General features: G+C 46.7%; 4 protein-coding genes across 7 annotated transcripts; 2 read left to right on the top strand and 2 right to left on the bottom strand.

Annotated features, from left to right (window-relative positions):
• Nucleotides 1–1349: 1349 nt before the first annotated feature.
• Nucleotides 1350–29917, bottom strand: LOC139306630 (kalirin-like). Its single transcript, XM_070930531.1, has 57 exons — nt 29863–29917; nt 24806–24880; nt 24608–24722; nt 24285–24477; nt 23885–24108; nt 23472–23796; nt 23250–23372; nt 22971–23162; nt 22667–22798; nt 22442–22576; nt 22275–22367; nt 21916–22038; nt 21620–21736; nt 21449–21523; nt 21086–21208; nt 20907–20959; nt 20161–20308; nt 19842–20038; nt 19638–19735; nt 18117–18280; nt 17892–18011; nt 17506–17585; nt 17174–17312; nt 16956–17090; nt 16502–16664; nt 16186–16301; nt 15832–15954; nt 15577–15759; nt 15369–15493; nt 15224–15290; nt 14784–14893; nt 14556–14625; nt 14379–14468; nt 13457–13549; nt 12687–12798; nt 12349–12539; nt 12163–12264; nt 11890–12044; nt 11302–11404; nt 8934–9095; nt 8485–8689; nt 5885–5941; nt 5695–5798; nt 5414–5545; nt 5215–5328; nt 4948–5018; nt 4795–4861; nt 4498–4601; nt 4341–4410; nt 4163–4249; nt 3729–3821; nt 3521–3571; nt 3152–3229; nt 2491–2676; nt 2236–2407; nt 1901–2046; nt 1350–1806 (listed from the first exon to the last, which is right to left on the bottom strand). Exons 1-57 carry the CDS (start codon nt 29915–29917, stop codon nt 1621–1623), a joined length of 7122 nt encoding a protein of 2373 aa, XP_070786632.1. The 3' UTR covers nt 1350–1620.
• Nucleotides 29918–32310: 2393 nt separating this feature from the next.
• On the top strand, nt 32311–37254 carry LOC139306877 (IQ calmodulin-binding motif-containing protein 1-like). Its single transcript, XM_070930841.1, has 14 exons — nt 32311–32422; nt 32578–32746; nt 33365–33482; nt 33643–33718; nt 33874–33973; nt 34071–34243; nt 34319–34428; nt 34553–34671; nt 34950–35016; nt 35324–35399; nt 35710–35873; nt 35973–36107; nt 36262–36418; nt 36945–37254. Exons 1-14 carry the CDS (start codon nt 32311–32313, stop codon nt 37193–37195), a joined length of 1827 nt encoding a protein of 608 aa, XP_070786942.1. The 3' UTR covers nt 37196–37254.
• Nucleotides 37255–41675: 4421 nt separating this feature from the next.
• On the top strand, nt 41676–48201 carry LOC139306685 (protein EFR3 homolog B-like). Of its 2 annotated transcripts, none has more exons than XM_070930630.1 (20): nt 41676–41797; nt 41873–42023; nt 42717–42838; nt 43085–43288; nt 43848–43943; nt 44050–44128; nt 44249–44384; nt 44460–44612; nt 44701–44812; nt 44894–44945; nt 45212–45384; nt 45552–45627; nt 45899–46060; nt 46155–46286; nt 46379–46446; nt 46596–46729; nt 46938–47029; nt 47735–47783; nt 47877–47983; nt 48067–48201. In XM_070930630.1, the coding sequence occupies exons 1-20, from the start codon at nt 41691–41693 to the stop codon at nt 48199–48201; spliced, it is 2340 nt and encodes a 779-aa protein (XP_070786731.1). In that variant the 5' UTR covers nt 41676–41690. The 2 variants fall into 2 exon arrangements, with proteins under 2 accessions (XP_070786731.1, XP_070786732.1); XM_070930631.1 differs by having other exon boundaries at nt 44894–44954; nt 45221–45384.
• A 1502-nt stretch (nt 48202–49703) lies between these two features.
• On the bottom strand, nt 49704–54774 carry LOC139306540 (pro-opiomelanocortin). Of its 3 annotated transcripts, none has more exons than XM_070930428.1 (4): nt 54653–54774; nt 51046–51155; nt 50432–50555; nt 49704–50297 (listed from the first exon to the last, which is right to left on the bottom strand). In XM_070930428.1, the coding sequence occupies exons 3-4, from the start codon at nt 50546–50548 to the stop codon at nt 49779–49781; spliced, it is 636 nt and encodes a 211-aa protein (XP_070786529.1). In that variant the 5' UTR covers nt 50549–50555; nt 51046–51155; nt 54653–54774; the 3' UTR covers nt 49704–49778. The 3 variants fall into 3 exon arrangements, with proteins under 3 accessions (XP_070786529.1, XP_070786531.1, XP_070786530.1); XM_070930430.1 differs by having other exon boundaries at nt 50432–50552; XM_070930429.1 differs by lacking the exon at nt 54653–54774 and adding an exon at nt 51495–51504.
• Nucleotides 54775–60367: the final 5593 nt, after the last annotated feature.

Below are 60367 nucleotides of genomic sequence, written 5' to 3'. Positions count from 1 at the left end.
CTGACGGGTCTTTTCACCTCTTCTCTTCCAGGAGGCTTTATATTTTATTTTTTTTTAGTAATTGTCTCTTGTTGCTAGGCAACCGCAGCTTCCTGGAATCCCAGTCTGTTGGTGGCGGTGATGATGATGATGTGGTCATGTGGTCTCCCTCCCACTGACCCACAGGAAACAGTTTGTGATGTCATCAGAGTGCGATTGGTTGCTCGGGGCAGTAAACTGGAGGCCGACCTGGCGGCGTCGTCTGATTGGACGAGGCGAGGACGGAGGTGTGTTTTGGCTGAATGTTGAAGCACCAGGAAGGAGGGAGGAGACTAACAGTACCTGCTGCTGGGAGTGTGTGTGTGTGTAATTGACCTTTTAATACTGGCAGGTGATCAGGGCCTGAAGTGTGTCAGGAAACATGGTCTCCGTCACAGATATGAACCAACCTGAGGCTCGGGACCCCTCCAAGGGGTCGCAGGATACATCTGAGGGGTCACAGAATGATTGACAGGATAAAAAAAGTTCTTCTGCTACAGAAAGTTATTTTATTCTGCCGGATATGTTTGTATCACTTGAATATGTTTTGGTTTTAAACTGTTGGTCAAAACAATCTAGTTTAAGGTATAAAACGCTCCGACTGCTTCATTTAAATGGTCACCTGCCAAAGATATTAGTAAACCACTGCTTTAGCGCCACCCTCAGGACAAACTTGACATCTTTAGCTCCACTGCTGTCCAACAATTGAATCACTGCAGCCTGCTGGGGGCGCTAGCAGGAACGTGACCTGCATCATGTGCCATCCCTGCCTGTAGGGGGCAGCAGAGCACAGTACAACTATGACTCTGCAGGTGACTCGATGTCAACTACTGTTTAGTGATCAATAAGCATCCAATCAAACTACAGAGTGCTGTAGATTAGTTGGATTACAATAGTTGATCAACAGAAAAAGAACGGTTTGATTACACCGGGGAACACTGAGTTAGGTCTGACAGCTGTTTTTAACTCATTTTTGGGTGCGGAATCCAAAACTGATCTCAGTTCTTCTCTATCACGTCAAGTTTTTGAACTATAGGATCCCCCTTTTCTTAAAAAATATGAAAAATACTGTACTTAACAGATATGTGTGTGATAGTACTGACCTACTGGGAGCTGCACACACCTCTCACCGCACTGTCTCAGTTGTGACTGCACAAACAAGTTGCCACGTAGCTGTAGATGAGTCCAATCGTAATCAGCTGGCAAGTCTTACTACAGCTCATCAGTGGAGTTCTGCTTATCTGGAGGGTAAGCTGTGGAGAAAACACTTGACGTGCTAGAAAAAAACTGACTGCAATTTTGAAATCAGCATACCAATTTTAGTTTTAATCAACATAAAAATCTAACTCAACAGAAATTATTTTTCAAATTGTTCCCCAGTGTTATCGATTAATCATTTTGGTAATTTTACAAACACAAAACACAGATTAAAGTGAAAATCTTTGGACTGCTGGTCGGACGTCCACCTCTCTCAGAGCAAACCATCGTAAAAGAATTTCCCAGCATGCCTCTGGCCCTGTCAGCCTGCAGTATTTGAAGTCAGTGTGTGTAGTAGTAAACCGGACTCTGGCCCTGCTGTCAGTGTGTGTGTGTGTGTGTGTGTCAGTGTGTGTTGAGCACGCTGCGTGGCACCCAGCCCTCGGCGGCCGGCGAGTCGCTGTTGGCCGGCCGGTAGACCAGACTCTGACCCTGCTGGTTGGACGCCAGAATCTGAACCTTCTCCCCCCGAAACACAGAGATCTCGTCCTCCCGCACCGCCACGAAGTCCTGTAGCACCAGCACCAGCTCCTGAGGGGGTCAAAGGTCACATGGTCTCATCAAAGACATCTGGAATAGTTCCAATCTGAACTTTAAAAATCAAGCGCGATGGGGAAGTCCAAACCTGGTCGTCCTGCTCGATGTCAGGCGGAGGCTGAGGGGCGTGGCCGTTTGGTGTGGGTGGGGCTGACGGCGGTCGCCCAGACGACAGAGGGCGGGTCACAGAGATCCCGCCCTCCTTCTTCTGGTACTCAATGGGAGACTGAAGCGCTGTGGACACCGAGTGTAAACAGGGTCAGATTAGATTCAGATTCAACTAAACCAGATCGAATCAAACGACAAAACGACAAATTCAAGCTTAAGTAAAGTCAAATGTTTCACATTTCAGCAGTTTTTAAGATGTTTCAGGGAGATTCAAGGATGATTCAGTGCTGATTCTTGGAGATTTGAAGTACTCACCTGACAGGAAGTTGTTCTGGGCGTCCAGCAGGGTGGCGATGGTCTCCACCCAGGTCATCTTGATGCTGGCGGAGGACGCCTGCAGTGTGAAGCGCTCCGCCGAGCCACGAGACCACAACACGAACTTACAGGGATCACCGTCCACGCTGTCCTGCATCGCCAGGTAACTCACCTGATCACACACAAAAACAGCACCATTATTCCCAGTACCTCTCACACAGATCCATGTCTTGAACCGGTATAAACCAGCCTAACCTTGATGCTGTTCTTGAACTGGTATCCTGGGTTGTTGGAGCCTTTGCGCAGCAGTTCGCTGAAAATGATGATCTGCTCGAACAGGAAAACTCTTCGCTCTTTACTGCGAGACAGAACTCCTCCGTCCTGCTCCCAAACACAGAAGGTCTCCTGCTGCAGCAGCTTCCCCTGAGACGTCAACTTCCCCTGGACGACAGGTGAGGACAGAAAGACAGGTGAGGGTCATCTTATCTGCCTCTTTTCTCTCTTTTTATAGAGCACTATTGTTTTAAAGCTGCATTACTTGTTTTTGGCCACTTGGGGGCAGCAGAACTCCACAAAAAGCTGAACACTTTCATCTTATAAAGTACTTTTGGCTAACGTGTTAGACGACAGCTCCCGACTGAAGCAGACTCTATGTCTATGTCCCGTTTGCATAGTAAGTAATTATTTGTGGGGTTCCTCAGGGTTCTATTCTCGGTCCTTAATATTTTTGGTTAAAAGCTGCATTATTAGTTTTTTGGCCACTTGGAAGCAGCTCAACAAGCTGTAAACACAACTGGTGTTATTGGTTTGAGAGAGTTTCTGAGCTGTCCTTCTTGGGATGAGTTCAATAGACAGAATATCTGCAAGCACAATTGCCCACACTAAAAGACACAGACAGGTAGACAGACAGGTGTACCTCGTATCCCTGCAGGCGTCCCAGGTTCATCATGTCGTTGCAGCGCTTCGGCACCAATGACATCAGCTCCACCGCTTTCTGTACACACACACACACACAGTTGTTAAATATTACAATACTTTGATGGTCTACAGGGTGATGATTCACCAACCTGCGTAAATCATTTAACTTCATCATCACCATGACAACAGCAGCGTCTTCTAGTTCTGACTTTCTGGAATATGTGATGGTGGTGTGTTCAAGCTAAAACATGGAGTTTTGTTGCTCTTTAAAGGTTTAAAACCTTACTGCTCCAACAAGGAGAGGCTGTAAAAACTGGAACCAGGAGGCGATCGGCCAATCACAGTGTGGTATAAACGCATGACTCACCTCGATCTCTTCACAGTCGAGTCCTGCTTTGGACGTGTACTTGAGGAAGTCCTGAGAAAAAAGGAATAAAGAGGATGAAGGTGTTTGACATATTGGTCATAAAAGTAAAATGTATTATTGCCTTAATAAATCGTTACAAGACTGTTATACAGTAAAGTTAATGTTTGTGTAACCAGCAGAAACTCAGCAGATCCAAGTCCTCACAGACCTTCAGCAGCAGCTGGTACTTTGTGATTCTCTGGATGGGTTTGATCAGATAATCACTGATCGACATCCTGCAGCTGATCTCATGCTGGATCTCCTGCAGGCAGACAGGCAGACAGACAGACAGGTTCAGTTTGGCTTAAAGCAGTTGTTTGTGTTGCAGAACAATATTTCATCTGAGAACTCATGAGTTCTCCTGCTGAACTGTGAACAGACTCCTGCTGTTCCTCCACACCAGACTCCATTCAAAAATCAGCCTGTTTAGTGAAGCCTGCAGGTTTATGACTCTGTTTATGACTTTTTAAAATTATTTATTTGCTTTTATTTAACCAGGACAGCTTCTTCTCCATGTTTTTGAAAGTTTTGGCTGAAACAGCAGCACAGTACAATTATTTGCCATTAGAGCTGAAGACGTAAATCTTTAAAAACACGTGTTACCTCAAAGAAGGTCTCGTACTCGATGACGATGAACTCTGACCTCGGCTTGTTCTGACAGTAAACCACATACATATGGAGACGACGTTCCTGCAGCACACGCACAAATATTTCATAAATATTGTAACTTGCTGCCGTGACAAACAGTATTGTGGCGTTCACATTCGCTCTCTGAACTCACATGTCTGATGAAGAGGTCGGCCAGCAGGTCGTGATTCTGGACACAACGGTCCAACTCCACCAGGAAGAAACTGAAAGAAAACACAGACAGTGAGTCTGAGAGTGTGTGACGGGAAAGACAGGAGGATTTTATTCATGTGTGTTCAAGTGTGACGGACTCGCGGTGCCAGTCGTAGATCTGCTGGATGTTGCCGAAGACGATCTTGTCTTTTCCTCTCATGTCCTCTGGAATCCCTCTGACCTCCAACCTGGACATGAAGCCCTGAGAGACACAGACAGACGGTAAATATGTGTTACATTTGATTTTACGATCGTTTAAACTCAACATTCATGCCAGTAAAGCAAATTTGATTTGATTTGAGCCGTTTCTGTCATCTCAGAATCCTTTTTCAAGTGAAGTGAAACTGTCAGAACATTTAAATAGTATAAACCAGAGAACCAATCTAAAGTCTCACCTCCACAATCACAGCCAGGTCCTTCACATAGTCCTTCTCTGATTGGATCATCTCATTAACCACAAACCTGCACACACAAACACAAAGTTCACTTGAAATCTTTTTCAATATTCACGCAGATTTCACATCTTTATAACTGTGTTTGTGTCTTACATTCGTCCTCTCAGTGCTTTATTTCGCTGTTCGGTGTCCGACTCGTTGGAGCCCTGATCTGAATCCAGAGCCTGAAGAGAGAAGAAACAAAGCCTGGACAATTAGGATCGAGATCCTGGTGGTTTGCAGGAATTTGTACCAAAATCTGGTCCAGTTTCCTGGGAAAAATACCAGTGGCAACCTGGAATTGTAGCTTGTGTGCGTCTGCATACTGAAAATGATCGTATCGTAGCCAAACACTAATATGACTTTCTTCCAGGTACTTACCTCGGGGTTGTTTGGGTCTTTGATGATCTGCATGGGAGGTGGTAGAAGGGTGTGGCTTTCTTCCTCTGGCTCCTCCTCCCCTCCACTCTGCCCCGCCTCCTCCTTCCTCGCCTTCTGCAGAAACAAACAGAAACTACGACTTTATCTTTTCTGACGTTATCGTGTGTGTGTGTGTGTGTGTGTGTGTGTGTGTGTGTACCGCCTGTGCGTTGCCAGTGAGGGGTGTGGCCTGCTCCGGCCTGTTGTCCCGCCTCCTGGTTCTGATTGGAGGTTTCTTCTGTCCGTCAGCCTTCCCTTGACTCAGCCTCCGGACGGGACTCGTCAACCAGCGCTGCAAAAAACACACAATTACCATGACTGAAAGTAACTAAGTACATTTACTCAAGTACTGCACTGAAGTACAATTTTGAGGTACTTGTACTTTACTTGAGTATTTCCATTTTACTCCACAGTTGTACTATGAGGACGATCAGCTGTTACCTTCAGGGTGTTTCCGGTTCCAGAGACGGTGCGTTTCGGCCCCGGAGAGCCGACAGCGCCCCCTGGAGCCCCGCCCACTCCATACACTGTGGGGGAGATGGCACCTGAGAGAGGAAAACAAGGAGGCGTCATCAGCGTCATGATGAGTTCACTGCACATCGGCGTGGTGAGTAAATTCAGTGATTCTCACTTTGGCTGGTGGTCTGAGTCTGGAGCCCCGACCCTTCAGAGCTGTACAGGCTGGAGTCTGCAGACAAACACAGAGACTAGACTTCATTATCAGGAACGTATAACAGAGACATTTCCATGCATACTTTCAATTTGTAACTGTTAAAGAGGCCGTTTTTTCACTGTAGTATTGTCTGAGAACGTCTTCCACCACTGATGCAAACCGTGAAAAGAGAGTGAGACAGGTGAAAGACACAACACACAGACGGGTCAGTGACGTCGGCCTCCTGCAGACTGAACACACACAATACACTGAGAGTGTGTGTGTGTGTTGGGTGTGGTGTGTGATGGTGTGTGAGGCTCCGACAGAGATAAAACCTGCGTGTCCTGTTCAACACAAACACGTCTGTAACATTCCTGCATGTCATTGACTGCATGTGTGTTAGTTTTGCTGTAGTGGTAGAGAGACAATCAAGCAGACAGCGAGACAGAGAGAGAGAGAGAGAGAGCGACAGGTCAACACACAGTCACCTTGTTCTATCACTCATTAACCAACACACGCTCACTCTCTCTCTTCGTCTCTCTTTCATATGAAAACCCACCTCGCTCGTCCTCTCCCTCTCCTACAATCCATCCCCAAACGGCAGAACAATCCCAGCATGCACCTCTGCCCCTCCGCATGCTTCGACATCAGTCCATTCAGAGGTAAATAAAGACGTGACAGAAGGGAATAAATCGACCGACAGAGAGAAGTTTCTCTCCTCAGCACTGAATGAAACTACAGAGGAGTGAGAGGTCTGCGGGGGCGGGGCTAAAATACAAGGGGCGGGGGCAGAAGAAGTGGGCGTGGCTAAGAGTTCCATTAGTTTCATTGTGTTTATAAAACAATAAAATAAGTCACTGCTGACAATAAAATATGATAAAATTAAATTCATTAAAATATAATCAAAATTAAGAAAAAGCCACAGAAAATTCTGATAGAAAAGGAAATAATATTTATTCAAAGTATTCAAATTTTAAAATAAAAGATAAAACATTAAAATACATAAAAGATAAAGAAAAGTAAGTAAAAAAACAAAACATAAAAAAAGTCTAAATGAAATAAACATAATTTATAATAAATGAAACTAAATTAAACAAAACTGAGCTAACCTGAAAAACAGCTACTTTATTTTTAAACTGCAGCTCGCTGTGTTTCCTGACGGGGAAGAAGACACAGCAGGTAGCCACACACACACACACTCACACACACACACACACACACACACACACACACACACACACACACACACACTCACACTCACACACACACACACACACACTCACACACACACACACACACACACACACACACTCACACACACACACACTCAGGATGTTAAACTGCAGATTCCTGTTGAGTCTGAAACTCCGTCGGGTCAATGTTTAACCCTGAAACTGTCTCACCTCTGGACTCTGTGAGGGAGACGTCTCGTCAAACCAGATCACACTTTAAGACGAGGACTGAAGACACGTTCACACTTGTTTGTTCCTTGTCTTTTAATTTAATGACACCAACATGCTGCTTTAGCGCCACCATCTGGTGCGGAGTGTGAGTGGATGGACAGAGTGGCTTTTTTGTTCGTTTTTTCTTATTAATTAAAACTAATAACATGAACAACTGTCAAAATGTCTGCCGTGAGCTGCAACGTGGAGAAGCTTTTATAAAGGAAGCTCAAACAGAGAGCACAAGATGCTCTTTCAGATGTACCGTCTCTTTAAAACAAGTTATGATGCTCACGCGAAGCAGCAGATCCTAACAAACAAACGGGTTTAAATTTTTTATGCTCAGCTGCAGAACAAGCAGACAAGGAGGACTTGTGTGTGTCTTTACATCTTTACAAAGGGATTTAAATATTTAGGAGGCCACAGAGAGAGAGACAGGATGTGGGACATCACAAACACCGTGTTGTGGGTTGAGGATGTTTAAAGTTGCCTCTGTTTAAACAGGAAGTGACATAGGGCAAACATGGGAAGTGCTGCAGATGGTGGAAAGAGTAAAGGGGCAACAGACAGAAATTCTGATAAGTTGATATATATCTTGGAGGGGGGGGGGCATTGGGGCTGATGGAAAACATGGTCTGAATGTGGAGAAACATAAGCTAGAACACTTCTATCAGCCGTGCTCTGATTGGTTTACCTCAACTGTACTGTAGCTAGCTGCCAATCTTAATCTGCAGCGATCAATAGCTCAAGTTAACATCAGCTAACAAGCTAACCAAAAGACCACATGGGTACAGGCCCAAACCTGCCGATCCACAGCTAGCTTACAGCTAAGAGCCAAAACCCAGCGTTGTGTGCCTGCGGCAGGGCTGGTGCTGTTTGAAATGTTTTCATACTAATCTTCTTGTTTCCATAATAAAACCATCAGATTTACGATGCGTTCCTCAGCCAAATATAGTGGTTTTTCTGCAAAAACCTTTTTTGTTACAAAATACGTCTGAAATGTTAAATGTTATCCAAAGACGAGCGGCCATGCATGACCTTTACATAGATAAAATACAAAAACCTGCTCAATGAAAACTGAAATCAGAAACCGTCCGACCACAGAAGCGTAACAGTGCAAGACATCCAGATACTCACCCCTCCCAGCGCTCAAAGTAGAGGAGGAGTTGGAGCTGTTGGAGGAAGAGGTGGTGGTGGTGGAGGAGGAGTTGCAGGAGGAGGAGGTGGTTGTGCACGTAGAAGAGGTGCCGGAGGAGGTGGTGGAAGCCGGGATGAGCCCCTCCATGTCGGCTGCACTGTGGGAGTGTGACAGACAGAGGGCGCTCATCGGCAGTAAACCCTCCTGCAGGGAAACACAAAGCCGATATTAGAGATGTTTGTTTTGTAAAATAAAGAGAAAGAAGGAGATGGACAATATGTGAGGACATTTAGTTTATCTTTGTCACATGTGGGGACATTTAGTTTATCTTTGCCACATGTGGGGACATTGAGTTTATCTTTGTTACTTGTGGGGACGCTTGGTTTGTGACATTTGTTACCTGTTGGGGTGTTTGGTTCATTTCATTTGAGGACGTTTGATTTATTACCTGCTGGGGCGTTTGATCTGTCGTTCTGACCAGACACCACCCGGGCCGTTCGGCTGAACGCTCCACCAGCTCCACAGTCTGACCACAGCGAACGCTGAGCTCTCCTGGTCCCCCGGAGGAGAAATCCAACAACACCACCACTAACTCACAGCCTCCTGACAGCTGGAGAGACAGACAGAGAGACACACAGGTAAGACAGGTTATTTGACAGACTGAGGATGTTGAATCTGTTGGCTCACAGTCTGTTAAACTTCAGCATGTGGTGCCAAAGAAGTCTCCTCTAATAAGACTAATAATAACATTATTATCATTAGCACTAGAAGCTCTTAAAGTAGTAGTAGTGTCCAGAGGGGTGTGTGCTGCAGTCCCCTGACCTCACCACTGCTGCAGCTGGCTGGGTGTGTACGTTAAAACTTTAAGAGGGGAAATGTCTTATGTGGCTGTACGGTGTAAAAATATAATTAAATATGATACTGAAAGATGCCGTGGCATTATAAACCTCCACCCGACGCTTCTCCCCCCTCAATAATAATAATATCCACAAAAGTATGAATTACCCCCAAAAGTCATGGAAAATGCTTTGTTAAAGTATTAAAAATGACCTTTAAAATCATTTGTACATTTAGGGCTCTAAACAGTAACTAACTTATTAACTATATATCTAACCATCATTCTGTGAAACTAAAGTACAAGTACATCAACATTGTACTTAAGTACACCACTAAATTAAATGTACTTAGTTATTTTGTTTAGCTAAATGACAATGCTAACATGCTGATGCTAAGCAGGTATAATTTTACCCATGTGCATCATCTTAGTTTAGCGTGCTAGCATGCTAATCAGCACTAAACACAAAGTGCAGCGGAGGCTGATGGGAATGTCATGGACACATATTGACCTTTTTTATGTGTCCAACAGACCAAAGGTTGTTGAGAAATGTCATTCTTGATCAAAGACAGACCGACATTACCGTCCCTGGAGTCATGCTGCTAGCATGGCTAAAACATCACAGGTAAAGCTGCCTGTAAACAACCTGCAGGCACTTCTGAACCTTTACTTGATCAATGAGGCCTTCGCATCCAGGTTCTAATATGAGACCACATTAATTCCAGTTCCTGCTGAAATTATTCGTATTCTCCCAGGAGACCGCCGTCAGTTCCTTTCAGTAATCCAGTGGGGACAAATAAACACGACATGACAAATGACAAAAATACAAACCATGAAACCTTCATACATCATCCTAATATATATGTTCTCTGCTCGTCCAATCACAGCAGGCACACTGAGCTCTGATTGGAGGGTGGAGAGCAGAAAACATCATGTGATCTTGGACAATGAGACCGGATCGCCACGGTTACCAGTGACTCTGTGTGTGTGTGTGTTGACTGATAGTGAACTCGAGCACATGGGCTGTTACACACACACACACACACACTCAGCGTGTCTACAGGGAATAGTGGGGTGTTCCCCGAGCTAATCGATCACAGATGTGATCAGTCGTACAGCCCAGCTAGCATCACACAACACATCACACAATACAAACACAGCTGTGGAAAGCACCCGAGTACATTTACTCCAGTACTACATTTGTAAGTACTACATTTTTATGCAGCTGTATACTTGTACTCCATTTATTTCACAGCTGTTGTTGCTTTCCAGATTAATATTTAACATAAAAAGTAGAGTGCTGCTTACATGCTAATGCATCAATAATAATAATAATAATAACAATCTTCCACCAATTTTTAACAAACACAAACTCAACATCACACATACTGCCTCCAAACATTATGATGAGGATGATGATGATATTATGAATAATCTCTCAGAGCTTGACAACAGACCCGTCACATGCACGCTGCTGATTAAAGAGTTAATGAAGCAGTTAGTCTATAAAATATGATGTTTTGTTATTAATTAAGTAGCTGAAACGATCAATTAGTCGATTGACAGAAGATAATAATAAAATAGTTATTCTACGACTTTTACTTCTTTCGTGTGGTATTAGTACTTTTACTGCAGTAAAGGACCCAAGTACTTCCTCCACCTCCTCCTCTGAGTGTCTGGGGTCAGAGGTCACAGCACCAGCCACTGACCCCACCCTCAGCTAACTAACAGCAGGTAAAAGAAATCAAACATACCTCGTCAGGAGAGCAGAAAAGAAGTGAAAGTTTCGAGAAAGAATCTGACAACGAACTGAGGAAACTCCCTCTCTCACACACACACACACACACACACACACACACACACACACACACACACACACACACACACACACCAGCCAGCTGCAGCCAGTGGTGAGGTCATGAGACCGTGTGACACACCCCTCTGGAAACACAGAGTGTGTGTGTGTGTGTGTGTGTGTTACCTTGTCGCTGTCGGCGGTGTTTTGCGATGTTCGGGAGGCGATGGAGACGGTGTCCGGCTGACTGCTGGCATCACCCAGACTGTCTGCATCCTCACTGGTCTCCCTGAGAGAGACAGACAGAGAGACAGAGACAGACAGCTTTTAAACTTGTACCTTAAACGACACTTTTTCTATTAAGGTGCAAATAACTAATTGATGAATGAATCAGTTATAAAATATTAAGGGGTTTTTAGTGGATTACATGTAGAGTTGAAGGGGTTCTTAAGGGGTAAATGAAAATCTTAAAATGTACCAAATAGCATTAAAGCGTCCCTGAATTCTGCACATAGTGGCTTTAACTTGGGGGTTGGTGTTGGTATTAATGGCGGATTATTTATATGCCGGATTTAGCAGAAATTACTACTAATTTGTCTAAATGTATGAGGTGACTGTTTGATGATGAGCAGGGCAGCGATAAAGTGAGTGATTTCTAAATGGAGTTTGGTGTAATGCTTTTGAAGCTCAGAGGACAGAGTGTACTGGAGTTAGAACATGAACACCATCAGGGCATCTAACATGGACGTGTTGGCTGTGTTTCCGCGTGCTGACCTGCGGCTGATGCTGCGCTGTCGCCCCAGGGTGGGGTTTGGTGTCTTGGGGAGGGGAATGGGCTCCCTCAGCGCCCCCCGCAGGTGACCCCGCCTCTCCTGGATCACCTGCCGAATGCTGCGGACCCACTCCTGCTTCAGCTCCAACGACGACGCCTGTGGAGAGAGAGGACGACAGGTAGACAGCCCACAAGCACCTAAACCTCGTCATCAAAACGTCACCTGAGGGACAGGACGGATGTCAACAGGAGCCGTCCCTTTGGAGCGCACGCACCTTCAGGACCGTCTTGTTGTCGGATGTCGGCGTTCGTCCAACCCACAGAGCAAACTTACAGGGGTCCCCCTCTATGTGCTCTGTTACGCCGAGCTCTGAGGTCTGAGAGAGAGACATGTAGTGAGAGTGAGACAGCAGCAGGTGGCGCAGCAGACACCTTTACAGTCTTTTGTACGTGTGCGTTACCCTCAGTCTGCTCTTGTAGAGGTATTTGGTTCGTCCGGACGAGTCTTTGATCTCCTTACTGAAGATGAGTGACAGCTCAAACAGGAAGAGGTGTCGGTCCCGCCCCTTCCTGATCAGAGACTTCGGCTCCCAAACCAGGAAGGAGTCCTGCAGGAGGAGCTCGCCCTGCACCTCCAGACCCTCCTCCAGACCTGACGGGGACATCACAGCGAGGACAGTCTTAATGTCACCTCTCAACTAGAGTGTGACTGAAGTCATGTCCTCAGGAAGCCTCGTACTCGAGCTCCTTCAGAGTAAAAGCCCTCCAGCTGCTTAACAGTAAAAGACAGTTAAGTTACCTTCCAGCATGCTAACGTGCATAGCATCGTTAGCTCTCTTTGGGACGCTCAGCATCACGTCCAGGCCTTCTTTTATCTCGCCTTTCCCCTCCTCGCAGCACGCTAACAGCTCCTACAAACACACAAAACTTTATCAGTCAGCTGTTGAGAGGACACACAGGTGAATTCTGTATATTGTTTAAACAGATGAATCCATAATAATTCATTATTCACAAAGACATAATCCAACGTTAAAAAGGAAAAGTTCTTCCATACATTGTACATTATGTTATGTTATGTTATATACTATATAATATTTATTATATTTCCTCTCATTTTTCCACTTTCTGCAGCTACTTATTATTATTATTAATATTATTAATATTCCCTACATGGTCTTTTCTGACCATTTCTCTTGACACATAATGATGGTTAATGCAGAACACAAAATGAGTGATATGCTCCATTTCTTTGTGTACAAGTATGAAGTAGTATTTACCGGTAAAAGATAATATTACACATGAAAGAGCTGAAAGGTTGAACAGATAAAATCATAATAAATGACGGGTCTACATGGACGTCACCTTCAGGCTGCTGCTGAGCTCACGTTACGACAAAGATTTCAAACTAACTTCAAATGTGTTTCATGTGTTATTCTGGACCCGGACTGGATCCTTTGGGCTCCATAGAAACTGCTTTGGACTGAAAATCCTCAGAGGGAACAAACATGCAGCTTTGCTCTGAATTGAACAGCCGATTGCTGTTCGGAGAAACGTGGTACGTAGTATTACCTTGAGCAGCAGCTGGTACTTAGTGATCCTCTGAACTGGTTTGATGAGAGCTGAGGAGATGGAGTTGGCCAGACCATGTCTCCTCTGGACTTCCTGCACACAAACACACACAAAACTTGTTAAAGGGAAAATTATAAACCAAACTGAACTAAAGGTAATGCTTTATTTTGCAGGTCCTGTCATTATTTCTTGGGACATTTTCTGAGGAGAACTTTATGAAGAAAACCTTGATGAGACAGGACACGTAGTTAGAACCCACTCAACTACCCACCAAGACAAACTTTGCTTTTTGCCTGTTCAGCTGACCTGCTGCGCACTGACTAAATTACTTTTTAGGTCAATGGTTTCTTGCCAGTCCAGCCTCGGGGTCCGGACCGTCCTTTCAAGTCACTGTCACACACAGAGACCAACGTAACACCCATTCAGTTTTATTTCCATCCGTCCATTCCCTTTGTCAGAGGACACAAACCCAGGACCTTCTTGCTGCGAGGGGACAGAGTTTCCCACCGAGCCGCCCCTCAATTTTAATACACAACAAAGAAAGAATCTGCACATTAAACTTGATGAAATAAGACACAAGAGACAGAAATCAAAAGCAGTGTAAGCTATCAGCTACAATCCGGCTTTTCAGAAAATAGTACGAGAAAAGTCATTTTCACTTCCCTTCATAGGACATACGTTCTCTTTTTTGAGTTCAGTTTAAGTAAAACCAGCTTTAAGACAGTCGGTGTCGTGGCGTTCGCTAGCTTCCTGTCCGGAGGGAGCACTACGGCCAATGGAAGGTCATGTGACCCACGCAGCCAGCACTGACAGGCTATTTGTACGTTGTGGCTATTTACAACACATAAAATAAAGTGTTACTCAACTTCATTATTAGTTGTTCTTAAGGTCTTATACTGTTAAACAAAGTGACGGTCCTGACCTCGAAGAATCCCACGCCGTGCTGCTGGATCAGTAAACTGGAGTCTGGTTTGTTCCTGCAGTACGTCACGTACATGTGGAACTTATCGGCCTGAGACACAAACAGGACGTTTTATTCATTTTAGTATTTTCATCTGGACTTCATATTTTTAATTGATAAAAAAAACAAACTGGTTACCCAGGTAACGAAGCAGTGTCCAACGTCCTCAGGAAGCTGCTCGTAGTTTTCCAGCTCCTTCAGGAAAATACTGCAAAACACACAGTACTGCGTTACTACACACAGAATATTATAGTGGCAATAAATACACAAATGGGTACGCTGTTTGCTTGAGTAGTACTGCAGAACTGGTAGATGTACTGGATGTTTCCTGCCGTAGTACATGCTTTGCAGTATATTTTGCAGTACCTGTTGTGGAACTCGTAGATGTCCTGGATGTTTCCGAACACGATGTCGTCCTTGTTGGTGAGACCAGACGGGACGTCCTCTGAGCCGCTCGTCATCTCCCACAGGTACGTCTGCACCAGTAAAAAGTATTACGATTGGGAAACACTGTCCTCTATGATGTAATACTACATGGTATCACGTATTGCTTTAATGTCCTTAAGCTGTGGTTCTTCATCACCATATGAACGTGTTTATGATCAGCAGCAGGTTTAAACGTGTTGTCTGCAGTTCAGTCAGCAGAGGGCGCTGCTGGTGTCAGTAAACAGTGTCATGAAGTATTGCATTACATAAAACTATGTTGAATTACAAAGTACTAGAATCTAGGACTTTGTGGTGCTGGACTGTATTCTGTGGTACTCTGTGGTAAATGGTACTGCAGTACTGTGGTGTTGGGTGTGTACCTCGATACACTCCTGCAGATCTCTGACATAGACTCTCTCTGTTTGAAGGAGCTCAGCCATGATGTACCTGAGAACACACACGACATGTTACCAAAGCATGTACACGGTTAATACTATTACTAATATTAGTACTAATGCTACTCACTCTTTCTTGCGGGCGGAGCGTCTCTTCTCGTCGCTGATCTGATGACTGGGGTCGGACAGGTTGACCTCCGGGTCGGAGTCCGACAGACTGTTGGGGATCAGCTCCAGCTCCAAGTCCTTATTGTCCTGGCAGGGACACCGTGATAACAGGTGAGTCCACAAACGGATCAGTTCCAAGTAAAAGTGTTTTTACTGGTCTGGACTCTTACCTGTGAGCACCCTCCCAGCGCCGTCTCCAGCAGGTGGCGGTACTGTCCCACCCTGACGGTGAAGTCGCGGTAACGTTTATCTACCGTGGCGACGCAGCGACGGAGCTCAGTGCGGTGGGCGTGGCCTTTAGCCAGCATGCTCTCAGCCAGTTGGATCAGCAGGTGAACCTTTTCCTGGGTGTGCTGAGAGACAGAGACGCAGGTGAGTGGTGGTATCAGTGGACGTATACGTCTGTCTTGTGTGTGTGTTCTCACCTTGGCAGAAACACAGAACTCTCTGTGTTGGTTCAGCAGTTCTTGCGTCTCTGACACCGTTGCCCCCGGCGATGTGTGCGTGGCCAGGTAGTGGTCACCTGACTGCTGCAGCCAATCCAGAGCCTGCAACGAAAAGAGACGTTAAAGTACAGTCACACTACGTCTATTCAACGAAAACACACTAGAATAATAACTCCATCTTCATCACTGGAACTCCATAACAAGGCACTGTCCTAATTTAATGTCTCGATTTAGCCATTACAACCATCCCCATTTTACCCACAATACTTTGGGAGCTGACTTGGCGTACACAAGTACATTTTCCATCCCTGTGATGAGAAGAACATTGTCTACCTGCTGGGTGTGGCTCTGGAACATCAGGTACTGCTGGCATTGATCCAGTCTACGTTTCTTCAAAGTCCAGAAATGAAGAACTCTGTTTTCCCTCTGGAGCAACTCACTGAGGATACCTGCACGCAAACACACACACACACACACACACACACACACACACACACACACCTGGATCAGTAAAACTAACACTGTACTGTACAAACACATAACCCAACAAACCGTGGAGTTCCTCAGGGCTCCATACTGGCTCCACTGTATGTCTCCATTTACACTAAACATTACATACGTGTTTCTGTGTGTGCGTACGTTCACTCACCTTTGACCTGTTGCTCCGGCACCCTGGAGTGCCCAGTGACCTCGGTGACCCCCGTTACCCCGGAGACGGTGACGCTGTGACCGGAGATGTTCGCCATGGTGACGCTGTTTCGGTGGATGTACTTGAGGAAAACTTCAGCGTTCCGTCTGGCCAGAGTGCAAGCCTGTCACCATGGTAACAACCGTTAGGGACCCTATCATATTATATCTGCTGCTAACGTTAGCCTAGTAGCATCCAGGACTGGCTCCCACTCCCGTAGTGGGAGCCAATAATTCGCTAATAATAGGATAACTATTGGCCTTGGAAGTAACCCTGGGTTGCTACTGTGGGTTGTAAGCTAGTTAGCCAGGAATGCTAATGTTTGCAGATTAAACATGCTGTGTTTTTAGTTTTATAAAAGGCTAAAAAAGTTATGCTAAGCTATGATTGGACAATGTTTTAAGACTCCCCTCACCTTCAGGAACGCCTCCTTCTGCTCCATGTGTTTGCTGATGAGCGGCATGAGTTGCTCCGGCTGTCTCTCTCCGCCTCCACACCAGTCCTCTTCCCTGCGGTACTCCTGCTCCAGACTCTCCAGCACCCCACACACCTGGAGAGACCGGCAGACAGGTAGGTAGAGAGACAGACAGACAGGTTGTAAAGTAGGACAGATAGACAGATAGACAACAGTACCTGTTGGGATGTCCTGTAGAAGGCTGCGGAGGCGTTGACCAGTTTGAGTCTGTCCTCAATCCTCAGCATCAGAGTCTGCCAGTGCAGCGCCACCGTCTGGGCACAAGACCTCACTGCATCTGGTTCATAGTGACCTGACCTGAAGGGGGGAGCATCAGAGGTCACATTATTGGGACAGTGTGTTAATACAGGACATCTCCAAGGTCTGTTTTAATGGTCCAACCTGCTTCAGCAGGACCTGGTTTTACACAGACCAGGTGCAACCAAATAGGTAGTGAGCTACTGGTTAATAACTTGTCATTTGTATTATAAATCAGTCGACATTAACTCACCTGACCAGCAGCTCTGCTCTCTGCTGCAGAGCCAGAGCCACCTGATGAGTCCTCTGCAGGGAGTCGGCATGGAGCAGAGCCTGGGAAGACAGGAAGTGGAAGACAAGGTATGTCCACTGCATTTCCATTGATCCAACTGGAGGATTTGTGTCTATAAATTACTCATCAGTGTCCCATTGCCATGGTAACCTTTACATCTGCCTGCTGTGATGGACAGCAGACACATTATCCTCCCCCTCTGTATGAGGGGAGGGTCATTGATTCATTGTCTTCATCTTCCTGTTTGTAAACAAGATCTCAGTTGAATATCCCAAAATGCACTCTATGTGTTTTAGTGTGTGTGTGTGTGTGTGTGTGTGTGTGTGTGTGTGTGTGTGTGCAGTAACCTCTATGGCCTGCTGGAGGCGCTCATGCTCCCTCTGCAGCTGCTCAGCTTCAGACAGACAGCTGGAGTTCAACATGCAGGACGACAGCATGACCTCCCCCTCTGAGATCCAACCCAGCACCTGAGACACAGACAGACAGGTGGAGAGAGACAGACAGGTGGAGATGATCCTCTGCAGCAGTGCCTGGATGTCACCTGGATCTGCAGGTGTGTGAGTGTGTGTTACCTGTTTGACCTGGCTCTGCAGGTGTCTCAGCTGCAGGTTCTGCTCCAGGTGTGTGTGTGTGTGATCTGCAATCTGCTGCATCTCCTTCTGTTTGTCCTGCAGGAGGTGCTGCAGCTCCTCCACCTGAGAGGAGAGACCCCCCTCCGCCTCCGACAGCTCGATACCTGACACACACACACACACACACACACACGATTTTAGACCTTCAGAGTGAGGACATTTTGGCTGTTAAGGTCCTCACAAGTATAGTAATACAACTGTGTTCTTGTGTGTACGCGTGCCTGGATGCGTGTGTGTGTGTGTGTGTGTGTGTCTCCATGGCACATTCAATACGCAGGTTTCCATGGGGACCAGCTGTGTGCTTCAGAGAGCAGTTTCCATGGCAACCCCATCCCCCTTTTCCCCCTCCCCCCATTATCCTCTCTGCCCCCCCCCCACCCCCCACCCCCTAATATCATCCGTGTGTTGCTGAACTGGTCAGACTGACGCTTCACTGTAGCATAAAATGTGCTGACTGATTTCTGATTTATTCTATTTTCACAGTAGAGGAGGAAAAATAATCAATATGGCAACTGAACTGTGAACTGTTCTGCCAGTTCGGCCTTTTGCCAGTTTATGGTTATTTGACGCCATCAAAGACCCTGGTGCCCCCCAAGGAAAGCCAAAACCCCCTGAAGCGCTGCTGCAATCCCCAAAATGAAATCCAAAAACCGTTTAAAAATTCAAAAAATGTAAGCTCTTTAAGGACCACATGGACCCTTTAATAAACCTCTACCCCCTCAACGTTCTCTGCAAACCCCCTCAAGGACCACTGGAGCACTATCAAGAATCTATGGAAACCCCTAAAAAACCTCTGGAACCCTCATAGCACTAGAAACAACCCAAGGACCCCTGGGACCCACAAAACCTCAAGGAAGTCCACAGTGGAGAGCTGTCAAGGAACTCTGGAACCTCCTCAAGGACCACTGGAACCCTATAAGGGGACCACCAGAGCACTGTCAATGACTCCTGGGAATCCCTTACGGACTACCGGAAACCCTAGAACCCCTTTCTGGATTTCAAACCCCCTCTGAAGGACCACCACAGCATTATCAAGCACCATTGGAACCCGTCAAGAAACTCTGAAACCCACTAAAACACTCCTGAAAGCCCCCCCAATGACTCATGTAGTCCTCGTTTCATTTCTTGTGGTGTACCCCAAGGCTCAATCCTAATTCCCTTTAGTTTCTGTCTATATAAGATGCCATTAGGTTCTAACATTCAAAAATATGGTGTATATTTCAGACGGTTTGCAGATGACACCCAGCTCTATGTTTCTGTTCATCTGATGACCTCAGCCCTGTTGTCACTTTGGTTAATTACATTTCAGATCAGCAAATGGAAAGTCTGTGAAAGTAATCACATTACTAATCAGCGGCAGCACTAATCATAGCATTAGTAGTAGTAGTAATGGTAGCATTAAACATAGCTTTGGAAAAAGTACAGTACAATTGCAGCAGTAACAGCAACAGTGTGACTCACCTGACGCCTGGACCTCAGTGATGTACTGCTGAAGGTCGTGACCTTGTTGGATGACCTCATAGATCATATTGTTCATAGCCAGCCGTCGCTCCATGTGCCTACAGATCAATCAATCAATCTATTGGTCAAAGCCTGCAAGTCCTTTTTTGATTCGTAATTTTTAATTTTTGAGCTAGGATGATGTCATCACACTGGCCTGTTTACCTGTGGATGCGCTGCTGTGCTAGCGTTAGCACCTCAGGGCTAGCCTCCGCTAGCCGTGACTGACCCAGTGCCAGCTTGTCCTGGGCTAGCTTGTCGTGGTTTGCGTCGGCTAGCCGTGGCGATGCTAGCTTCTCTGTGGAGAAGTCCTGGGACTGTTTCTGAAGGTCCTGCTTCCAGGCATCCATTTCCCCGGTTACCTACAAAACACACATGCATATGGAATCCTTCCTTAACACAGTGGAGGAAGGTTCAAGAAATAATTTTGGGAGAAATGTATAATGTTTTAATTATTATTAAATGAAAAACATAAACAGTGTACCTCCAGCGTGCACTGGTGCAGGATGCGGAGCTGAAGGTAAACATCCAATCGGATCTTCCTCTGGTGGAAAAGTTCCTCCAACTGAACATGAGACTCCTCCAGCTGCTGCAGCACTGACTCCACATGGGCCACCGAGCTGCCCTGGGGTCTGAAACAAATGCACCAAAAGTGGTTGAACAAACCTGAAAACAAACCCAACCACACAACTACATGGACTTTACAAACGCACCCACATAGGTTATACCAAGTAGATTAGAAACGCACCCACACAAACCTGAAAACAAAAACACCCACAACAACAACACCAACTCCACACACCCTGAGCTGCCCTGAGCAGTGAAACAAACGCACCCACACATATTATACAAACCTGAAAAACAAACGTACCCACACAGGCCAATCGAAAACAATCACAACCACAATCACACTAACTCCACACAGGACCCCGAGCTGCCATGTGAAGTGAAACAAACTCCCACACAATAAATACACCCACACAGGTTGTACAAAAACTACTAAACGAGAAAACAAACATACCCTTACAGGATTTGCAAACTAAAAATCAAACGCACCCAAACTAGAAAACAAACGCACCCACACATTCTACAGAAACTGGGTCTGGGCCACAGACAAGGGGTCAGCTTTTGCAAACCTAAAACAAACACACCCACAATAATTACAAACACCAGCTCCACACAGGCTGCCCTGACGAGTGAATCAAACGCATCCACACTCTCTGTGTGTACCTGAGTTGCAGGATGAGGTCTTCTCCCTCCCGGATGACACTCATCGCAGCTTCCTGTGGGTCAGGGTTAGAGTTAGGGTTAGTGTGAGGGTTAGAGGTGAGGGGTCAGAGGTCAGGGTGGTGTTAGGTTGTTATGACAGGGTTAGGTGTAGAGGTCAGAGGTCAAACGTCAGCTGGTACCTGTGTGTTGGCCTGCTGCTGCTGCTGCTGACTGATGAGAGTCTGCAGAGCCTCCACCGTGTCCGGACAAACACAGAGATCTGAGGAGAGCTGCTTCTGGAGGCCTTCCATCCATGCTGAGAGCTGAGGAGGAGGAGGAGGAGGAGAGGAAGAGGAGGAAGAGGAGAGGAAGAGGAGGACAGAAAGATACATAGATATTTGATATAAGTGACCACAACGATTCTCACATGAAACACCTCGCAGCTCTGCAGATATAGTATAACAGTATATTATAGTATATAACAATATATTATTGTACATAACAGTATATTATTGTATATAACAGTATATTATACTATATTACTTCTCTAGTATTTTAGTTACCTCCTTAGTGTGTGTGTAGAAAGACACAGCGAGGTCCAGTAGCAGCTTCCTCTGTTCAACTCGCTGGATGAACGCCTGCAAACACACAACATAATATCGGCCATTTTGAATGTATAACAGGAAGTAGAAACATGCGTTCACTCGGTCGTTTCTTCCTCCTGTCAGAGTTACCTGCATGCGGAGCTCCAGGTCTCTGGCTGCCTGGTAGATCTCCTCCTCCTCACACTCTCCAGACTGAGCCAGCTGATCGGCTGCTTCCAGAAGCTTCTCTGCATTAGTGTAAGTGTTCTGACGCACACACACACACACACACAGTGCTGATGTTAGTACATCAGGATTGTCTGTCACCGGCTGCATTAACCCCTTCCATGTATTAGAATACATTGTGCAGCGACATTAAAGGGTTAGGGTTCGCTAGACCCGGGAGAGTCAGTGGGGTTTAGTTGATCCAGGTCTAAGTGTGTTACCTGTGCAACCTGCTGGAAGTCGTCGTGGCGTTTCTGCAGCGCTCGTGCTCGGTGCAGAGACTTCCCCACGCCGCTGTGTTTGTTCAGGAAAACCTCACCGTGCTGCTCCACCCAGTCCAATACCTGAGAGACAGACAGGTGGAGAGAGAGACAGGCAGGGGGGGAGAGAATCTGAAACTTAAATCTGGGTTTGGATCCAAACGTTGACCCTCTCAATCTCTGATGGAAGCCTATTTTCACCAAGAAAAGTCAAGATTCTTACTTTAAAAAGTCAAAATCATGAGATAAAAGTCAAAATGACCTAAATGCTGATGATGAATCTCGGTATGGATCTGGATCTGGATCTGGATTTGTCGTACCTGCCTAACATCCTGTTGAAACACACACAGCTGCAGGCGCTGGTGGAGGCGGAGTTTACGATGCTGCCACGCCCCCTCCACCTCATGGTGACCCTGCAAAGAAGAACAGACTTCACATCAGTCCACCTGTCTGTCTGCCTGCTCTAATGGTGGATGTGAGACCGTACCTGCATGACCTGGTGCAGAACTCCCATGATGCCGTGCGTGGCAGCAGTGAAGTCGGGTTTGGTCGCTGAGTCATCGGAGTCGGTCGCCGGGCAGCGCTGGAGGACTTCCAATAAGGCTTTACCACTCTCGCTGACCTGCAGACAGACAGGTAGTCAGTCAGACAGACAGGTGGGGAGGCTGACAGGTGCTCAGACAGTCAGACACGTGTGGAGACAGACGGGTACCTGTGTGTAGTTGGCAGAGATCTCCTCGTTCAGCTCCTGGTGTTTCTTTGTTGCAGCTTCCAGCTCTGCTGTCGCCGACGGCAACGGCCCTTCAGAGCACGCCTGAACCCAGCCCTCCACTCGGAGCAGGAACTGGACAGACAGACAGACAGGTAGGAAGATAAAAGCAAAAGAGGTAAAATAGACAGACAGGTAGATAGGTAAGTAGTGAGACAGGCAGATAGATATAAGACAGACAGGTAGCAAGACAGGTAGATTGGTAGTGAGACAGGTGTACACAGCAGGTGTGTTGATCACTGATCACCTGCTCTGCCCCCTGGTGGAAGCCGGTTGCCATGGCGAGCGTGTTGCTGCGCTCCTCCAGCGTCGTCGTCAGGGACTTCCAGTCTTCCTGTAACCGTGACGACACCATGGCGATCCGCTCCGCCCCGTAGTGACCGGCCTCTGCCAGCCTCGCCGCCACGGTAACCACGCTGTCCACGTTCACACTGCCGTTCTGCACCGAGACACACAGACACGTTGTCAAGGACAAAACAAACAACAAACAAAACACACGCACGCACACGCACACGCACGCACTGACCATGCAGTTGGCGGTGAAGTGCTGGTGTTGTGTCTGGAGGTCGAGGGCGTGCTGGTGGTTCTGGCCAACCTCCGCCAGACTCTGCATGAACAGCTCTTTACTGTGAGCGATCCACTCCGACATCTGAGGCCCAGAGACAGACAGAAAGAGTGAGACGGGTTCGATCACACCTGTGGTTCAGTGAGCATAGAATCCAGATGAACCACGAGTAGTTAACCTCACCTTAGTGGCATCCTGCTCGAACAGGTGCAGCTGCAGCGCCTGGTCCAGGTGCAGCTTCCTGTCGCCCCAGCTCTGCAGCAGGTGACTGCGAGCCCCCTGCAGCCGATCCAGCAGAGACGAAACCTTTGGTGCGACACTCTGGAAGTCCGCGCCGCCCGACAGCCAGCTGCCGTGGCTACCGCTACCGCCGCCGCCTTCGGTGGAGGCGTCACCATGGGAGGGGCCCAGGCGCATGCGCTGGAGCAAGCTCCGCCCCTCTCGCTCGAGGGCGTCGACCGGTGCCGTGGCGATGGTGTTACGGAGACGACCGTGTTCCTCGAGGAGTCTGGAATGGATTAATAGTCACGTTGGAATACTTGGAATAATCAATAGCTTATAAATGATCAATAAGTATGACTGAGGCGCTTCCTCACTTGCGGGCCTCGTCGACATCCTGGGGCTCTGGTATGCGGTTCAGCCCGGCCTCCAGCTGCTCCAGCTGGGACAGAAGCTGCGTGGCTGCCCCCGAAAACTCCTCCAGACCCAGACGCAGCTCGGTCCACTCCACGTGGTCGTACTCCAGCGAGCCGCCGAGGTCAGAGGTCAGCTGGGAGGGGTCGACGAGCCGGGACAGACCCTCCACCGACACCAGGCTGGTCTGAAGACAGAGACAGGAAGAAGGGGTTCATTGACTCAATGTAGTCTACTGTACATCCACAAGGAAACTTGAACCAAAATAAATAAAACAGCAATAAAACTTGATGATTGACTGCAGTTAATTCAGCTCCACTAGCAGTACTTCTGTAGTCATCAGTAGTAGTACTGCAGTAGTACCTCGAAGCTGAGCTTGGCGCTGCCCAGGTTGGTCTTGTGTTTCTGCCAGAAGGTGTCTGGTTTGATGAGCAGCGCTGTGTGGATGTTGGAGGAGAACGACTCCTGCAGAGTCCGTAACACCGGCTTCACGCTGTCCCACTTACTGCCGCGCATGTCCACCACCACCGTGAATCCACGAGCACGCACGTCCTCGCTGACAGACAGACAGGCAGGGACAGAGAGACAGACAGGCGGGGAGTTAATGCAACCCTGTCTCATCATTTACATCTACACCTGTGTGCTACTGCTGAGAGAGAGACAGGCAGAGAGACAGAAGGCGTTACCTGGGTATGGTCGCCAGGTAAGTGACCAATCGGCTGAGGTCTTCCTGTTTTATTCGATCATGATTGGTCCTGGCAGGGAAGGTCAGGATCGGTCCGCCGCGTTTGTCCCGTCCACCTGGAGAACACAGTTAAACTGGGTCACATCGGGACCGGACTGGACCAAACTGGGCTCAAAACATGCAGCGGTGTGTATTTTACCCGACACGAAGGCCACTTTCTCTCGGAGCACCGTCAGGACGTCGACCGCCCGAACGCACTCTGCTTTACCTGGACCTGAGAGACACAGAGGGAGGGGTCTTTAGCTGGTGGCTCCACTGTCAAAGTACTCTGTTGCAAATAAAAGTATTGGCAACAAAAAGTACCATATCATATACTCTGTTATCCCGTTTTTATTTCTGTAACATTATTATTAATGTTGTAGCAGGTTGAGCTCATTTTAACTACCATACTTTATATATATATATATATATATATATATATACAGTGTAGTGGAGTAGAAGTATAAAGTAGCCAGAAATGGAAATACTCAAATAAAGTACATCAAAATTGCAGTACAGTACTTGAGAAAATGTATCCTTCAAATCTATCAAATGTGTTTTCTTCCTTTTACATTTACAAAGTCCATTTTTTTACTTTTTCATTGTTTGCTAGCTTGCAGTCTTCTTCTTCTTTTTCGGGCGCCTCGCTGTATTTCTCGGCTCGTTACCGCCCCCAACTGTCAGTCGGCGGAGTAGCATGAAACTGGCGTCAGGATCGTGCTCGTGTGCATGATTTATCATTGAAAGTGGGACCCCCCCCAAGTAGAAAGACGGCCCCACAGCTCCTCTGGTGTGGACCAAAGTGGTGAAACTACCAACAGACTGAGGAAGCAAAAACTGACCTGTTTCCTCCCTGGTGTTGATATCACTCATCACTTCTTGGTAAACACATCTTTCACTAATATTATATTATAATAATATCAGAATTTAGAGAAAAGAGGCCCAGCAAACAACAACAAACTATTTCCACCCGTCCACCAAAATGAGCCAATCAGGCTTCAGAGGAGAGGAGCTGACAGACATTTCAATTAAAAAGCTGACTCCTGCAGCTCAGTGTGTGTGTGTGTGTGTGTGTGTGTGTGTGTGTTGCAGACAGATATACAGGCCTCCCATGTGCGTCAGATCATCCTGCACAGCGGGAGGAAGCTAATCCAACACACACACACACACTGAGGGCATTAAACATCTCACATTAGCAGCTCGAGCAGTGATAACCCTCTGAGAGAGAACCTAAAAACAGGAAGCAGACGAAGGAGGACGCTCACATTTATACAACCTGAACTACCTCCTCACAGCGTCCTGTTTCTCCTTCGTTACTGTCCTTGAATCGTCTCCTCCCTCTGGACCGATCTGTCTCCTCAAACCCCCCGCTGACAGTCCAGACCCAGATTGACTGTCTGTTAAATCTAGACTAATTGTTTGGCTTGAGACCACTGATGGATTATTTTAACTGTGTCATGGCACTGAAAACATACACAGGTCAAGTGGAGCCATAGTGATCAGAAAACTTCCAGAAGCCTCGTGGCCATAATGACCTTAAACTAAATATGGGATAATAATCCCACGTCCATTTCTTCTATCACGAGACGCACAAATGTCTTCATGTTAAACTGCAACGATGATTCAATTATTTGAGTGACAGAAAATGAACCAGAAATTATTTAGATAAAGATCTTTAGATATAGATCTGTCACAGTAAAAGCTGTCAGGCTATCTTTCCAACTCCTTCACAGTAAAACACAAGCTGCTGTTTCACAGTAAAAGCCCTGCAGATCCGTTAATGTAAAAGCCCTCTCGTTGTTTCACAGTAAAAGCCCTGCAGATCCTTTAATGTAAAAGCCCTCTCGTTGTTTCACAGTAAAAGCCCTCTCGTTGTTTCACAGTAAAAGCCCTCTTGTTGTTTGACAGTAAAAGCCCTCTCGTTGTTTCACAGTAAAAGCCCTCTCGTTGTTTCACAGTAAATGTCCTCCAGTCTCTTTACTGTAAAATCTAAGCAACCGTCTCCTGGAAATTACTGCCAGAAGTTTTTTACCAACATAACGAGGAAATGTTTTTTATTAACGTATCTGCCAAGTTGCAAAATGTTGACACTGAACGTATCAGTGAAACGTTCACTGACAGCGTTGTTTTCCTTCGCGGGCAGCTGAAGCAGGACGAATGTTTTTATGGTTATGTTTCAGCAACTTGCAGCTCTTGGTTGAGGTCCAGGAAAGATTAATTATTCATTGACCTGAAGCACAAGACGGGACGTGTTTATTAACATTTCACTGAAACCACGATCTTTCTTTAAGCGTAATTAAATGCTTTTGTTACCTGAACTACACGCAGGACGTGAACCCCGGTCTCTGCACGTCCATCATCCACCTCCCTGCAACTTCAGTGCAGCACAAGAACTAAAACTAATTTGGAGTATATACATGTAATTTCTCAGAGACAGGGTTTTAGGGCTGCTGAGAGGTTTTATTTCTGTGTGTAGATCATTAATAAAAATATGAGAACGGGCTGTTCCTCATCACTGCTGATAACTAAAACACCAGAGTGCAGCACCACACCGGCCAGTCTTCCCTGTGTGACTGAGTCCACCCAGTAGGGAGGGATGATGTTTCCTGTGTGAACCCCACAGACTTGGCTACCCAGAGTGGGTAGACCTGGTGTTCATATAGAACAGGTCTGAGAGCTAAGTCACTCATGAGTCGGTGGTGGGAGTTTGTGGGCTGTAAACATGACACTGTATCTGAATCCAGCATGTTCACCTCTTGATTAGGAATCTGATTTATCCTTGATCAGCTGTCTGTCAGGCTGACTGATCCTGGACCAGTTGCCAATCACTCCAGACCAGCACAGAGAGGTGGAGAAGGGATTTCCATTGTGATAAAGCTGTCTCACGGCAATAACACACACACACACACACACACTCACTGAGTCAGTGTAAAGCCTAAAATAGCTGCCGTACGGCGCCGATGAAAGGCCTTCAGAGAAACTTGCTGTCAGTCTGTCAGGACTCATCACACTGATTATGCAACAAAAACTAATGAATACATTTCACCACAATGTCCTCTGAGTCTCCAAAATGTCCGCCTCTTACACATGAAGACATCAGAGTCGGACCGATGCTGGACTTTTCACTGATAAAAAACAAAGATCATATAAAACAAGATTAAAATAGATTATAATAAGTGCTGCACATTTTACAGTGTAAAAATAAACCTGTCAGCGCTCTCTGGTGGACAAACTCTGTCATGGAGAGTCTTTTGTCGTTAATTATCGGCTGACATACACACCGATACTCACGTGTTGTGTCTGCGATAAGATAAAGTCTGCCTTGGTGTCTAAAGCAACTGAAGTTCATTTGAACTTTATCACAGTTTCACAGTAAAAGCCCTGCAGCTCATTTATGGTAAAAGCCATCAAATCTTTCACAGTAAATGTCCTCCAGCTACTTCATAGTCAAATCCATCCAGCTGCTTCAAAGTAAAAGTCCCCCAGGCAGCTTTCACAGTAAAGGCCAACCTGCTGTTTCACAGTAAAAGTCCTCACAGCAGCTTCACAGTAAAAGCCCTGCAGCTCCTTTGCAAAAGCCCTCCTATTGTTTCACAGTAAAAGCCCTCCTAATCCTTCACAGTAAAAGTCCTTCAGCTGCCTCATAGCATCATACTACACTGCCCCAGCTCTGTTGTATGTTTCTTCTTCTCAGATAAGTCTGAGTAGATTTCTTGAACAATAAGAAGCCAGTGCTCTTTCAGAATCTGCTTGGCATCATCTTCTTGTTCTAGATGTTTTGCTGCTACAAGCAAAATGTTTGTCAGGCTGTCAGGTCAGGTCTTGTAAAGCCGCCTCAGTGACCCTTTGGTACATCGCAGCGGCTCAACCCATGATGTCTTATATTTATATTGTCGCAGAAAGGCTTTAGTTTAGTGCAACTCCAGAAAACATGGTTTGCCTCGAGGTCGCCACAAAGCCTCCGACGTGGTTTCTGGCTGGTGCTTTTGATCCGGGCTGTAAGTTACAGTCTTCCAGCTGAACTCTTTCAGTTTCAGTATTTAGCTCTGATTCCCATTGTTTTTTTAGCCACGCTAGTGATGTAGCTCCAGGGTCGGCCCGCCACTTTGGTCCTGACTGAAATGTCTCGACAACTATTGGACAGATTGCCATGAAATTCGTACAAACAGTCAAGTTGCTCCGATGATGAAGCTCCGGCTGGATATGACGGCAGACCTCATAATTCCCATTAGTAGGTGAGACTTAACAGCAGCTTATGTTAATACTCATGGTTGCATGAAAGTACTGTTGTTGACACAAATCTCTTCTGGTCAAACAGGCCAAATTATATTATTTACATGTGTTATTAATCTCATAATTACTTCATCAGACTTCATGTGGGGGCATATTTATTTATATATTTATTAGGATTCACAAGAGCTTTGCGTTTACATTCTTATCTACAGTTCATTTATGAAGAACCTTGTAAAAGTTTTGATGCAAACCACACAATGGAAATCTTCAGCTTTGGTCGGGAGGCCACATATTTTTGTCGGAGGGCCACATTTGGCCCACGTGCCGCTGTTTGCCTCCCACTGAAATGACCCTCATAACGTGCATCACTATCATTTTGACCAAAGTAATCCACTGTATGTTTGATGACGTGCATTAGTTTCAACACCGGCAACCAAGCATGAAGCATCACTACTGTTGCTATGGTTACCTGCAGGTGAAAATACCTTTGGACCTAAATTATGCTGGTGGTGAAACTGAAGAGGGCTCCCTGTATGTGAATTTAATTGACACCTGCTCACACACATAGATCATAGTATTAATACTACTAATAATACTACATTAATACAACATGAGAGCATCATGTGACCACATCTCAACAGCTTATATTACCTATCAGCTGCCAGAGACTGTAACAGCATTACTACACATTACATTACATCACACACACACACACACGTTTAATAACCCAGCAGGCCTTCCCACAATCCTCCTTGGTAGGGACCCTCCACCCCCAATACACACTCACGCACACCTCAATGCCTTTGGACAGAGGGATGCTGACACACACTTAACACACAACATACACATGCATAGCATGTAGCATATAGCCTGCACACACACACACACACACACATTCTGTGAGTCAATGGGCGGATGTGGAGGCATCATGGCGACAGCAGCTCCCACTACACACACACACACACACACACACACACACCCTACCTGCCGTCGCCAGGCCGTCCGGGCCCGCTTCTCCTCCTCCATCCACCGGATTCATCCTCCCTCCTCCTCGCGCTGCTCCTCCGCCTGGCGCCTCCCTCCTCCTCCTCCTCGCGCTCTCTCCTCCGTTATGTACCGTCGGTAGCTCCGCTCCTCGCGCCTCCTCCCTGCCTACCCGTCCATCCCTGCGGGTTTACATCAGATCGGATCGGTCCAGGCTCCCGGGCAGGCGGCCGCACCGTTGGACGGACGGATGTGTTCCCCTCCTCCCGGTACCGATCGGTCGGTCACTGCTGCATCCTCCTCGGCTCAGCCTCGACAGTCCTCCTCCTCCTCCGCTGCTGCTCTTACGTTACCGTGATCCTGCGCGGCATCGCATCACATCACGTCACCGTTACTGCTACCGATACCGTTACTGCCCGCAGTTACCGTTACCGTAAGTTCACACCGGCCCCGGTCTCTCTCTCCTCCTGCCGGTCCAGGCAGCGGACGGTCGGTCCCTCGGTGTGTGTTAGCACGCAGGCGCACCGTAGAGAGAGGGGGGCGCTGTGCACGAGGGCTGCAGCAGCTGCTGCACCGATTAACACACACACACACACACACACACACACAACCCCCGCCTCTCTCCGTTACTATTCACGTTAGACTACTGTTACTGTCGCTACCGTTACTATTAACATGACGGAAACCGACGAGATCAGCGGAGAGGAGCGTTTATTGTTCTACTGCAATGATATTCTTATATATGATATTAATACTTCTTACTTTAGGACCGGAGACACTGACACAACAACGACGATAATAAGAATTAGAAGAACACCATTATAGTAATAATAATAGTAATAAATATAGCACATTCCACGGAACCTTCACAAAACACTGAATAACTGCACAAAGGGATGAATGAGTATTTGGTCAAATAAGAAGTTTTATTTAAAACTCATCTCATTTATTAAGGACAGAACCACCATGAAGAGTTTAGGAAAGTTAGAAAGTAAAGACCGCAATGAAAACACGCAGAGCTGCATGAATGAAGCTGCTGCTGTTTAATCTACAGCGCCACCCAGAGGCCGAATGTGCTCACAGCAGCCCCTCTACACCTGAAGACCACCACAGACTTTCTAAAGACCTTTTAGGGCATTGTAGCCTATCAAGAATTTCTATTTGATGACATGTTTTATATATATATGACCAGAAGAAGCATGGAGGTGGGTCATTGATGATGTGGGGCTGTTTTTCTGCGGCAGGAACTGGCAATCCTGATCGTGTACCAGGCGTCATGGATTCCCAGAAATAGCAGGCCATTTTAAAGAAGAATGTGATGCCTTCTGTTGACAAATTAAACCTTGGTGATCATTGGACTTTCCAGCAAAACAATGATCCCAAGCACACCTCCAAGTCAACCAAAGCTTGGTGGAGAAAAAGATCCTGGATGGTCCTGGAGGGGCCTTCTCAGTCACCAGATTTACATCCGATTGAAAATCTTTGGTGGGATTTAAAGAAGGCATCAAACATCACTGAGCTAGAGGCTTTTGCACGTGAAGAATGGGCAAAGATTCCCATCGAGAGGCGTAAGAAGCTTGTCAGCACTTACCGGAAACGTTTGTTAGAAGTTATTAAAGCTAAAGGATGCTGCACAAAGTACTGAAGCTGGGGGGTGAATAATACTGCACGTGTGTTAAAAGAGTTACATTTTTCAACTTTCAACTTCTGTTGTCAAAATAACTCAAATATGTATCAATAAATATTTTTTGCTGTTTAATGAGGTTTTTTGTCATTTATTGTCATTATCTTTCATCCACATCACTATAATGTCTTTTGAGGTGAGGGGGTTGAATATTTCTGATTGCAACTGTATATAGTTTTTATTTTCATTTTTTATTTCAATAAAGCTATTTTGAATTGAATAGGTAGATTAGATAGATAGATAGATAGATAGATAGATAGATAGATAGATAGATATTATTTCTCAATTGATCCGCTCCACTTTGGTGCAGAGGCATGCGCCGTCGCAGCGTGATGACGTCGAGTTACCGTAGAAACAGAAGCGCGTCTCCTCGCTCGGCAGCTAAAAGCTAGCATAACTGTACACACGCGAGCTAGAAAACGTTATGTTTGTGGCTCTGCCGCGTTTCTAAATCCACTTTTAACGTTGATGAGACGATGCGGAGGCCGTTTAACCGGTTAACGTCACTTTTCCTGTCGGTTGTTGTTAGCTAACCAACTGTTAGCTTCAGATAAAAGGACAAACCAGGCTGCCGATAGTGCTAACAGGTGTTACACCGAAATCTGCGACCCGTCAGACTCTGCGACGCGCCAGAAAAGGAGCAAAGCATCGACCAACTATCGACAGGTGAACATCTGAGACCCCCTCTGATCACTGGGGGGTCACATGTGTTGGTCACACCTGTTTTTAAATGAACGTGTTTGTGTCTTGTCGGTACAGAGAGGATGGAGCCGGAGGAGGAGGAGGAGGCTGTGGTGTCGGAGCTGAAGAGGCAGCTGGAGGATGAAGACCTGAACCCGGAGCACAAAGTCAGCCTGCTGAACAACGGCCTAAACAGTGAGACAGCCAGTATCATACCTGTCTGTCTGTCCTACACAATAAGTGTCTTTCTGTGTCTTTCAGGGCTGCAGGTGACATTTAGTCGTTCTCGATGAATCTTCATCTATTAATGAAATGAAACCGTGAACTCTTCGTCCTTCTCCCTCTGTCAGAGGCCCTGAACGCGGCGGCGGTGCGGGCTCGCAGCAGCGCGTTGACTCGGGTGAAGTCTCGGTTGTATCTGAGCGGTGTCCTGAGTCACTGCGTCCTCGTTCTGTCTCTGGATCCCAGGAGGCTGCGGGGCGACTGGGGCGCCGCCGCCACGCTCGCCCAGCTCACCAGGTACAGGTCACGTTTTTTTATTTTCTTTTAATAAAAATATATATTTCATTTTTAAATGGTTTGAGATGATTTTGTATTTTAAAATCTACAGTATTCCTGTTCATTTTAGTTTTTGAACTCTTTAGTACTAAACAACTTTTTTGTGTATTTTTAGTTTGCAATATTTTACAGTATTTTAAATCATTTGAGATCATTTTTCAAAATATTCCAGAATTATGAAAATGTTTTTAGTTATTTATGGTGTTTTGATGTATAAATAAATATTGAAGAAATGTTTTTGAAAATATTTTACTATTTTAAATTTACAATATATCTGATAATTTGAAACATTTTTTTTAATATTATGTATTTTAAATTATTTGTTTGACATTTTTGAAAATATTGTTTTGTATTTTAAATTTACAGTGTTTTCAGTGTTTCAGTGTTCCATTTGCTTTTAAATATTTTTAATGTTTTAACTTTTTCGGCAAACCTAACTAACTTTAGTTCTCAGTCAACAACCAAAAAACTTCTTTCTGGCTAGAATTCGCACTTTTTAAATGGAGGTTTGGCATGTGTTGAGACGCAAAGTAGACCGTCCACACACCTGTCTGTCTGTGTACCTGTCCGTCCGTCCAGTTCCTGTTGTGTGGGGGTGGAACCTGGGAAACATTCGCAGGCCTTTCACAGGCTGTTTCTGCCATCAGTCACGGATGGCCTCCTGTCATTGGCCAGTCAGCTGATGAGGCGGGCAGAGGTGAGAAGCTGCAGTCTGTAAGATGTCCTCCACATCTTGTTAGTGTTGAACTGTCTGGAGTCAAACTGTGGACTTGATTGTCTGTCTGTCTGCCTGTCTGTCTCTCTGTCTGTCTGTCTGTCCCTCTGCCTGTCTGTCTCTCTGCCTGTCTGTCTGTCAGTGTGTGTCTCTCTTCAGGAAGGTGATGGATTCGGTCGGCTGGCTGCTCAGAGCTCACACTCAGCTCACCACACAGGGTCAGTCACCTTCACTGCTTATTGATTGGTTTAAAGACTGGCTCACTGATTAGTTTATTGATTGTAGGAACCAATGGGCTGTGAGCTGAGAGCCACAGACAGGAAGTCATGAACCCGCCTCCCTCCAACGTCTACCTGTCTCTCTCTCTCCTCAGTTCTCAGCTCTGTCCATTATGAGCATATCCAGATGTGCGACGATGTCACTGTGTCTCTGCTCTGTGTCCAGCTGTGGATTCAAACCTGCACAGCCAGCAGGTAACACACACACACACACACACACACATAAAGAGAGAGAGACACTCCTGTACTGTCTCTCCACCATGACGGACTGTTCCTGTCTGTCTCTCTGCAGGGACTTCCTCTCTCAGTTGAGCGATGACTCCGTCCTATTGCTGCTCAACGAGGCCGTCGGCCAATTAGCCGTCAGCTCTGACCCCGCGGTGGGCGGGGCCTCCGTCAGTCTGATCCTCCTCATGGCCGGTCAGCAGGAGGTCCGGGTCCAGCCCCTCCTCCTCAGCTTCAGAGGTCAGAGGTCACACATGAGTGCTTATTGGGTCAAATGTACTGAAATGTCAGAGGTCACACGCTCTGTCTCTGCAGGTCTGGACAGCCTGTTGGACAAAGACTGGAGGGGGCGGGGCTTTGACCAGGACGTGGATCAGCTGATCGCACTCATCCACTCTGACAAAGGCATAAGGAGCCGCTCCCAGGTCTGTCTGTCTCTCTGCCTGTCTGCCTGTCTGTCTGTCTGTCTGCCTGCCTGCCTGCCTGCCTGCCTGCCTGCCTGTCTGTCTGCCTGTCAGCTGACCTCTGACCACTCCTCCCTGTGTGTAGGCGCGCACTGAGCATGTGCGGGCGGCATGTGTGATCCAGGCAGCCTGGAGGTCGTATCAGACCAGACGCAGAGTGAAGAGCCTGAACAGAGCTGTCAGCACGCTGCAGAGGAGATACAGGTAGCTGTCTGTCTGTCTGTCTGTCTCACAGGTTCATGTAGCGGCTGGAAGCTCTGATACAGTTAAACTTGTTGTGTACTGAGGAAACAAGAAAACACAAATATTTGTATAAATACGACTCCTGTCGGTAAGAGATAATACATTTTACCATCTGCGAGAACAGTGTGTGTGTGTGTGTTTTCACACATTTGCACAGACGCTAACGTACTGCCTGTGTGTGTGTGTGTGTGTGTGTGTGTGTGTGTGTGTGTGTGTGTGTGTGTGTGTGTGTGTGTGAGGACTCGGAGGAGGCAGCAGCAGCAGCAGAGGGAGGCACAACAATGGGAAGAGGAGTTGAAGTATCAGGTGAGAGGCTTACTGTAGTCTGAGCTGTTTGTCCCCCCCTCGTCCCGCTCAGGTGTGCTACATCTCTTGCTTAATGAGGTGCACCTGGCCTCAGAGGGCGGCGGCTTCCGGGTGTGGGGACTGCTGGTCTTGCTGCCTCTCAGTCTGGGAGTTTTCTGTGGCAGTTGTTTGGGATGTTATTGTGTGTGTGGGGGGTCACCTCAAAGGTGGGGCGTGACAGTACTATTACTGTACTGACCTGGTCTGACTGATAACAACGTGTGTAATTTCCCCCCCGGGAATCAATGTGTGTTTGTGTGTGTTTTAGGTGTGTGTGAGGCGTCAGCAGGCGAGGAGAGAGTTCCACCAGAAACAGAGACAACTGCTGCAGCTGCTTCCTCCAGGTACACACACACACACACACACTGTTTCTATTACTGTCTACTATTTTATCTACTATTACTATATCATAACCTGTAAGTGTGTGTCTGTAGCCTCTTTGCCCTGAGCTGAGGCTGACAGGCTCACGCTGTGTAGCACTAGCTGGCTCAACTTTAAGTTTGTTTTTCTTGAAGCTAAATAAACTTTTCACTCATTAGAAAATTTTAATTACATGTACAAGTACACATATACTGATTTAAATACAGTTTTTTACACAGTTACAAATAATATAACAACAACTCTGTGTGTGTGTGTGTGTGTGTGTGTGTTCAGACCAGGTGCAGTCCTACCTGCAGGAGTGTGAGCGTCGTGCGGCCGTGGTGATCCAGAGCTTCTGGAGAGGCTTCAGAGAGAGACGACGCTATGACGTCACACACCGACACACTCTGAGACGCGCACACACACAGCAGCAGGCTGCCAGGACGCTGCAGAGAGCGGTACACACGCACACACACACACACGCACGCACACGCGCACACACACACACACACACACGACTACAGCTGACTGACTCTGGCGACTCCTCCCTCTTTTAGGTGCGTCGCTTTCTGCAGAAACGAGCAGCGAAGGCCCCGCCCATCACACCTTTCTGGATTGGTCAGAGCGGTTTGACGGACAGCCGGAGGGTGGAGCTAAAGAGACAGGTGGAGGACTACGTCTCTGTACATCCTGTAAGAGATTCTCTCTTCAACTCTTCAATACTTTCACAAACTTTAAGTCTGATTTCCAGAACATGTCAACAATCATCAGCTGTCTGTCAAACATATTACCCATGATGCTACTGACAGTCTGTGTGTGTGTGTGTGTGTGTGTGTGTGTCTGTAGTCATCCCGTGTGTCTCTTCAGGAGTGTGAGCGTCTCCATGAGGAGGTGCAGCTGCTGCTTCTGTCGGAGCTGCAGAGAGGAGATCAGCGGAGGAGGGAGGAGCAGAGGATGGAGGCTCTGCTGGCTCACACACACACACAGCTGGAGCTGCTCAGAGGTCTCACACACACACACACACACACACACACACACACACACACACACACACACTCACACACTTGACTCTCTTCCTCCATCAAGTAGTGAAAGTCCACTTGACTTGAATCACCAGCTGAATCCAGACTTCCTGTACCGAGTAAATCCACATCCAGGAAGACTTCAGATATCAGACGTACCAGTAACCAGTAAAACCAGGCGACGTGAAAGACGCGTTCTTATTGTGGTTCATTGATGTTGAACTTTGGATGAGTTCTTTATATCCGGTATCATCCCGGGTCCAGGTTCAGACCACGACGTGTTTGTGGTCACTCTGACATATCAGCTGTAAATTCTTGACCCCAACCAATCAAATCTTGCTGTCTTTCACAATGTGTGTGATGTCATCGGGAAGGAGGAGCTAGGGGCCGACTTCCTGGACCAAGAATGTAAACAAAGAGAACACTTCCTGGTTCATCTGATCGTAGTTTGTGAGGGTTCAGTCTGGAGGACGCGCTGTAACAAGACCCCTCTCCAACTCCCCACAGATGCCCCGCCCCTCTCTGTCATCACGGCAACAGATGCAGAATCCTTCCTGAGCCCCTCGGGTCCCATCGCCGCTCGAGCCCGCGACGCCCACAATGCAACGCTGCAGGCGAGCAGGCTGCCCTGGTGGAGGACACTGGGAGAGACGAGCCCCGCCCACCTGCAGGAGCTGGAGGTGGAACTTGGAGGACTGTTTGTAGGGGGGTCAGCGGGGGTCGGCACGCTCACTGAGGTAGACGGAATAAACCTTTAACCTGAGACTGTTTGAAACTGGTCTGAGATCAGTTCAGCCAAAAATATTTCTGCAGATGTAAAATTGGTAAAAATAAAGAGTCACGTGACAAACCTTCGTCTGCTCCGCCTCAACATTTTGCCAAACAAGCAGAAGCCAGTTTGACTCGTAGAGACGATCTCGGCTTTCAGTCATTTTATTTTTGTACTTTCTTTGGCAGCAACACAACTATGATGTTTGTCTCGTCGGTTGTGTTCAAACAGAAAGTCCCAGTTTGTCCTCCAGCAGTCTCTCGCTCCGTCTCACTTAGATACTTTCTGAACAACAACAGCTCAAACTAACCCAAACCCAGACCCCTCATTCATCAAACAGCAGAGGGCGCTCCTCCGTCACCACAGCAGCATGCTGATGGTGGGGGGGGGGGGGCTTGTTTTCCTCCTGGGCGCAGCCTTGATGTTGCAGTGATGGTGTGTACTCATATACTCATTACTACAAATATAATCAGTAATATTTGCCTCCACATATAAAACAGGAAGATGATTCCCAGAACGTTTTTTGGTAACGTGCTGCAACATGTGCTGCCGTGTCAGATGGCTGAGCTCTCCATCGATCACACTTATTGATTATTGATCCGAGCTGCTGGCCAGTAGAGGCTCAGCGGATGTTACATAAACAGCTGTCTGCCTGTCTGTCTGAGGGAAACAACTGTAAGAGAGCAACGCTGCAGTCGAGCAGGTAGGATCTGTGTGTGTGTGTGTGTGTGTGTGTGTGTGTGTCAGTCAGTGACACTAAGTACTGCACTTGACCACAATTTTAAGGTACTTGTACTTGACTTGAGTAGCCACAACATAAAGATGCTTTGTACACATTAATGCACCAGTAATCTAATACTTCAGTAAAAGTAGCAATACCACTCTATGAAATACTCTGTTACATGTGGAAGTTTTACTGAAATATAAGAACCAAAAAAGTATGAAAAGTAAAAGTACTCATTAAGCAGTATTTTAATATGACAGCTGGTTGACGTGGAGCTAATTATACTGTATATTAGTAGTTGTACACTGTTGGGAGTTTAAACTATAAACCAAATATGAATCTGTAAAGTAACTGTAGTTTCCAGACAAACGTAGTGCAGTAAAAAGTACATTATTTCTCTCTTAAATGTAGTAGAAGTATAAAGTAACATAAAATGGAAATACTCAAGTAAAGTAAACGTACCAGCCTTCGTTAAGACATGAAGTCTGTCAGGGAGTGTAGTATTTCTGTGTATTTACTGTGTATTTCCTGCCTTGCTCAGTGGAGGAGGAGTTGAACTGAAGGGGTTAATAGTCAGAGGAATGTGTGGTGGAGGAGGAGGAGGAGGAGGTGGAGGAGGACGGAGGGAAAGCCTTTTCATTCTCTCATCTGACCTCCTCACTTTCTCCTCCTCCTCCTCTGTTCAGAGGTCCTCCCTCATCTCACTGCTCCATCCTCCTCTTCCTCAGGACACCTCCACCTTCACACCCGTCCAGCGTCCTCGTCACCGCGGAGATGCCGGGGACTCTTCCCAGGTTTCCCAGCATGCCGCGGGGGGTGACCATGCCCTCCTTGCTCAGCTCCCTGCCCAGAGGCATCACCATGCCCAGTCTGCCCACTTTACCCAGTTTACCCAGCATGCCCCGAGGCGTGACCGTACCCAGGGGGATGTCGCTGCCGAGGGCCGTCGCCATGTCGACCGTAACCGAGGCTCCTCGGAGGCTGCTGCAGGACTGCTGCTCTGTGCTGGACCACCAGACCCCCGGAGGTAACGCTGTTTCCACCATCGATCCATCTGCTAATGCTTCTCTTGATTCGTTGTCTTTAAAATCAGAATCAGAAACTGTTTATTGTCACAAAACCACGAAAACGTTGTTTTTGTCGACCGACAGTCCAAAAATATTCAGTTTATTCAGAACCAGAATCAGAAATACTTTTATTGATCCGGGGGGGGGGGGGGGGGGGGGGGCGTTATCATCACATTATTATCACAGAAGTCAAAGAAAACCAGCAAATATTCACTTTCACTTTAAAAGTTAGTTGAACAATTAATTCATTATGTCCGTTGATTCACGGACTAATTGTAACTGGATCATAAAGATGCTTTAACTTCTAGTACTGTTCATTGAAGTAACTGTAGTTTTATGTCCTCCACAGCGTAGTATTACTGCGTTGAGTACTACTAAAGCAGAGTATTTTTAGCTTCAGTTCTGCAGGTTTCTGATACGTTTCTGCTGGAATGATAAATAAATCCAGAGCAGATTATAGAGCGCTGAGCTGCTGCACATGGCCCGGATCACTCACTCACACACACACACACACACACACACACACGCACACGCACACGTACGCACACGCACACGCACACACACACACACACACACCACACTCACTCACTCACTCACACACACACACGCACACACACACACACACACACCACACTCACTCACTCACTCACACACACACACACACACACACACACACACAGAATATTAATACGACTCTGTATGAAATCAGCTTTTATTCTGACAACAAACACGACTCATTAACATTAACATGAAACCTTAAATCTCCAAAATGTCCAAAATCCATTTTCAACATCGTCCTCTGACATTTCATCAGTCGCTGAATGTGGAGATACAAGGTTTTTTTTTTAACTGACGGTGAATGAAAGGAGGAGGGGTCAGTGTGTGTGTGTGTGTGTGTGTGTGTGCAGAGGATTAACCACAAACGTGTGTGTGTGTGTGTGTGTGTGTGATGGAGGTGACGGTGTGGATGTGAGCTGAGGGAGTCGTCTTCATGTACGGTGAGAAATATTAACATTTATTAACGCTTTTCTCGAGTTATCTGAATGTTGTGATGCTACGTTTGCAGTCTCAAGTGTTTGTTGCCAAATTATAACAAAAATTGAAGTTTAACGTCTAAAAACTGAGAAAAGCAAAGATACAGAGACAGTACAATATTCACAGCCGTGTTCATATTTACATTTATTTTTTAATGTATATATAAAATAGATGAATATATGTCATGTCTATGTGTAAGTACGTAGTATGTGTGCAAGAGATGAGTCCTGGTCACATCAGTGTTCAAGATATAGCAGCTCATGCTAACAGGTCTGACCCCCCCGCATGTTACATCGTGTATATACACTGAAGTACATATGGGAGGTCAGAAGTATGATTTATTATGTCAAAATTGAATCACTAAATGAAAATGATGAGATACTGAGTGAAAAGTTTGACTTTAAGTCAAAATGAAGCTAAAAACGATGTGATTTAAAGTCATAAATCAAATGTTTGACTTACTAATTAGAAATGATGAAATAACAGGTCAAGAAACTGACTTCCTATCTCATAGTTTTGACTTTCTTTGAGAACTTTTCTGTTTTATCGTTCTTGTTTGTTTTGGGGTTGTTTGTCTTCTGTAGATGGAGGAAACAGGGACAACGGTCAGGTTCTGAGTCCACTTACTACCGTCAATGAGTACTTGTTACCTACATACATCATCAGGATCTAACTAAATAACAACAATATAAACACATTACGCAACAACAAGCCAGCGCAGGATTAACGCTTAAGACGTGTGTGTGTGTGTGTGTGTGTGTGTGTGTGTGTGTGTGTGTGTGTGTGTGTGTGTGTGTGTGTGTGTGTGTGTGTGTGTGTGTGTGTGTGTGTGTGTGTGTGTGTGTGTGTTATGAGTTGGCAGCTGACCATTGGTGGATCTTGTCTCCTTTAATCTCCCAAAACCTTTTACACTGGACATGGAGAGAGATGAAAAATGGAAGAAAAAAGAAGTCCACAGACTCACTGAGGCTTTTATTTTGAATTTGATCATATTTTAGCTGATTTGTTGATATAATGATTGATGTTTAATGTTGGTTTCCATGGCTTTAAGATATTAAACAAAATGTGAAAATAAACCACGACTTGGATCATTTTTGTCAGTTTTGGCCTGAGTGTGTTGCTGGTCTCTCTCTGTCTCTGTGCAGGTCTGTGTGGTTGCTGCTGGGCGCTGCGTCCTCGCTACAAGCGGCTGGTTGATAACATCTTCCCAGAAGACCCGGAGGTACACACACACACACACACACACACACACACACACACACACACACACACTGTGCATATGGTGTCAGTTGTACCTACTGTGGTTTGTCTGCAGGAAAACTTAAAATAAAATACACAAAACGTTGACTTTATTATTTATTTTCTCTTTTAATTTCTGTGTGCTTACTTGTGTTTATATAATTATTCATTATTAGTATTTATATTATTGTCATTTGAGCCAAGGTTTGTGTGCATTATTATTTGTAGATTTCTGTGAATCCAAAATAAAGACAATCTGAAAACAACACACAATACATTAAACAAATAAAAATGAACAAAAAGTCACAGAAGTCTGGCAGTAGATGATTACAACATGTCTCCAACACACCCTGTGTGTGTGTGTGTGTGCGTGCGCGCGTGTGTGTGTGTGTGTTCAGGACGGGCTGGTGAAAGCCAACATGGAGAAGCTGACGTTCTTCGCTCTGTCGGCTCCGGAGAAACTCGACCGCATCGCTGCGTACCTGTCGGAGCGACTGACCCGAGAGCTGAACCGCCACCGCTACGGGTCAGTACACACCGAGTCACAATAACAACACACACACACACACACGTTTAACATCAGTGTGGTGGTTGTTTCCAGGTATGTGTGTATAGCGATGGAGGCGATGGAGCAGCTGCTGCTGGCCTGTCACTGTCAGAGCATCAACCTGCTGGTGGAGAGTTTCCTCAGCACGCTGCGACAGCTGCTGGAGGCCGACAAGCCACACCTCCACATCCTCGCCACCAACTCTGTACGTACTGCACACTGTACTGCACACTGTACTGCACACTGTACTGCACACTGTACTGCACAATAAGCTATGAGCCCAGAATGACACATTGGGACATACTGGGACACATAGTGGAAATAAGTGGACATACGGGGCCACAGTGAGATACATCAGGACGGACACAGTAGTGGGACATGTGGAAACTCAGTGTTGGAAGAAGTACTCAGATCCTGATGTACTAATACCACACTGTAAAAATTCTCCATTTCAAGCTAAAGTACTGCATTCAACTTGCTACGTAGGTTGAAGTACTTCAGTAGTATTTTCAGCAGAATGAGCAGCTGTGTCAAAATCAAATCAAAAGTGGCAGCATGCCGACTAAAATCATAGGATTTTTGAATGTAGTGTTGTTGGACTGTGCTGTGCCATAATGAACAGAGTCTAGACCGTCATCTACATTCATAGTAATCCACTCCACATGAGTTCAGTGTGTACTTCATGTAGTACACAGATTATGGTTGTGTCATACATGTATTTATGTGCTCTTTAAGCCCTGATACATTTTAATTCTCCCTTTTAAGATTTAAATGTACATAAACACACACAGGGATCATCAGTGCAACATTATGTTTCTGCACTTATTATACGTTCATATCATGTAGAACACAAACACACGTAGCATCAAACTGTTGATATCTTGTCGTGTTTGTGCAGTTCGTGAAGTTTGCGAACATCGAGGAGGACACGCCGTCGTATCATCGCAGCTACGACTTCTTTGTGTCTCGCTTCAGTGAGATGTGTCACTCTGAACACGAGGACGCCGACGTCCAGAACAAGTCAGTCTGCTCCTCCATCACTCTGTCCTCTCAGCTCGTCGTGATACCACTACATTATCGTCATTGTAACATGTTGACTGTTGTAGACTGAACAGTTTTCAACCCCACGCCTCTTTTCACAAAGATAAACATATATGATGCACGAGACACCTCGAATAAACCAACATATGTATTATGATGCTGTACCTCGATGTAAACTGGTTTGTTTTTTAAATTGTGTGTGTGTGTGTGTGTGTGTGTGTTCAGGATCCGTGTGTCGGGGATCCGTGGTCTGCAGGGCGTCGTCAGGAAGACGGTGGACGACGAGCTACAGGTGAACATTTGGGAGCCGCGTCACATGGAGCAGATCGTCCCCGCTCTGCTGGTCAACCTGCAGCAGCACACACACACCAACAGGTACACACACACACTATTAAAACATCCATATTTAATAACCAGCACTAAGCTACCGTTTAGGTCACTGAGGTCAGATCCTCTGTAATTTTAATATTTCTGGGGGTTGAATAATATGATGATGATTTTTAATTGTACTATTACATACATATTACACATGTTGGGCTTTTTAAAGCTCTTTCTAATATTTGTAGATTGATTTTGATTGCGTTTTTGGCAAAAATCAAAGTAAATCGATTGAAACAAATTTAGTATTCTTCACCAAAATTGCAATGAAAGTTAATTTCTTGACCTTGATGGTAAACAGTGGACCTTGAGTCAAGATTATTTTGTCAGGTAATAATTACAGAAAATATATCTAACAGTTTAATGATAAATAAATTGTGACATTTAGTGATTTTCTTAAATACTCAGAAAATTGCATTGAGTTTGGTTGGTGGCTAGACTGAAATTTCTCAGGTGGGCCACATTTCAGATTCAGATGTCTGTATTTGACTCAGGTGTGTGTGTGTGTGTGTGTGTGTGTGTGTGTGTGTGTGTGTGTGTGTGTGTGTGTGTGTGTGTGTGTGTGTGTGTGTGTGTGTGTGTGTGTGTGTGTGTGTGTGTGTGTGCGCAGTGAGTCTCCAGCAGAGCAGACTGAGGTGTGTTTCAGGGAGCTGTTGGGCCGAGCTGCTTATGGACACATTAACAACGCGATCAGACCTGTGCTGATGTAAGATACACACATACACACACTTTGTGGTACAATAGTAGTATTAGCAGCAGTACTAGTATCAGTAGCAGTATTTATAACAGTAGTACCTTCTGTGTGTTGTCAGGCACCTGGACAGTCACAGTCTTTGGGAGGGACGGAGCTTTGCTGTTCGATGTTTTCAGATCATCATGTACTCCATCCAGGTTAGTAACTGACAGTAGCACTGGTACTACATAAAGTACACTATACTACTACCTAGGGGGAGTTTGAAATAATATAACCTTGAACTCAGTTGTACTGTACCTGGACCGTCTTCTCCTCAGTCCCAGCACTCCCACCTGGTGATCCAGCAGCTGTTGGGTCACCTGGACGCTAACAGCAGGAGTCCAGCTTCAGTCCGAGCCGGGATCGTGGAGGTCCTGTCTGAGGCTGCAGTGATAGAAGCTACTGGATCTGTAGGTCAGTCAGGCCTCAGTACTGCATGTTAGGTGTAATGCTGCCACTAGTACTTAAATAATCCTCTGTGTACTTTAGGTCCCACAGTACTGGAGGTTTTCAACACGTTACTGCGACAGCTCAGGCAGAGTGTCGACTACCAGCTGACTGGTTACTATGACAACACCGTAAAACGCAAAACCACCTCGCCTGAAGAGAAAACCCTGCAGGACGCTGTCATCAAAACTATCGGTCAGGCTCAGAGCGTTTCTTTGCTTTGCTGTTTTCATTAAATAGTTTGAAGGTGGTCTCTTCATGTGAACCTGGTCCATCTTTCCAGGATCCTTCGCCAACACGCTGCCCGTCTACCAGAGGTCAGAGGTCATGCTGTTCATCATGGGGAAGATCCCTGTGCCTGGTATCTACCCCGCCCTGGGGTCGCCCAACGCCGGGTACCACACACACCACACGTTTCAGACATTCAGGAAAACTACTGATGAATGTGTTTAAAGGTCCTTATGTCTCCGTCTCAGGTTTGAAGGCAGCAGGATGATCCAGGTGATGTTGTTGAAGTCGCTCCTCCAGGTGAGTACAGCTTCTGAACTACCCACTAAATACCTTCTTACTGACACTACCTACTGTAGCCCCGACAAACGTAACTACCACAATGTCTACCCACCGGCCTACCTAACAAACTACATATCAAACTACGAACCAACCAACGATATTTATTGTGTTCTTTGATAGTTTTAGCTCTGAGGTAGTTGTGATTCTTCAGTCCTTTAAAACCTGGTGTATAAATCAAACCGGAACTTCTGTGGTCTCCGTCCGCCCCCCCTCACCTGCCTCAGGTGTCGGAGCGTTACGAAAGCAGCAACCTGTTGACGGCGCTGCCCTCGTCCTTCTTGGAGCCTCTGCTGTCCTTCACCCTGATGGAGGATCCAGAGATCCGTCTGCTGGTCCTGTCCATCCTCACCTCGCTCATCGACAGACGCGGGAACAGCTCCAGACTCACCGCTGCCAGGTCCATACCGCATGATCAGAGTCCTGGTTCCTGTGGGAACACCGGGGAGTAAACATGTGGTCCGTTATAGATTCTACTGCAGTGAACCGGCACCGCCTTGTGGCCGACGGGTGTTACTGCACACACACCTGCTGTGTTTTAAAGTCACGCTTCGTCTCTGTCCACAGTGTGACGTGTGACGTCTCCGTGCTGGAGCTGAAGGAGGACAGATGCTCTCGACAGGACAACTTGTTCATCAGGAAGGTGAGAAAAGAGAGATGACATGTTGTTAATCATCATCAGGTAAAAGCACGTGTCTTACTGAGCAGCAGTCCATGAAAATATTATGTCAAACTCGTAGGGAGAGTTTTTTTTTGTATTTTTACTTACATTTCCAAAACACATGTGAGTGATGGACAGCAAGTGATCTTTACTGTGTGTGTGTGTGTGTGTGTGTGTGTGTGTGTGTGTGTGTGTGTGTGTGTGTGTGTGTGTGTGTGTGTGTGTGTGTGTGTGTGTGTGTGTGTGTGCGCAGCATGCCCAGCGCCTCTACAGGCACATCTACCTGACCTGTAAGGAGGAGAGCAGTGGGCGGAGCCACTACCAGGCCCTCATCACCCTGTTGGCTGTTCTCAGTGTGGAACTGGCCAATGAGGAGGTGGTGGTGGACCTGATCCGACTGGTCCTGGCTCTGCAGGTAGGCGGAGCTACAGTTATTATTATTATAATAATAATAATGTTGAGCCTGTCTCTCATTAATTGTTCTGTCTCTCTTGTGATTGGCTGCTCAGGAGCTGGCGTTGTCCAATCACGAGTGTCTGTCAGTGTTTAACCGCTGTGGCGTTCACGCCGTCTGCGCCGCCTTCCTCAACCTGCTGTCGCAGCTCGGTCCACCTGCACCACTGCGGCAGCACGTCACCCAGGTGAAGAGACAGTGTGTGTGTGTGTGTGTGTGAACAGGTAATGAAGGTGTGTGTGTGTAATTCACGTATGTTGTGTGTGTGTGTGTCTGCAGGTCATAGAGAGTCGACAGGAGAGCGCCGCTCACCTGCTGCCTGAAGACGTGTTCTGTGACCGACCCAGGTAGAGACACATAGGGGGACAGGTTCAGCTGGAGTTATGTTATATGAATGTTGTAGTAATAATAATCATCATCATCATCATCATCATCATCATCATCATCATCCTGAGATCAATAATTAATACTGTGTGTGTGTGTGTGTGTGTGTCAGACTGCCTGAAGGTGAGCTGCAGGTAGACGAAGCCTTTCTGTTCGTCCAATCAAAGATCTGCGAGGCTCTGACAGGAAGCAGCTACAGTGGACACACCGAACGCTTCAACACGCCATACACACCTCAGCTAACAGGTACACACACACACACACACACACACACACACACACACACACACACATACTGTGTAATATTATACTCACTCATACTCCAAAAACTTGAACTCCATTTCTTTGTGTTTGTGTCTGACAGCCTGAAGAGGGGTCCGTACTCAGTGTACTCACAGTACTACGAGTACTACGAGTACTACAAGTATTCAGACTGTGTTACTGTGTGTTTTAGATGAGGATCGACTGTCTAAGAGGAAGAGTATTGGAGACGTCATCTCTCTGCAGATGGATGTGGACCCTCAGAACTGTCCTGATACAGAGCAGGTACCTGTCTGTCTGTCTGTCTGTCTGTCTGTCTGCCTGTCTGTCTCCCTGCCTGCCTGCCTGTCTGTCTCCCTCCCTCCCTGCCTGCCTGCCTGTCTCCCTGCCTGCCTTTCTGCCTGCCTGTCTGTCTCCCTGCCTGCCTTTCTGTCTGTCTGTCTGTCTGTCTCCCTGCCTGCCTTTCTGTCTGTCTGTCTGTCTGTCTGTCTCCCTGCCTGTCTGTCTCCCTCCCTGCCTGCCTGCCTGTCTCCCTGCCTGCCTGTCTGTCTCCCTCCCTCCCTGCCTGCCTGTCTCCCTCCCTGCCTGCCTGCCTGTCTCCCTGCCTGCCTTTCTGTCTGTCTGTCTGTCTGTCTCCCTGCCTGCCTGTCTCCCTCCCTCCCTGCCTGTCTGTCTGTCTCCCTCCCTGCCTGCCTGCCTGTCTGTCTCCCTCCCTCCCTGCCTGCCTGCCTGTCTCCCTGCCTGCCTTTCTGTCTGTCTGTCTGTCTCCCTGCCTTTCTGTCTGTCTCCCTCCCTCCCTGCCTGTCTGTCTCCCTCCCTGCCTGCCTGCCTGTCTGTCTCCCTCCCTGCCTGCCTTTCTGTCTGTCTGTCTGTCTCCCTGCCTGCCTGTCTGTCTCCCTCCCTCCCTGCCTGTCTGTCTCCCTCCCTGCCTGCCTGTCTCCCTGCCTGCCTACCTGTCTGTCTGATGACACCTCTCTTTGTCCTCTGTAGCGTCCTCAGACGGAGCAGATCACCTTTGAGACACTGAAGAACGCCATCGGTCAGTGATTGATTCCAAATCAATAAATAGATTCAGATTATGATAAAACGAAACTTGTGTGAACTTGTGTTTTATTTTGAAAATGTTCTGCAGAAGACAGAGGGAGTGTGGAGGAAGAGGAGAGGAGGAGGAGGATGCAGGTGGTGGAGAGGTTTCAGACGGCTCCGTTCGAGGAGATAGCTGCTCACTGTGGAGCCAGGGTGAGTGACCTCTGACCTCTGACCTCCGACCTCTCTCACATGATGTTCTGATTCTCGTCTAAATACACTTCCTCTCCCCCCAGACCTCTTTGCTTCAGTCCAAACTGGACCAGGTCTTTGACTTGATCATCCGTCCTCCTCCGTCTCCGTCTGGACACTCGCCGCCTCGCTCAACGCCGCTCTACGAGATGAAGTTCCCTGACCTGTGTGTCTATTAGACCCAGAGAGCTTTCCTACGTTTCCCCAAGTCATGTGACGTGTTCCCTGTTGGCAGGAAGGAGAGGACATGAGAGGACATGAGGAGGTAGGAGAGGACATGGAGGAGGAAGGAGAGGACATGGAAGAGGTAGGAGAGGACATGGAAGAGGTAGGAGAGGACATGAGGAGGTAGGAGAGGACATGAGGAGGAAGGAGAGGACATGGAGGAGGGAGGAGGTAGGAGAGGACATGAGAGGACATGAGGAGGAAGGAGAGGACATGGAGGAGGAAGGAGAGGACATGAGGAGGTAGGAGAGGACATGGAGGAGGAAGGAGAGGACATGGAGGAGGAAGGAGAAGGCCACGAGGGGGTAGGAGAGGACATGGAGGAGGAAGGAGAGGACATGAGGAGGTAGGAGAGGACATGGAGGAGGAAGGAGAGGACATGAGGAGGAAGGAGAGGACATGGAGGAGGTAGGAGAGGACATGGAGGAGGTAGGAGAGGACACGAGGGGGTAGGAGAGGACATGGAGGAGGAAGGAGAGGACATGAGGAGGAAGGAGAGGACATGAGGAGGTAGGAGAGGACATGGAGGAGGAAGGAGAGGACACGAGGGGGTAGGAGAGGACATGGAGGAGGAAGGAGAGGATATGAGGAGGTAGGAGAGGACATGGAGGAGGAAGAAGAGGACATGGAGGAGGAAGGAGAGGAGGAAGGAGAGGACATGAGGAGGTAGGAGAGGACATGGAGGAGGAAGGAGAGGACATGAGGAGGTAGGAGAGGACATGGAGGAGGTAGGAGAGGACATGGAGGAGGAAGGAGAGGACACGAGGGGGTAGGAGAGGACATGGAGGAGGAAGGAGAGGACATGGAGGAGGAAGGAGAGGACACGAGGGGGTAGGAGAGGACATGGAGGAGGAAGGAGAGGACACGAGGGGGTAGGAGAGGACATGAGGAGGAAGGAGAGGACATGGAGGAGGAAGGAGAGGACACGAGGGGGTAGGAGAGGACATGGAGGAGGAAGGAGAGGACATGAGGAGGTAGGAGAGGACATGGAGGAGGAAGGAGAGGACACGAGGGGGTAGGAGAGGACGAAGGAGGGAGCACTCATCCTGGATCCTGAGTCTTGTCCCTGAGAGACAGATTTTATGTTTCGGTCCACATGCCGTCCCTCTGAGTGTTTCCTGTTTAAATGTGCTGCTGGTCTGAAGTGGGCGGGGCTCAGTTGAAAAACGTGATGTCATGTGTTCCCATGCACCAATCAGGATTGAGAGTGATGAGTTTTGAACTTGTGATTGTTGCTTTTGAGATGGGGGTGTAAAATGTTTTATTTGACTTCCCTCTGAAATGAATTTGTTGCGTCTGCTGTGAAGTTCAGTGACGACATGAAAGATGAAGATGTGAGGATGATGTAACGGCAGAGAAGAAAAACCACGCCTTGTCTTTGCTTGCAAATAACTCTTTGTTTTCATATAATTTACAGTTATTTACATAAATCAATAAATATCAAAACATCTCACAACATCACTCTCTCAGTCATTCACGTCCCAGACGGAGTCAGTCCTCCTCCTCCTCCTCCTCCCCCCTCTTCCTCCTCTCACTTCTGCTGCTGTCCGTCTTTGTTGATGACGTTTTTGAAGAGCGTGAGCAGCGGCCTCTGGCTGCGCTCGTCCCAGCTCTTCATGAAGCCTCCGTAGCGTTTGCTGGCCGGCGGCCCGCTCCAGCGGAAGTGCTTCATCTTGTACGAGCCGTCTTTCTTCTCCTGGATGTCGCCCAGCAGCTGCTGCTGCTCCTCCTCCGCCTCCTCCATCACCTCCTGCGCCTTCTCCTCCTCCTCCGCCGCCGCCAACAACTCACTGGCCAGCTCCCGCCTCCGCATCTCTCCGGGGAACACCTCGGCCGACTCCTCCTCCACGCCGTTGGAGGTGTAGACCTTGACCGGGCGGCGTTTCCGGCCGACGGGCTTCCCCCAGCGGAAATGCTCCATGGAGTAGGAGCGTTTGGCCTGAGGGGAGGGGGAGGAGGGGTCTGATGGAGGCGGAGGTTGGAGGTGGGCGATGCCTGGGATGACGGGGGTCTCGGCGGTGAGGTCGGAGTGACAGAGCTGGATGCATTCCTGCAGGAGGAGGTGAGGCAAGACAGAAAAACTGTTTGATTTTCAAAGAAATGTACTCTTAAAAACGCGTTACTTTAACGTCTTTATTAACAAACATAATAATAATAATAATAATAATAATAATAGACTGCTACCATCATGCTGCTCTCAGAGGTCAGCTCCTGACAGCTCGGGTGCTCCAGGCACTGACTGACAGCTCCTCTGGCCACGCCCACAACCACAACAGCCACCAATAGCCACGCAGGACACATTCTCCTGCTGGCCAATCAGAGACAAGGATACAAAGACAGATTCTTGAATGAATGAATGAATATTTTTATTTTATTAGTAACAAAACAAACATTGATGTATATGGTGTTGTATATGTAATTCATATATATATATATATATATATATATATATATTAATTCTTAAAATTAGGTTTAATTAATACATGTATACATTTATTTATATTACTTATATATTCTATACTATATAATTATTGTATATTATATATATCTCTGTCAACCACGTATCTCCGAAATGTTTATTATTCAGAAAATTTAAAACTTTGAACATTTAAAACCACTAAATCTGGAGAACGTGTCCGTACTGTCTTCTCTTTTATTCCATAAGTCTGTCAAGTAGAAAAGTTGTATGTATGCTGTATAGATTCAATAATAATCATTAACAATTTGGTCATTATAAATCATAAAGTTATGGGTATTTTTCTCTAAATAATAATACTAATCATAAATCATATTCTCACCACTCTGTCCTGTCGCTTTGTCTCCTCTTCTTCTTGCTGATGTTTTCTTGTCGTCCGGCCGTCCTTTTCTCTCCTCTTCTGTCGCTACGACGACTCGGCCGACTTATATTCTGTCAGCCAAGGACACACACACATTCATTCATGCTTGTAAACACACACACACACACACACACACACACACACACACACACACACACAGCTGCAAGAACATGGACAATCAATGAAATATCCCCCCTCCTCCCACACACACATGAAAACCTTGTAACTCCAGACACTGAACTTTTAGGAAAATGTTCATTCATTCATTCATTGTCAGTTTTTATATATCTATACATATATATATATCTATATATATATGTATATATATATATACACACGTTTGGACAAATTAAAAACAACCAACATGTGTGACCCTTAAAATAAACAAAAGTTAAAAGAAACACCCAAACCGGAGACAGCAGGTTTTCCCAGGCTGACACCGTCCTGCCGCTGTGTGTTAAATGTCAGCCGGCAGATTAACACCGAGCCGACATGTCGTCACCGGAGGGAGGACGGGATTCAGACCTGCGGGTCGGGGTGTACAGTTACAGCCTCCCTTTGTCTGAACCCTCAGCGTCACTAATGATGACACTGCACAGGGTTTATCTCATTTAATGGACCACTGGGGAAAGGTGAGGAGTATCATGTCCACCTGGAGCCTCTTCAAGGGTCAATGCCACGCTGAGACCTTTTCTGTTAAGTCCTAAATCAGCCGAGGAGCTCCTCTTCAAGGCTCTGCATCCACGATAGGAAGGGTTCTTTAAAGCTGTACGTCAGCTAATATGTGTTCTTCAAGGCTCTACATCCACTTGGAACCTCGTTTAGGTTCTATGTCCACTAAGACAACCAACATGTGTGACCCTTCAAATGTCCACTATAACGTTTTCCTTAAGTCCCTGTAGTGTCTTTAAGGTCTACGTCCACTATGAACCTCTCTTACAGCTTTATGTCCACTACGAAGTCTTGTTTATGGCTTTGTGTTGGCTAGGAGGTGGTCTTCAGAGCTCTACGCCCCCTAAAAATGCTCTAAAAGCCTGCGTCATCTAAGCTAACATGAAAATAGACAAATTCTGTCTATTTGCACTGCATTTTGTGTGTTTGAATTTTGGTGTGAAATATGTTAGTTTATTATAGTTCAAGCTTGTGTCCCTTTTTTGATTGGTTTTCTGCTTCAGTACTTAATGTGAGTCAGTCATAGTAAAGTCATTTCTCTGAAGGGCTATTTTGTTGTTTTTCTAATGGAACAAATTGAGCAGCATCAGGAGGCAGGCAGGTAAATATAAACCCATTAGACTGCTCTCACAACCTTGAACCTCCATTCAAGCCATTACACACACTCGTATGTTCAGGAAGAAAGAGGTAATGGCATGATGAGGCTGCAGTCAGACCAGCTGGACTCAAGGCAAAGACACATTATCAGAAGTGGAAGCACTTTATCCACCAGCTGCACTCATTAAAGGCAGTCTGTCTGTGAATGACAAGAAGTGAAGTGCAAGTAGTGACAAGAAGTGTCTTGCAAAAAAAAACAAAAAACACATTTTTAATACTATAATGCATAAAAGGTATATTTCAGCCAGTGTTTGTTTCCCATAACTCCCAGTTTATCTAAATAAGATTATCCAAAGATCAAACTCACAAACTCAAAGCCTTTAAAGGAGTCCTCTATCACCACGACAACAACAGCATCAGTTTTTAAAGGTTTTCAGTCTTTTTTTCTCAGAGTTTTGGACTTTATCAAACTCACTGAGTCACTCGGGGATTGAACCCACGACTTCAAAAAGGAAAAAGAAGCAGTGAAGAGTGTCAGATAAAATAGCTCAGAGTGTTAGAAGACTGACTACAATGCCTGAGGTTGGGGGTTCGAACCTTATGAAACTGGATGAATTTTAAAGCCCAACACCCAAAGTGAAGAAATAAAAGCGCCCGGAGAACAAGTTCAAATGCGAAGGGGACCTGGTGGCGTGGTGGGTTCGTCTGCGACCGCAAGATTGGAGCGGTGCAGTGTGGTTCGAATCCCGCCCGTGGCTGGTATCTGGAGCATCACTTCACGCATGCTGGTGAGCACGGGCGGTGGGTGAGGGAGGGGGCCGTGTCCCCTCCCGATGTTTCAAGAGATACAAACTGGGGGTTATGCAGTAAAGAAGAAATATTTTAGTGAAAGGGTTCATGTTTTTAGACAATATTATTATATTTGCAACTAAATATAGTGTCTTAGTCATGCATCATGACCCTGTAGTATAGTATAGTCATGATGCATGACTAAGACACTATAGTTTTATTTAGTTGCAAATACAATAATATTGTCTAAAAACATGAACCCTTTCATGAATCATAAGTTTGAATCTTTATTAAGACTCACAACATAGCTCAGGCTGTTAGGTGACTGACTTAAAGTCAGAAGGTTGTGAGATCAATCCCTTTGCTGATTTTTTTAAGTTAAACGTCTAAAGGAAAAAGTAAAGCTCTATTTTTTTTAAAGTCCGTCACCCAGAGTGAAGAAATAAAAGCGCCCAGAGAAGAGCCTCATTTGCGCTGCGATTTGGTGGCGTAATGGATAACGTTGCGACTGGAGGATAGACGGGGTTTGAGTGATGGTTCGACTCCCCCGTGTCCCGGACATTTCTACGGAAAACAAAGACCAGGAGATGGCCGGTGTGACCGAAGACCAGAAGATGGCAAAACCTGCAAAAGGGACATTCCGGGGTTTTTTTCTCATTTTTAATATGAATAATGTTTTGTAACCCCCTCCCCCTCCCTGGATGGGAGCACATACTCCAAACATTTGGGTTAATGCAGTTGCATTTCAATCAATTTGAACGAATAAAGAAAAAAGATTGAATGTGTAGTTCTTTCATTAACTTGTAAATTATGTCAGTATTCAAACTGAACTAACCACAAATTGCATTTAGCTAAGTTAGCATGCTTTAATCCCACATGTTCTGTTGTTCAGCTAAAGCTAACATGCTAAGATTCAAACTGACATTTTCTGATGTTTTTCAAACTTATGGACTTGTGAGGAACCGATTTACCTAAATGTTCACGTAGTTGATTATCAATCAATCATCCAGGTAACTGGCTACAGCCTCATGTTACGGTGATTGACAATCAACAACATGAACGTTTAGGAGATAACGCGTCGCGACAAATCAAGTAAATCGGTTCCTTTCAATTCCAACAAGTCCATAAGTTTGAAAAACAGCAGAAAATGTCAGTCAACAAGGCCAGGGCCTCTGAAGCTTAGCATGTTGGCTTTAGCCAAACAACGGGACATGTGGGATTAAAGCATGCTAACTTAACTAACAGCTAAAGTCATTTGTGGTTAGTTCAGTTTGCATACTGACATAACTATAAGTTAATGAAAGAACTACACATTCAGTCTTATTTCTCTATACCTTCAAATTGATTGAAATGCAATCGCACTCACCCAAATGTTTGGAGCATTACTATTTAGTGGAAGTAGAATTTATTTATCTGTTAGCTGTTTTAATGGTCTTAACTGTTCTCTACGTGAACTTCCTTCCTGACCTTTCTGATTTAAGACGTTTTCTTATGTCAAGTGCAAACTTACTTCTGTCTCCCCTCAGAGCGTCCCGTCCAGGTTCTTCTCTGCGCTCTGCTTGTCGGGGGGGCCCTGCACTGGGGGCGTGGCCGAGGTAGACAGCGTGGATTACTAATGTCCCCAGTGCTGAGGTGTTACCTGTCTTTGGGAACTGAGTTGACTTCGCGGGCCTCCGACAGGAAGCGAACCACCTCAGCGTGTCCTGAAACACACACACACACATCATACATCAGCTCCACAATGAGACGTCTTCATTTACCAAGAAGAAGAAGAAGAAGTTCTCTGTAGTTCAGCCTTTATATAAATCCATATTTCTCCTACTCATTTTCCAGTTCTTTCAATTACAGTTATCTTCCACCAGGTGGCGCCGTGGATTAAACTCCTACACACAAGGTCACGCAGCATCCTCCCACTGTGGGAGGGTGTCTCTCAGACAAATGTCTCACAGCCTGTTAAAGTGACATTTTAGAGTAAAAACGAACCACAACAAGAGGACAAATAAGAGCCTATCAGTATAGTAGGAGGACATCACGTGGTCTCTGTGTAAAGACTCCAACAGGAGGAGGATGAAGAAGAGGAAGAAGCTGGGACTCACCCTCTGGTCTCCTCCCTCCCTCCCTGCCAGGATCCAGGGGTGGTGTCGCTCGGCACACGCTTTCCTGTGATTGGACAGTAGAAGTAGAAGTAGAAGTTGTCATTGCTATCAATCTAAAGATTTTTTTCTTATTTTGAAAATCAGGCTCTTGGTGCAGAAAATGTGCCGACTGTGATGTATCACATGAATTATGATGGTTTGTATGTAAACACTCAGGAAACACTAACATCAACAGGAGCTTTTATACTGTTATTATTATTATTATTATTATTTATTTCCCCCAGAGGTTTTGTTTGTTTGTAGCGTGTTGGAACAGTTTCCTATGAATCAGCTCTGGCAGTATCTTTGCCTCCCTTCCTCTCTCTGGCGCCCCCCTGTGGAGATGCTCTGTCCTGCTGAATGTCTGATGTCATCTCAGTCAATATGTTATCCCCCCTCTGGATGGATGAGTGTCTGCCTGTATTTCTCAGCGTTGAGGACACCATTAATCCTGACCAAATCTCCAACTCCGAACTTGCAAGGAACCTCCACCACGCTTCACCGTCGCCTGCAGACACTCGTTATTGTACCGCTCTCCAACCCTACAGCCAGATGTTTCATTGTTCTGCACCCCAGCTGATGGCACTGATGGACATGTTTGTCTGGGAGAGACCTTGCTGATGCAGGATATCTCCCTGGTGTTTGACCTGTGACATGAAACCATCTTCCACAGCCTCACTCTGGTAGCAGAGTTTGGCTGTTCCTCGCCCAGTTTTAAGCCTCCTACACAGCTGTTTCTGTTTCAGTTAATGATGTGTTTCAACCTACATGTGAAACTGATGATCATTGATCACCTGTTTGGTATAATTGGTGGATCGTACACCTGACTATAATCTACTATAATTATAATCCTACAAAATCCCTGACTTTGTGCAAGTGGACCTATAAGAATTGATGCTGGTTTGAAGGCAAAGGGTAGTAACATCAAATTCCTAATTGATAATCAATAATCAGGTGATCAATAACGTGTAACGTGGAAGCGGTTCCCTACTTGGACAGGAGGGTCTTGAGGAGCTCCAGAGCTCGGGCCTCCGGGAGAGTCTTTTTCTGTGCGATGGGGTCGCCGTCGTAGGTGAACTGCTGCTCCAGCTGTGCTGCTGCTGTGAAGAGGAGGAGGAGGAGGAGAGGAGGAGAGGAGGAGGAGGGAGAGAGGAGAGGAGGAGAAGGAGGAGGGAGAGAGGAGGTGGTGGGAGGGAGCAGGAGGAGGAGGAGGAGGAGGGAGAGAGGAGGTGGTGGGAGGGAGGAGGAGGAGGAGGAGGAGGAAGGATGAGGAGGGAGAGAGGAGGTAGTGGGAGGGAGGAGGAGGAGGAGGGAGAGAGGAGAGGAGGAGGAGGAGAGGAGGTGGTGGGAGGGAGGAGGAGAGGAGGAGGAGGAGGAAGGATGAGGAGGGAGAGAGGAGGTGGTGGGAGGGAGGAGGAGGAGGAGGAGGGAGAGAGGAGGAGGAGGAGGGAGGAAGAGGAGGTGGATGTGAGACTGAATTTGTGTAAAAGGTATAAAATGATGCTCAGTTTAAACGTCACGTAGCTTCAACAGAAAATCATCTAAATTAAACTCAATATTAACAATGAAACAACTGATTGAACTCATTAAAAAAGGGACTTCCAGTGTGTGTGTGTGTGTGTGTGTGTGTGTGTGTGTGCGTGGGTGTGTGTGGGTGTGTGTGTGTGTGTATGTGTGCGTGTGTGTGCGTGTGCGTGCGTGCGTGCGTGTGTGCGTGCGCGTGCGTGTGTGTATGTGTGTGTGTGCGTGCGTGTGTGTGTGCGTGTATGTGTGTGTGTGTGCATGTGCGTGCGTGCGTGTGTGCGTGCGCGTGCATGTGTGTGTATGTGTGTGTGTGCGTGTGTGTGTGCATGTATGTGTGTGTGTGCGTGCGTGTGTGTGTGTGTATGTGTGTGTGTGCGCGTGTGTGTGCATGTATGTGTGTGTGTGTGTGCGTGTGTGTGTGTGTGTGTGTGTGCGCGTGTGTGTGTGTATGTGTGCGTGTGTGTGTGTGGTGTGTGTGTGCGTGTGTGTGTGCGTGTGCGTGTGCGTGTGGTGTGTGCGTGTGCGTGTGCGTGTGTGTGTGCGTGTCCTTTAAAGGAGTCCTCTATCACCACGACAACAACAGCATCAGGTTTTAAAGGTTTTCAGTCTTTTTTCTCAGAGTTTTGGACTTTATCAAACTCACTGAGTCACTCGGGGATTGAACCCACGACTTCAAAACAACTCCAGAGTTGCTGAGTTTTTATCAGTAGAGAAGAGCCAGCTGACTTCCATGGGATCGTCTCCAGTAACGGGACGTTTGATTTCTGCTTCACATCTTCATGAATAAAGAAAACTCGCTGAGTCCTGAAGCTGTTTTCCTGCTGTAGCCGTCCCACTGTTACATCACCGTTATGGAAACCACAGCTGATGATACGAAAGCTCAGGCTGAGTGATGCAGGAAATGTAAGTGTGTTTTAATCGTCTCCACAAACACAATCATACTTTTAATACACAGTTTCCTATGAATCAGCTCTGGCAGTATCTTTGCCTCCCTTCCTCCCTCTAGCGCCCCCCTGTGGAGATGTTCTGTCCTGCTGAACGTCTGATGTCATCTCAGTCAATATGTTATCCCCCACCTCCCCTTACAAATGTTAGAGCCGTGTGACCTTGTGACCTCTGAAGGAACTCCTGCCTCTTTTACCTTTACACTTTGGGTATTGAACTTTAAAATTCACTGACACTCATGAGACTTGAACAAAGCCGTCACATTCCACACTGAGCTCACGGAGCAGACAACAGTCCTTCCCTCACGCTGGACTTCAAAACTCACAGACTGTCACAAGGATCGAACTGTGAACCACAGGATCCATCACTCAACAAGAACATCATTACAGTACCTGACCCAGTGGAGCAGGCGTCTCCTGTACAGAGTCCTTAAACTGGCCCAGGTTCACTGTGTCTCTCACCTGTCACTATGTGTTCAAGGCAAAATGCCCAAAGAAAGAATCTCAAGAAGAACAGTGGTCAGTTCATCATGGAGGGAACATGAATGAACCATTATTAGCAGCAGCTATAAATATCTGAATTGCCTTTATTCCAGTTTCAAGTGTCTTATTAGCTACCTGTCTGTCTTTTAAACGCAAACTCAAGCCACCAGCGAGACACAGCAGGAGCATCCAGCCCAGTTTTCACCGGTGATTCACTTATTTCCCACCAGATGGCAGCAGTGATTAGAGGACAAAAAGAGTGAACCGCAGAGTGCTGCAGCCAAGAGTGAACCACAGAGTGCTGCAGCCACCAGGGGGCAGCAGCACTCTGTGGTTCACAGCTCCACAACAACAAACAGAGGCACAGTCAGCTGTGGTGCAGAGAGACTGCACTGGGCAGGAGCTGCCAAAACCAACGAAGAAGAAGGAAGGGGACAGACTGCAGACAGGAGTAATCCTACGACGTGGAAATACTCAAGTACTCAGTATAATCAGTTACATGTACACACACTTACACCTAGCTTCCTGCTAATTAGCCTGTGTGTAATTTTCATTGTTGCCAATTACAGCTGGAGGGGCTGAAGTGTGTGTGTGTGTGTGTGTGTGTTTACACTCGATGCTAACGAGCCGGCCTGCCCTGCCAAGCGGTTGACCCACTTCCCAAAGGAGGTCCCCAAGGACCCCCCCAACACACACACATGCACACAGAGTCAGAGGTGGGCGTGTCCATATGAGGTCACAACTACTCTTCCTCAGTTTGAATCCTCTTCGTCTCAGCGTGTTGTCACCACAGCTGTCTTCATATCACGAAGCTGCTCGGTGTCTCTGCCTTCTGTTGGTTCGGCCTGTTTCAGTCCAGGTGGGTTTACAGAGCGGAAGAAACTCCGTCACCTTCTCTGCTCCTCGTCTGTTAATCCAATTATTCACAAAGCGTCCGGGCCACCGACTTCCTCGCCTAAGAAAGAAGCCCCCCGAGCAGGAAGACGCTGGGTTTGCTCCAGTTGTGGTCCCAGAGGATCAACCGCACACACACACAGATATCCGAATGACGTGATAATTAGTGGCTGCAGACAAACAGCGGGGTCAGCGTATGAATATATATATAAAAGTATGGACTGACTGAATATTAACCGAAGCTACGGCTGAACGTCTCTTTATTATTGATTCACACGTTTCATTTCCTGTTGATCGACGAGCCGCTGCAGATCTAACGTCACCACATGCAGGTCTCAGGGGTCCGAGTCTTGAGCTTTGTGAGGGTTGGGGGGCCATCTGCATGAATCTCTGGATTATTCATTCCCGCTGTCTTCCTCAGCGCCTTCGTTACGATGATCAGCCTCTGAGCTCTTGTTTTACAGTCGCTCCCTCCTCGCCTGTGGGCTTTGTGGCGTTTATGCTGCTGCCCTCAGCTTCGTCTGACAGCCTAATTTACAGAGCGAGGGGTCCTCCTGGTCCTCTTGGGGGGACGGCGGAGTGACATCAAGTCCCCGTGACGGACCCTCAGAGGAATCTCCTGCTCTTTTACTGTCACGTGGAACACAACTGTTAAATATTCCCTCCTCATCAGCTGTAAGGAGGAAGCCTGCTGGAAACGTCCTCCATTGTGTTTCTCCTCCTTCACTGTAAGGCGGTAGATTGATGAGGTGTGCGGAGACTGTCTCACAACGTGGCCTTCAGCTCAGGGACGTTTCCTCCCGCTGCATTACAAACAGCATGAAGAAGGTGATGGTGTTTCACCTAAATCCTCCGTCAGACCTCAGAGGCCTCTCAGGGAAGTTCTGCAGCTCTGAGGACGTTTGTTCAGGACGTCCTCCGTCTCTTCAGGTCCTGAGTGCAGGTATACGAGGCAGCTATGTGAGTAATGACCCGGGCGTCTGTTTTTGGAGGAGGCCATAAACACGCTCGCTGTTAACTCTCTTAACCTGCCCACCAGGGTCTGTGATTAGCCCCCAGCTGCCCCGCTGGAGTCGCGACCTTCGCCGGCCGGGTAGCCAATCAGCCGGGGCTCTGCGGGCTGTAATTGAGGGGGACAACAGCTGCCTTTTAACGGCACCTTCACCTGTTTTCAGCAGGACCAGGTCCACCTTAAGCTTCTAACAAAAACCTGAAGAACTCACACAAACATTTAGAGAAAGAATC

Source organism: Enoplosus armatus, chromosome 24 (genome assembly GCF_043641665.1).
Source record: "Enoplosus armatus isolate fEnoArm2 chromosome 24, fEnoArm2.hap1, whole genome shotgun sequence".
Classification (NCBI taxonomy): Eukaryota; Metazoa; Chordata; class Actinopteri; order Centrarchiformes; family Enoplosidae; genus Enoplosus; species Enoplosus armatus.
The sequence above is the reverse complement of the archived record's forward strand: the minus strand, read 5'-3'. Positions and strand labels throughout refer to the sequence as shown.

Bases quoted from the DNA above. Each gene is read 5' to 3' on its own strand.
- LOC139306630 (XM_070930531.1), bottom strand. From the start codon at position 29,917: ATGAATCCGGTGGATGGAGGAGGAGAAGCGGGCCCGGACGGCCTGGCG. The intron at 24,478-24,607 runs GTAACGCCTTCT...TCTGTCTGTCAG, and splicing joins TACCTGGCGACCATACCCAG to CGAGGACGTGCGTGCTCGTG. The intron at 23,163-23,249 runs GTCAGTGCGTGC...GTCTCGGTGCAG, and splicing joins ACTTCACCGCCAACTGCATG to AACGGCAGTGTGAACGTGGA.
- LOC139306877 (XM_070930841.1), top strand. From the start codon at position 32,311: ATGGAGCCGGAGGAGGAGGAGGAGGCTGTGGTGTCGGAGCTGAAGAGG. The intron at 33,974-34,070 runs GTAACACACACA...GTCTCTCTGCAG, and splicing joins CAAACCTGCACAGCCAGCAG to GGACTTCCTCTCTCAGTTGA. The intron at 34,244-34,318 runs GTCAGAGGTCAC...CTGTCTCTGCAG, and splicing joins CCTCCTCCTCAGCTTCAGAG to GTCTGGACAGCCTGTTGGAC.
- LOC139306685 (XM_070930630.1), top strand. From the start codon at position 41,691: ATGGAGAAGCTGACGTTCTTCGCTCTGTCGGCTCCGGAGAAACTCGAC. The intron at 43,289-43,847 runs GTTTAGGTCACT...GTGTGTGCGCAG, and splicing joins ATAACCAGCACTAAGCTACC to TGAGTCTCCAGCAGAGCAGA. The intron at 45,385-45,551 runs GTCCATACCGCA...CTCTGTCCACAG, and splicing joins TCCAGACTCACCGCTGCCAG to TGTGACGTGTGACGTCTCCG.
- LOC139306540 (XM_070930428.1), bottom strand. From the start codon at position 50,548: ATGTGTCCTGCGTGGCTATTGGTGGCTGTTGTGGTTGTGGGCGTGGCC. The intron at 50,298-50,431 runs GTAGCAGTCTAT...CTCCTCCTGCAG, and splicing joins CCTCTGAGAGCAGCATGATG to GAATGCATCCAGCTCTGTCA.